Source organism: Melospiza melodia, chromosome W (genome assembly GCF_035770615.1).
Source record: "Melospiza melodia melodia isolate bMelMel2 chromosome W, bMelMel2.pri, whole genome shotgun sequence".
NCBI lineage: Eukaryota > Metazoa > Chordata > Aves > Passeriformes > Passerellidae > Melospiza > Melospiza melodia.
The window spans coordinates 16,254,305-16,326,393 of NC_086225.1; the positions used below are offsets into that span (position 1 = coordinate 16,254,305).

Genomic DNA, 72,089 nt, shown 5'->3' on the forward strand with positions numbered 1-72,089 from the left:
ACCACCTTGGACCAGATGGTAGTAGCATGTACACATATCCTCTGCCCCAGGTAATCAACTGGAAAGGCCCAGAAATTTGGTGTGTTTCGGGGTCCTTCATGAGCACAGGTGGTTTCTCAGTGAGCTTTGCTTGGCTGGTATTTGCAAAGTGGCGAAGTATTGGTGGGTCAGGTTCTGATGTTGTACAGTTCAGGAAGTTGATGATGTAGAGAGCCTTGCAAAGTCTTTCCACTGGGGATGTGATTCTCTTGTCTATGTTCTCTTGATTGAAGACTCTTTTGAGGGTTTGATGTGTCCTTTCCATGATGCATTGTCCTGTGGGGTTTACAGGTATGCTGGTCTTGTGTGCTATTCCCCATTCACTGAAGAACTCCTTTAACTTGTGGGAGGTATAGGCTGGTCCATTATCTGTTTCAATCTCCTTTGGTACCCCCAGGGTGGCAAAGGTGAGGAGAAAGTGTTTTATTGTGTGCTGCGTAGATTCTCCTGGATGTGATGATGCAACTACTGCTCCTGAAAACATGTCGACCGATACATGCATGCATTTTGACCTTTCAAAAGGTGTGAAATGACTTACAGCTGTCTGCCACAACTGTCAGCTGTTCAGACCTTGGGGATTGACTCCCGTCCCCATAGATGGTATCTGATAGTTTTGACAGCTCGGACATGTAGCAACAATAGCTTTTGCCTGATTTTTTGAGAGCTTGAACATTCTCATAAGGGCAGGTACATTTTGATGAAAAAATGCATGAGACAACTTTGCCTGGGCAAAGATGTTAGGGACATTAGCAGTTTATACTGCCATGGCTAATGCATCTGCTTTCCTGTTCCCTTCTACGATGATACCTGGGAGGTCAGTGTGTGACCTCCCATGCATTATATGGTAAGGTTGCTTTCTGTGGGAGATTAAGCGTGTTAATGTAGAAATCAACTGGTACAACTTTGGATTGCAAACCTCTTTGAGAAGAGCATGTTCCGCTCTCATAGCTATACCAGCAACATAAGCTGAATCTGTAAACAGATTGAAGGGTTCGTTTTTGAACTTTTCAAAGGCTCTGACAACAGCTGCTAACTCAGCAATCTGTGGCGATCCCTCCACTATTTTCATGTCAGATTCCCATTTTTGTGTCTGAGGGTCTTTTCATGTCATTACAGACTTGTGGGAAGACCCTGAGCCATCTGTAAAGATGGTTAGATCTTTGAGAGGTGTTCTACTTTGGACTAATTTTGGGGTCAAATGAAAGATTACATCAGGATTAAAAAGTTTGTGTTTTGGGATCTCAACTTAAATTTGGCCTGTATAGCTATCTAGGGCAAACTGGAGATTTTCATTGGTCTGGAGCAAATCCTCCAAGTCCCCAGTGGTTATTGGCAAGTATATGCATTCAAACTCACACCGTGCAAGAAAGTGGAGGCGAGTTCTAGCCTTTTTTATTAGATGTGCCATGATTTCCTGGAAGGTGGTAACTGTCTTTGTAGGTTGGTTGTTTGTAAAAATCCATTCCAGTATCAGCAAAGGGTCTCAAAGCTGAAAGTCCCATTGGAAAATCAGTCCATAGAATCGAGGTGCTTTTCCCAGGATGACAAACTGGAAAGGCAGGCTGGGCTCAAAGCGATGGGCTTTGCGTGAAGACAGGGCTTCCTGGAGCTTGGTGATGGCACCTCGGGCTTCTGTTGTGAGAGTGCATGGAGAGTCCAGGTCTTTATTGCCACGAAGAAGATTGAACAGGGGAGCAAGGTCCTCTGTTGTAATTCCTAGCAGTGGACATACCCAGTTGATGGATCCACACAGGCTGTGTAAGTCTCTCAGGGTTTTTGGGTTGTCTCGGATGGCGAGCTGCTGGGGTATGATGATTCTTTCCCGGATCTGGACTCCAAGGTAATTCCATGGGTTGGTGTACTGTATTTTGCCCTCACGGATCTCAAATCCTGCCTTTTCTATGGTTTCAATGGTCCTTTTAACTTTTTTGTCCAAGTAAGCTTTATCTGATGCACAAACCAGGATATCATCCATATAGTGGTGGATGATAGCATCTGGAAATAATTTCCGAACGGGAAACAGGATGTGAGCCACGTACCACTGGCAAATAGTGGGACTGGTTTTTAGTCCTTAGGGAAGAAAAAGCCAATGATATCTTTTGAGTGGAGCCTCTTTGTAAAGAGAGGGAACGGAGAAAGCAAACCCTGGAGCGTCCTGAGGGTGCAGTGGAATGCTGAAGAAACAGTCCTTAATATACTTGATAGCAAGTGTCCAGTCTCTAGGCAGCATCGATGGGGAGGGCAGGCCAGGCTGGAGGGGGCCCATGTCCTCAATGACCTTGTTAATTTTGCGAAGGTCATGGAGGAGCCTCCACCTGTTTGTTCCAGGCTTTGCAGTACGAAGACTGGAGAGTTCCAAGGGCTGGGGGATTTGACGATGTGGCCTTTAGTGAGCTGTTCTTCCACGAGGGTGTGTACTGCGTGCAGCTTGGCTTTAGAGAGGGGCCACTGTTCAATCCAGATTGGGCCATGGCATTTCCAGGTGAGACGAGGTGTATCTGGCAGTGCATGTTGCTCAGTGGCCCCGATTAGAAATCCCAACTTGGAATACGTAGGGAAGCCCCCCACTGGGATAGAACATCCCTGCCCCAAAGGGTGATGGGGGCCCTTACCACAAATGGGCGGATGGTTGCCAGATTGCCTTCAGGCCCTTCAACGAGGATGTTGTTCTTGCTTTGCATGGATACCGTAGCTCCACCAATCCCTGAAATCATGCCTACAACAGGTTGTAGATCCCAGCGTGCTGGCCATTCGGAGTGAGCAATGATGGTCACAGCAGCACCGGTGTCCAGCATCCCCGGTAGGTGGATCTTCTTCCCTCTGCAGGTAAGGCCACACTCGATGGTAGGCTTGGTTGGTCCCATGACTTGTGCCCACATTGCTGTAGGGTTAAGAGGAATCTGTTCCCTGTGATTCTTTGGGAGCAAAAAGGCTTGTGCGATTGGAGTTCCCTTTGAAAGGAAAAAATGGTAAGTCCATGCAGTATACCTGGACAAGAATCTCTTGTCCCAGGTGCACTGTATGCACTTCTGGAACAACAAAAATTTCCTTTGGGCTATGAAGAGAGTCACCTAAATTAAGATGTCCAAAGGACCACCTTTTGGCCCATATTTGCCTGTGGGAACACGATAAACATTCTCATTATTAAAGTCAATGGACAGAGCAGTTACCAGTTGGCGGCGGGTTCCCATCTGTATCACCCCGTGTGTTGGATCCTCTTCTTGTGGTCTGGAACCTCCTGGGATGGTGTGTGGTTGGGTCTGGGTGGCCTTTGATTTGTTGTCATAGCCCGGGGCTCCACCGGGCTGTGTGAGGTGTTTCCCGGACACTGCTGGTAGTACTGCTGATTTTGGGGTCTTTGATATGTGTTACAAGTGTCTCAGGTAGGTGACCTGTCTGGGCAGTCCTTTATAAAATGTCCAAAATCTCCACAGTGAAAGCAACGGGCATGGTCTTTAGAAGCCATTACTGCATATGCACCAGAAACTCCTTCAGCAATACCCTTAGCAACTGCTTGGGCCACTGTATTTTCAGTTGACATGTGATGTGTACAGCATTCCAGCATTTGCTCTATGGTAGGGTCTGTATCCAAGGGTTAAGACCTCAGAATCGCTTTGCATTGTTCGTTTGAGTTACTCATGGCAAGCTTACATAAGAGTTCCTTTCTTGCCTCTGAGCTCTCTATCTGTTTTCCCAGAGCATCTTTAATTCTGTCCACAAATTTGATAAAGCTTTCATCTACTCCTTGTTTAATAGTAGAAAAATGCATTGTCAGCATTGAATCATCATGTATGAGAAGTAAGGAGGTTTTTGCTGCAAGTGCCACATCTTGCAGTGCCTCTTTGTTCAAATTTTCCAATTGGTCTCCAGGTTTCTGTAAATCCCCTTCCCCAGCCAGCTGTTCTACTGTAAAATTTGTCTTATCAACATCTGCGGAATATGAGTCTGATAATGTTTTTAATTGTTTTTTCCAATGCCTTTCACATAACATATATTCTGCTGGGGACAGGAGGCAATGGGAAATATTTTTAATATTGTGGGGAAGTAAAACATGTGCTGAGAACATAGCTTCTAAGAAGTTTCTAAAATTATGTGAGCCTCTGCCATATTCTTTGGCTATATTTCTTATTTGTACAAGTTCCTTATTTGAGTTTGGTTTCCACATCTTTGTAGCAGATTCCTCGCCATTTCTTCCCTGTCTATACTCTACATGGAAAGCATTCATTTTCTGCACCATCTGCCAATCACCCGTCTTAGTCGCTTCTATCTTAATTAGAGCCCATGGATCAATGTCCACTGTATTAAAATCAGAGTCACTGGAACTACTGTTGTCCAAGGAGGAGGAGTGAGAGCGAGCAGTCCGTGTCCTTTCCTTTTTATGGCATGTAGAAGTGGGATTTTTCAAGGGCTTAGGGGGCTGTGAGGAGGCACATGGCATAGCTTCGCCAGAGGGAGGCACCATTTCGCTTGGATGGCAGCACAGCATGCACAGGACTGGGGGAGAGGAGTGGTACCGTGGGAATTGTCTGGGATTCCGCTTGGGTGATATTGAGGGTGGGTGGGGGGCTGGGAAGCTGGGGGTGGGGGTAAGGGGGGAGCGGGGGTGAGGGGGCAGTGAGACCGGTCTGGGGTGCCGTGGGTACAGGGTGGCGTGCCAGAGCTGTGGTGTGGCAGCACGCAGGGGGACAGCCTTATGTGGCAGGCAGGAAGGGGTGGGGGCGGGGATACAAGCAGACACGAGAGCGGTGGTAGCAGAGGTCGGGGCTGGGATCGGGGACTAGCGGCGGGGGTGGGGAGGACCGGAGCGGGGATGGGGGCAGCCGCGGCGGAGGGAGGCAGAGCCACCGTGGGGGAGGCTGCAGCGGGGGCGGGGGAAATGGCGATATGGGTGAGGGTGAGAGCGGGAGGGGTGAGGGGAGGACAGGAGGGGGGTGGGAACCCGAGCCAGAGGGAAATGGCTGCACTCTCAGATAAGGGGGAGGCCGTGTTTGGGGGGTTGGGCGGGGGAAGAAAGGACTAGTAAATATAAATCTCTCTCGTTCTGGGATCGTTTCAAAGTACTAAGTTTTGATCCCATATTAACGTGTCCCTTCCAGCAGACAAAAATGAGAAAAAAAAAAAAAACAAAAAAAAAAAAAACAAAAAGGGAATTAGGACCCAAAGAAAAAAGCACGCAATAGAGGCTGATTTAAAACTTACACTTCTTCAGCCGTGTGGGGTCCGAGGACTGCTGGAAGGTAGTCTGCTTTCATCAGTCTCTTCGAACAATTTCGTTCAGATGTAAATTTCTGAGTGTCGAAGTGACACCCCCTGCAGAGATCTTCTAAAACGAAGAGCTCTCTCCACAAGAGGACGCGGTGTTCTGAAGGCAGTTACTGTTTTCCAAGGAAAACGCTACTCTCCTGAGGTATTCTCCTCCTGTTCGATGCGCCACGTAAACCCGGCAGCCTGCAGGGCTGGTTTTGCCCCCGAGCAGGCAGTACGAGCCGGATAGCTCAATCCCTCCCAGGGACAGTGTCCGAATACCCAGGCCGCTCATAGCCGTGGCTACCTTAGCAAGCCCAAAGGATAACAACTCTTTAGTGATTCAGCTCTCTTAGGATTCCAGCTCTTTGCTTGCTAAGGCACCTGGCAGGCTAGTGGGGAAGCAGACGCGAGAGAGGAGAAGAAAATGTCCTGGGGTTCCACAGCGATGGTTTTATTGAGGGGTCTGTGAAGGGTTCCAGCAACAGCTCTTCTTCTGCCGAATGGGTTAAAACAGCCCCTTTTTTTTATAGGGTATAAAGGGATCCAAACTTGTCCAATAGGAGGGGTTAGGGGAAAGTGACCTATGGGGTTACAGAGTTAAGCTAGGGTCTGAAAGGCGGAAGACAGGAGCTTATTTTGCTATTTCATCATGACTCAGCAATTCCTATCGGTAAGCCTCGGCCCTCCATAGGGCCCTAGCCAACTCCATGGAGCCTGCTACATATTCTGGCCTTAGCCTGTGACTTCTATAAAGAAGAGGGGGAATTACAACTTCCATCAGTGCCATACCATGTACACTGTCTGATTCATCCCAACACCAGACATGCTAGCTGGGTTATAAGTAAATGTTTAAATTGTGGAAAAAATTGGTATTGTAGTTCACAAAGTCAACACTCGCATTGCATGAAGTGTCAAGAACCAAATCTATTCCCTATCCAGATAGAACTAAGAACAAGTGAAATAATAACTTTGCTTTGTGGATGGGAATAACTAGTGCGTGTTGAATGGGAGATATTTGAGGAATGGTGGGAAACTACAGTTAAGGAGTGACAAAACTATTTGCCTGGAAATTAGCAAAAAGGAAGTGACGATGAGATAGAAAGCAAGCCCAGATTGTCCACTGTACTTGCCACCAAGAAGATCACATACACCTGCTATGGGCAGCAGCCCCATAGGGCAAGGGAGGTGGGAATACAAGCCATACCGGAACTCTGTTATTCCTTTTTCTGTCACTCATTTGTTGTCTTTTCCCTTTCAGGATACCAGCAATATCTGTCATAAATGCTACTGGAAGTTTTAAATGAAAAGAAAACGAAGTTCCTTTTTTATTACACCCATGTCAACAGTCACTGCTATAACTGTTGAAGGTTGGGTCTTCTTTTCTGTTTATTCCTTATCATCTGGGCGTGAAAAATGCCATTCACTTGTGTTAAAATTTTAGAAGTTTGATAGTAATAAAATAGTAATGAAAATAGTATTAAAAATTAGGACAATAGGAATTTGGACAATTAAAGACAGAACAATAAAAGACAATAGAAACCAAAGAATTATGGACATCCGGGTGCTTTGCTCTGCCACAAAACACGTTTTCCTAACAAAGAATTAACCCTTAAAAGCAATAGCCTATTTCATCTTCATATATCTCATATATTATTCAAATATTCCTGTCAAACCAGGGATTTTTCTGTTTACTGTCAACCTCCCCCCCTCATCTTGTTAATCAGTCTTTTTGGCCCCTCAAAGTCTGGGCCTTCCCAATAAGGAGGCAATAATTCTTCTCTTGAGATCTTGGTGTCTTGTTGCTGTTATGTCTGTGCAAACAATTTCTTGATTATCTTATCCATTCCTTGAGCTAGTTACAAAAACTATCTTACATCACAAATTTTCTATTTTAATATTATGCTATAGCCTAAAACCTATATTTACCACACTACTTAAAAAGATTAATACAACATAACACATATAATACTCATTTTAATATTTGCAAAGAGCCAATCATATAAATATGCATTTTTCACCCAAGGAATTTCTTCCCATTGAGTTGCTGATGGGAGCTGATGTCTGGGTGCTTGGGACAAAGGGGGAACTGTTATTTTTTGGGAGTTTTCCCTTGGGGGAAGGGGCTGGGCTAAGCTGCTGGCCCTCTCTCAGTTTGTTTTTTTTCTCAGAGGAGAAGGATCGGAGCCTCTGCTCTTGGGAAAGGGAGTTTCCACTGCTGCTGCCAGAGCCCGGACCAGAGCTGCTTCTTCTGCCATAGGGTGAGCCTCTGCTCATGAGAACAGCCACTGAACTGGGACCTTATTAACACCTACCTCACTAAAAGAGAGACCTATCCCGCTCTGCTCAGGTGGTTGGGATCCTGAGTTCGGCTCTCCCTGCCCTGTTGGGAGCCCCTCTATTACAGCGACCTGAGTGGGCGCGGCTGGTGATAGAGAGACGGTGAATCTTGTATCTTGATCAGAAGGCTTATTTATTAAGATATGATATATAATACATTATGACTATACTAAATAGAACATAGAGAGAGGTTTGCAGAGCTGCTAGCTAAGCTAAGAATAGATAGAAAAGAATCCCAAACAAAGCTGTGTCCAGGGACTCAGTCCCCTAGCTTGTACTGGTGATTGGCCCTTAATTATAAACATAGGAAATGAACCAATCAAGGTGTCCCTGTTGCATTCCACAGCAGCTGATAATAATTGTTTACCTTCTCTTCGGGGGCCTCTGGCCTCCCGAAGACGCAGAAATCCAAAAGAAAGGATTTCTGTGGAGAAATGTCTGCGACACCCCTCACCCCTCTGCCTGCTGAGACATCCTGCCGGCCCAGCTTGCTGCTTTCCTAGAGTCCTACTACAGGCACCAGAGCCAGCTGCCCCAGGGTTTTGTGAAGCGGAGACTCTCTTCCATCCCTTCCCGTCTTCGGACAAAGCCACCATTGTCACGTGCTCCCCAAGACTGCACCGGAGGGACCCCTGGAGCCACGTGGGGGTCATCACACCTGCCCTGTCCACCGGGAGCCTGCCAGAACCCCTGCTGGCTGTGACCATAACTTAACTACACCAAAGGGAAAAGTGCCGCAGCTGAAAGGCTGTTACTGAGTTCCGGGTTCTGTTTGTTGTTAATGCCATAGTTGTTGTTTATTTACTTTATTATACATACTAGTAAAGAACTGTTATTCCTATTCCCATATCGTTGCCTGAGAGACCCTTGATTTCACTATTCAAATAATTTGGAGGGAGGGGGTGTACATTCTCCATTCCAAGGGAGGTTTTGTTTTCTGCCTTCCCTAGCAGACACCCGTCTTGTAAAGCAAGACAGGAACCCATTCAAATTAGGTGCCTGTATGCAGAATGGGAAAAAATACTGGATTGTGGAAAACTGAGGAACAAGTGGTAATAGGTTAGGAAGTGAATGTCCAAAAGGGGAGAGATGGCATAATGTCACTGTGCTAGGGTGATGTTATGATGCTTGTATCCCCATTCGTGTGTTCTGTTTATGCTGGATATCATGTTCTGTGCCTTCAAGACTGGCTGTGAAGAGTAAATGTTTTGGTTTTGCTATCAGCCGCTCCCCCAGGGCTGGCGGGACACACAGACGGGGCAGTACATAGTGCTGCTTTTGCTTTTTGCTTGGCTTTTTGCTTTGCTCTTGCTCTTGCTTCTGCTTTGCTCTTGCTTTTTGCTTCTGCTCATTAGTTAGTTTAGCTAAGCAGTCCAAATTTCTTCCTGGACTGTTTCTCCTTTCCCTTTTATTTGGACCTACTCGAACCTGCTCTGGACTGGGACCTGGGAAACACCGAGAGTTTGCACCTTGTGGCTGCAGCAGCTGCCCTAGCGCCGGAGGGACTTATAACAGAGCGACCACCCCTGAGAGAGACTTTCTGAATTTGCCATGTTTTTTCAGAGCGGTGAAAGTGTTGTCATTTGGTATTGTTCATTTTGTATGCTGGGGGGTGCTGTGCCTGTTAAATAAACAGGTTCTTTCCACTTCTCTCTGAGGAATCCTTCCCGAACTGGTTGGGGGCAGGGGCCGTGTGGGTTTGCTTTCTGGAGGGGCCCCCTTTTGGAGGTTTTCTCCCGAATTTGCCCTAAACCAGGACAGTTTCACATTAATCCTTAGGGGTGGAGTCCAAAATTTGGTAAAAGAACAATTAGTGAACAAAAAGGCAAAGCCAGTGCAGTAATCTAACTCTATCAACCCTACATCAAGATTTGTATATGAAACTTAAACAACAACTAGAAAAGGAAATAGATATCTCGAGATTTGGGGAAAACCTGTTTGTGGAATTGGAGGAAAGAATAAGTAAGGGACTTAACCGTTGGGTCTGTGGAGGGGCTTTGATGATAGAGGAATGGCAGTGGAAAGGCAGTAGCTTAGGCTCAGTTGAACTCCTTAAATGGAATCGGACAAATATAAGGAGGGGAAACCGACTAGAAGGGTGGATTCTAAGTTCAACAGTGATAGGAGAAGAATGTCTCTGGTGCATCAGAAAAGTTTTTTTAACGAAGTAGGAAATACTCCCTGTAAGAGATATAAAGTCAGTAATGGAACTTTTACATGGTGGATTCCAGAGGAACCAACTGCATTGGACTCAGAGAAAAACAAAAGAAAAAAACTGCAAGTATAATAACGAAATTAGACTTTACAATGTAATGATACGGGTAAGGATCCTTATTTTGGAATCCCAAAAATACCCAAATTTTGGGAGAATATAAATAAACAGAAAAATTATTATTGGAAAGCACCAGATGGTTTATTTTGGATATGTGGGAAAAGAACATACCCAAGACTCCCCTCCTTGTGGAAAGGGATTTGTACTCTGGGAATCATACAGCTAGGATTTTTTCTTTTACCAGGACCAGATGCAGATCAATTAGGAGTACCAATTTATGAGGACCTAAAAAGAAATAAAAGAGAATTGATTGGAGGATTTCAAAAATGGGGAGATGAGGAATGCCCTCCTGAATGCGTATTGGAAACATATGGGCCAGCCACCTGGGCACAAGATGGGATTTGGGGATATCGAACCCCAATTTATGTGTAAATTGTATTACAAGACTCCAAGCAGTTGCAACAATAATAACAGAACTGGTCAGGCATTGGAATTAATATCGAGTCAACAAAGCCAGACAAGAGCTGCAGTGTATCAAAATAGTTTGGCTTTAGACTATTTATTAGCTGAAGAAGGGGGTGTTTCTGAAAAATTTAACACATCACGTTGTTTGAAAATAGATGACTATGGAAATGCCATCTTGGATATAGCCAAGAATATCAGAAAAATAGCCCATGTACCAGTCCAAAATTGTGAACCAATGCTAAACACTAGCTGGTGGGATAATGTATTGGGGATCGAATGGTGGAAGAAATTAGGCTTCTTCCTTTTATGTGCTACAGCTGGTTTGATATTTCTTCCTTGCTTGATCTCCTGTTTTATTTGGCTAATCACCAGCGTAGTCCAAGGCATGCAAGTGGTAACAATACCTATGGACCCAAAATTGGCTACATCTGGAATGGCACAAAAAATCATGGTGTTAAAGAAAAAAAATAATATGGAAGACCCTTTGAAGATGCAAAATTGATTTGTGAAAAAAAATGAACAAATAATGGAGGTTAGAAAACAAGAATTTTTGCTCAAGTCAAATTATTTATAAAAAAGAAGGGGGGGTTGTTATAGATATATATTATAATATTGGCTTTTTGCAAATATTAAAATGGGTGCTGTCTTAGGTTGGAAATAAGCGTGTGTATTCTATTCCTATCTGTGGAGCAGTTATCTTCTGTTAATTGGGCAGTTTTCTTTATCTCTTCCACAAACCAATCCTCCCTCCAGGGAGATACCTTCTGTTAAATGGACCATTGTGTCTCACTGCATGACTGATAAAATTACAGCATCCCATTGTGAGAAGCTCCACCAAGAGGGAGGAGCCAAGCATTCCTAACTGGATATAATCAAAGATTTGGAAGACCATAGGCAGCCTTTTCCACTGGATTCCCAGAAGAACAGCTTTCTTCTTCACTGGATTCCCAGAGGAAGACCAGGCCCATCTACACCACGACTGGGTGTAGATGAAGAGGAAGACTACACCCTTTCACAGGATCACTGTTTCAACATAACCACATCTGTCACTCCAGGAGGACTGCAGCCACCATTTAATTGGACTGCTACTGACTCACAGGGTGTCAGGTTGTATTCTGACTCTAACAGTGTTGTTTTGTACTACTGCATTGATTATTTTATTTTTTTAAATTTTCTTCCCTAATAAAGAACTGTTATTCCTGCTCCCATATCTTTGCCTGAGAGCCCCCCTTAATTTCAACATTATAACAATTCAGAGGGAGGTGGTTTACATTTTCCATTTCAGGGGAGGCTCCTGCCTTCCTTAGCAGACACCTGTCTTTTCAAACCAAGACATATGCTATATATATAATGTTAAAGTAACTTTGCTATAAAGATATAGTTTTTAATTCTCTTGTTAATTATGCTTAGACATAGTACTGAAATAGCTGATATAGATATGCTTGTGTTAAAATGCCTGCTTGGTTGGGATAATATTCAAGGAACATGTGATGAAGACCCCTGCTACTGATATGACTATCAACACTTACCATCGGTAGAAAGTATGGACCAAAGCCCATAACTGGCGGTGATAAGAACGGACTAAAACCACAACCAAGAAATACACATGCTCTAAAAAGGTGGACCCAAAGATAAGCCATGCTAAACAGTTCTTGAAATGTGTAAATGAATTTGGGGAAAAGTTTAATATGCATAATTGTTTATGAATATGTAACAGGCTGATGCAATAGAAAGGGTATATAAAGGGTGCTTCCAAAACAGCTGGTGTGCTCTTGGCTGAATGCCAAGAGGCATCTGGCCTTAAATCTTTGTTTTATTGTCTTTGTCTCCTATTGTCCTTTATTAAACTTTTTAAATCTTTACAGGAAAGTGAACTTTGTTTTTTCACACACTGGGACCTTACCTCACTAAAAGAGGGACTTTTCACCATCTTCTTGTGTGCCTCAGGGGGAAAACCCCGGGATTCCGAGTCCGCCTTTCCTCTGCCCTGCTCGAAGCCGGGCTGTCGCTGCTCTGCCCCTGCCACTTCTTTTCCACTGCTCTGAGTCTTCGCTACACTGTAGTCCCGCACCCCAGCCTGCCGAGACATCCCGTGGTTCTCGCTACAGCTGTGGAGTTTGATACATCTTGTCTATCACCTGGGATTGTTGCTCATTCCTGCCGGCCTAGCTTGCTGCTCCTGAGAGTCCTGCGGCGGCACTGGGATCAGCTGCCCCTGGGGGGTTGTAAAGCAAGCCTTTCTTCCATCCCTTCCCGTCTTAGTCAAGTCCGCCATTACCACGTGGTGTCTGAGCTCGTACCGGAGCGCCCCCTGCAGCCGCGAGGAATTATCGCACTTGCCCTGCCCACCGAGAGCCCGCCAGCGCCCCTGCCAGCTGTGACCATCACTACACCAAAGGGGAAAGTGCCTGCGGCAGAGAAGGCTGTTACTGGGTTTCTGGTTCTGTTTGTTGTTGCTACCATAGTTATTGTTGTTTGTTTGCTTTGTTATATATACTAGTAAAGAACTGTTACTCCGTTACTCCTATTCTCATATCTCTGCCTGAAAGCCCCTTAATTTCAAAATTTAAATAATTTGGAGGGAAGGGGGTCATATTCTCCATTCCAAGGGAGGCTCCTGCCTTCCTTAGCAGAGACCCGTCTTTCAATCCAAGACACCTGTCCGTGTGCTCATGTCGTACCTTCTCAAGTCCTTTGATTGGGGAGTGCACATAGTATTTGAATTCTGAAAGTCATCTGTGGCAATCCCAGATATGAGTATAGATTGGGAGAAGAAGTCATTGAGAACAGCCCTGTGGAAAAGGACTTGGGAGTTCTGGTGGATGAGAGGCTGGACATGAGCCAAGTGTATGTTCACAGCCCAGAAGACCAACCACATCCTGGGCTGCAGCAAAAGACGCATGCCAAGCAGGTCGAGGGAGGTGATTCACCCACAGCATGCCCTTCTGAGACCCCAACTGGAGTATTGTGTCCGGGTCCTCAGCACAAGAAAGATGTGGACCTGTTAGAGTGGGTCCAGAGGTGGCCACAAAGATGATCAGAGGATTGGTGCACCTCTCTTCTATGAAGAAAGGCATGGGATTATCCAGCATGGAGAGGAGAAGGCTTCGGAGAGACCTCATTGCAGCATTCCAGTATCTTAAGGGGCTTATTAAAAGGAGAGAGAGGGGCTCTTTATACAAGCAGATAGTGACAGGAAAAGGGGCAATGGTTTTAAACTGAAAGAGGGCAGGTTTAGAGGAGATGTTAGGAAGAAATTCTTTACTCAAACGGTGATGAAGCACTGGAACAAGTTCCCCAGAGAACTTGTGGGTGCCCCATCCCTGGAAGTGTTCAGGGCATGGTTGGATGGGACCCTGAGCAACCTGATCTAGTGAATGGCATATCTGCCCAAGGCAGGGGGGTTGGAACTAGATGATCTTGAAGGTCCCTTCCGACCCAAACCATTCTATGATTTTATGAAGTAGTGTTTTATGAAAGAAAATGTGACAAGCCTGAACAACCCCTCTTGGGTCAATCAAAATGTAGTTCAGCTTTTAATGATGTTCTTTAATAAATTCCTTCAGCCATGATGGGAGTGAGTGAAGCAATGGGGGAAGACAGAGGGTTAAAATAGCTTCCCTGGTGTGAAGTGAGCTGTGAGGAACAGGTCCCAACAAGCCACCAAGTAAGTAATTCTTTTTTCAGACTTAATCTTCATCTCAGTTTACAGTTAAGCACATAATCCTTGCTTTGATATTTATACCTCACTCTACATCTTCTCTTTGTTCCACCAAAAACAGGAAAAAAAAGAGTAAGACTAGGCTGAGAGATTCAGATGTGTGTGAACCTTGTAGGTCCCTCTTCTCTTCTGGGAGAAGGTCAACTTCTGGTGTCATGGCAGGGATTGGGATGGTATTAAATAGATCCAGGTACAGGACTTACTTCCCTGACCCTGTATGACAGTATAGCTGAATAAATGAATCCCAACAATTTTTGGTGAGACATCATTTTGGAGAATGCTAAGGAAACTGGCACTTCACTTTACCTGCACGTTAGAAATATAGTCCTCCTGGGGGTTATAAATGCCTTGGAAATGTTCGGAATTTACAAGATAGTGCTGGAAACCAGACACTTCGAATCTGTTTCAAAAACGAGCTGGTCATTTATGGGTGAACAGCAGGATGTGTCCCCCAGAGAGTTCCCAGGACCATAGAATCCTAGAATCATGGAATTTTTTGGGTTGGAAGGAATTTTAAAGATCCCTGCCAGGGGCAGGGACATCTTCCACTAGACCAGGTTGCTCAAAGCCTCATCCAACCTGGCCTTGGTAGGAATCACCATGTAGGATTTATGGGGAGCATTTGTTGTGTGTGAAGTCACGTTGCTGCCACAGCAGGGATGGCCCTGAAGCTGTGAGCTCATTTTGCCATTCAAAAGAGCAAATTGAAGTGAACCAAAAGGCAAAACTTCAGCTACATCAACTGGCTTCCACCTGCATCTACATTTGATATACCACATAATCCTTCCGTACTGCCTACTCCTTCAGACAATAGATTGATGTAACTATTTTACAACCAATATGGAAAGAAGTTTGGAGAATTACATGGTGATGGTGTTCACAGGGGTTTTCAGGTGAGGGAAGAGACGAGGATGTTGACTCTATGTTCAGAAGGCTTGATTTATTATTTTATTATATATATATTACATTAAAACTATACTAAAAAGAATAGAAGGAAAAGTTTCATCTCAGAAGGCTAGCTAAGCTAAGAATAGAAAGGAATGAATAATAAAGGTTTGTGTCTCGGACAGAGTCCAAGCTAACTGGGCTGGGATTGGCCATTAATTATAAACATCTAAGATGGGCCAATCACAGATGTACCTGATGCATTCCACAGCAGCAGATAACCATTGTTTACATTTTGTTCCTGGAGCCTCTCAGCTTCTCAGGAAGAAAAATCCTAAGAAAAGGGTTTTCATAAAAAGATGTCTGGACATTACATATTTTTTTTATTGACTGCAAAGTCATTATACAATTCTATCACCTCAAATATGAGCACGGTAGAAAGAACTTGATATTCCTAAAACAGACTTTATAAAGGCTTTATTGGATTCTAATTTGTAGTATGGGCTATAAATTGTTCAAGCCACAGTGCTCATACCAATGTCCCTGACACATTGGGCTGTCCTTGAAGATGCTCTGTTTAATAAAGCAACTAACTCCGTGAGAGATCACCTTCAAGCACATTATTATGGTTGTATTAAGATGTCCACAGCCAATTGCCTTTGCTTTTACCACAGAGAAGGGAGATGGGCTCTGTTGGGGATGGTAACTGTCAAATCACAGAGCCTTTACCTCAGCGGGGAAACACACAACAAGTTATGAGGGGAAAGAGGGCACCACGTCCATCAGACGGTGTCTGTCATTTTTGTCTGTTTTGGGGCTCACCCCGTCTAACCGGACCTTAATTCACAGCACCCCACCGTCCCAGGGCTCACCGAAGCGCTGAGGCGGCGGGGTCGAGGGCGGGGCCTCCCCGCACCCCGCAGGCCCCATCCATCTCTGGCGCCGCCCAGGAACCGGCTTTGCCGCCCAATGGCGATTCGGCGAGCGCGGGGCGGGATCACCTCTTCCCCGCTGATCCCTCTATTCCAGCGCCGTCTGAAGGCCTGTTGTGGGGAGGGTTATGGGGTAGAAGGTCTGCTGAGTGTTGCCCCTGGGGTCCGGGTCGTGCTCCTCACGGCATGGCGGCTCCGCGCCGCTAGACCCTGCCCGGCCTGCCGTGCCTTCCCCGCCATGCCGAGCAGCAGCGCCGCCACGGCTTCCTGTGCCGCCGAGCTGCCGCGCCTCCTCCCCCCCCCCCCGCCGCTGCCTCTGCTCCAGCAGTACATCTCCGGCCTCGGCTTCCGCGACCATGGCCTGCCCGCCGGAGGCAGCGGAGTGATGGGGGTGGCCCGGCAGCGGGCGGGCTTGGCGCCTCCGCCGGACTCCCTCGGGGAGCCGAAGCTTGGCGGAGCGGGGGGGGAGGCGGCGGCGAGGGGCGAGGGAGATCTGGAGCTGGAGGAAGAGGACGAAGAGGACCACCAGGCCGCGCTGCTGCTGCTCTCCATGTCTTCCTCGCCCTCCCAGCCGCTCCCGCTTCTGCCGGTGTTGGGATCCGTCCTGCTCTCGCCCGCTCTCGATGAGCAGGAGGTAGCGGCCGGGGCGCACGATCCTGAGGGCATGATGGCGGCAATGCTGTCCCACACTTACGGCGGTGGCCTGAGTGGCGGCGGTTCGGTGGGCCTCAGCGGCGAGCAGACGGCGTTGCTCTGCGGAAAGAGCGTCAACACCACCGAGTGCGTGCCCGTGCCCAGCTCTGACCATGTGGCTGAGATCGTGGGCCGCCAGGGTGAGTGGAGGACTGGATGGGTTGTGGGGCGGCCTGGGCCTGCTGCCCTTCCCCGGGGTTCGTGGCAGGCCTCTCCCCGCACGCCCCTGGGGCATGCTCCTTCGAGGCTAGCTGCAGGAGCCCCTTGCCTCGGTAGTAGCATTATGCCCCCTGGGGACGACCTCTCCCTCCTAGCCTCTGGCTTCCCCATGGGGTATAGGATGCTGGCACCAGGCCAGCCCTGCTAGAGAAGGCGAGAGCAAGGACTGGATTAGCTCAAACTTTCCATTTTTGTTCATCTGAGCTGTAAAATGCAGTGGATAGCCTGGCAACGTACAGGTAAGTGTTGGCATAGGCTTTGCTTTTCAGTGACACTTGGCTTGTTTTGCGGAGAAAAGAAGAAACTTCACAACTTTATAAAAGTTGTAAAGCTCGGTATGCTTTTATTACGACGCGCGCTGGACGCAAGTCCCCCAACAAGGCATGCGTACTTCTGAAGACTTCAGGTCGTCTTTTATTTTTCTCTCAAATGCATATGCATACAGTTTCACAATAAGTTCATACATATTTATTTTACGTGACATTTAGCACTAGTTCTTCTTTATCAGAGGAATTTTTAGGTTTGGGGCAGATCGACTTTGCTGTTTTTCTTTCTCTGTCTCTTTGCTGTTTCTGGAATGTGGCCTTTCTTTTAGCTTTGGCCTTACAGACTTCTCACTTCTCTTAGGCACTTCACTTAATTCAGAATGGATCTCTACTCTGTCTCATTCCCCCCTTTCTTAGGAAATAAGTAAATTCTTTTACTTAATGAAAACTTTCACAACAGTAAGTGTCTTTTAGTGCTTCACTGTGTGCTTTTGACAAAGATGTTAGTACAGCTATTTGTTGTAGCATTCTCTAGTACTAAATTAACAATGTAATAGTCTTAAACTTATCTCAACTAATATTAGTAAGACTACAATGGGGTTACACAACTTATTAAAGATTCTATTCGCAGTTGGTGACTACTCAAAGATCACATCTAATAATCTTAACAAAATTACATATACAGAGATTAGAATGGTTTCTACTAGACAGAATAACATCATTGCTATCAATTTGTACGGCAGCACAAGCAGTTTTCAAGCATACTCTCTTTTCTAGTATATACGAGCACAGTTTTTTGGTCAGTGACTGGATGGACTTCGAAGTGACAAATACTCTGTTCAGTGTCTAAACACATCTTGAGCATTAATAGTATTGCTTTCGCAAATGAATCTTATCTGTTCTCTAGTAATGCAGGATTTTAAGTTTACTGTCTGCTACTTCTCATTCATCTTTTGTGCTCACACTCTATGTTCTGAAGGATAGAGTATTGTTTTCTCATGGTTTGATCTTAGAGCAATGATGGGATGGACAACATAAACAGTGGCATTATGTATGGTAAGCACAAAGGCAGTTGCTACATTAGAAACAGGATCATAGGTGAAATTCACAATAGTCTGCTAGGTTTGAAAGTTCTTTTCAAAATCAATTACATTATCTAACACAATTTCTTGAATTTCAGCTGGAAAATTACTTTCACTTTTTTCTCATATGATTAGAGCTGCTGTTGCTTGTATTTATAACTGTGCTTGTATACAACTGAAAGCTAAAGACACATTATTTTGTACTATACTAAGTGCTTTTACTATCAACTTGTGGTCTTGGTCTCTGGCCTTTTCATACTTCTTTACTTTGGCAGTACTTTTGAAATTTGTCACTGGCTAGTTCTTAATGCTAATAGAGATTACTATAAAGGCTGCTTCAATTTTGTTAGGCTACTTGCTGCAGTGGCTAGTTTATTTATTAGTATTTCTGAATCAATTCTATTTAAAACTCTTAATTTTGTCTTTAATATGCTAGTTAGATGTTTGTTATGGGGAACAGGAACTGCTTTCTGTTTATGACTATCTCTTTCTGCTAGAGGGATGTGCTGGGCTCACACTGCAAATTCAGACACTTCACAAGTGTATCTGACAGAGGTTTAGGTCATATTTGAAGCAGATGTTTGTTCTGAAATGTAGAGATCTCAGGAATCTCTTTCTCTCTCTAGAGCACTTGATTTCTCAGATGTGTGGCAAGCAGGAATGTCTTTCTTGGTCTACGAAACTTTACTCACTTTGCTTTTAGTTTCAGGTCTAAGCTTCTAGTAAATAATGAAGGGGAAGTCTGAGAGAAGAGCTTAAATTCATTGCAGTTCTTCAGAAGAAACTGGGATCAGGTTTCTGCTACTTGAAACACTCAGCACAAAAGTGATGTTCAAAATCTTACAGTTTGCTGCTGAGTTCTGAGGGGGGGGTCTCTCTCTACTTCTTTTAAGCAGAATCTAACTGCCTCAGACTGGGACAATCACTGATCTAAATTTCAGTAGGAAAGGGGATCGCTATAAATAAAGAAAATCACTTCTTTTGCTTGGGTTAATTTACTACTTGCAGTTCAGCACTTTTTACCAGTCATTGCTTGGGTGTTTAGCTAACTGGCTTGGAAAATGAATGGGGTGTATAAGGCTCTGCTGTGGTAAAAAGTGCAGTGTTTAGCTCTCAAAGGGAGTTTTTAGGAAGGAGGAGCAGGCTGGTTGGATTTTTGAGATGTTAATTTGCATTATCAATTCTACACATTGTAGAGACTATTTTGGATTGAATAATAGCTGTTGTTCAGTCACATCTACTTTGAATTCAAATGAAAGTTTGATAGTAATTCGAGCTCAAAGGCAGGTCACTTTTACAGGCTGTATCAAGGTGAAATTACACTAACAGTCTGATTCACTTAGGTTGTTACAGACTTCTTGGTGTTCATATACACTAGGGGAGGTTCAGACACTAATTACATCTGGTCTCTCATAAGCTACTCTATTGATGACTTGGCACTTTACTTTGATTTCTTCTCTTCTGATTCTTTGAAGAGTTTACAGTTCTTGTTCTTGCCATTCTTGCTTTTCACATATCTGATTCTCATGGATTACTACAGTAGATATGTTTAAATCTTTTATCTCAGAAGGTTTTCTTATGGATCTAGTATACTGATTAAATGTCAGGGACTAAGGCTATTTAGCATTACTTTGAACAGAGGTACTCTCAAGTTCTGAAACTTTAGTTGTGATTACACACAATACAATTCTACAAACTAAAATATGAGCTACTCTTGACTGCAATATACTCATTTCGCTTAAGTAAGTTTTAATCTCAGTTCATTGTCTCTTGGCGTCACTCTTTAAGGGGTTTCTGGGCCTTCTTCACTCGAGAGTGATGGATCTAGGTATTTTGCTCTTTGATTTTGATTGCAGTGAAGGTGGTGAGAAGTACTCACAGTGGTCTGTGTTTCACTGTGGTTCTGAAGTCTTCTCTGTAAGAAACTTATCATATACATCATCTTCAGGCTATCTAACTCTCTGCTCTAAGTTTTAGCTACATGTTTCTCAATTACTCTGAACTGTTTGCTTAATGCTACTATGTAGGTGGACATTCTGGACATTTTCTTTGTATTCTATATGGTCTTCTATAAGGCATTCTAAAAGGACTCAGCATTCTTTTAGCTCAAGGTTTAGTTTGAATTTGCAATATTGCTAGTGGAAGAGCTTGGGCTAGGGTAGATTAACTTCTTGCTTCAGTCTTATGATTTGCTGCTTAATTAAATGATTCATTTTCTCTACTTGGCCGCTTGATTGGGGGTGGTATGGGGTGTGAAGTTCTTGATCTATGCTCAGATGGCTACTAATCTGTTGCACTATTTTGGAAATGAAATGTGATTCTTTATCTGAGGATATTGTGGCTGGAACTCTGAAGCATGGTATTATTCTTTACAAAAATTATCTGGTCACCTCTTGAGCTTTGACAGTTCTGGTGGGGAATGTTTCTGGCCACTCTGAAAATGTATCTATCAATACTAGTAAATACTGATACTTTTCTTTCGTTGGGAGTTCTGAAAAGTTAATTTGCTACTGCTGTACAGGCTCATGGCCTCTCTCAGTCTGACTGAGTTTTGGCCGGGGGCGTATTTTGGGGTTAGTCTGGAGGCAAGGATTTCATTGTCGGCTTACTTGAGTGATAGTGGCATATAAATTCTTGACAATGATACAATGATTGTTTCAATCAGATGTGTGTTCTAGAAAGCCTGTGGAAATTACTGCTTCAAAGTCAACACTTCATTTTAATGCACTCTGTATCACTCGCAGCTTTGGTCATTTTGAGAAAGGAGCTACACTCTATAAAAGGCTTTTAAGTAGTTAGGCCTTAGTGTGTTTTTTAGTGCCTTTCTTTCACTAGTAACTACGAAAATGGGAAGGGATTTTTAGCTCTCTTTCAATGGTAGCCCACCCCTTGCAGTTGTACGTCTCTTTTGGTTAGTATTATTGTATTATGGCTTACTTTTGAGGAAAATCTGTACTTCACTCTTTGCTGCTTTTTTTGCTTCTCTATCTGCTAGCTCATTTCTTTCTTTTAATTTTAAGCTCACTCTCTAGTGTGCTTTAATATGCTTTTTTAGGTAGCTGAACTGCTTCTAGCAGCTGGATTGTCTCTTTTTTCTCTGTGAGGTCAGCAGTCTTCTCTCTTTCTAGATGGCTCTATGTGCATGTGTGACTCTAAATGCATTCTTTGGGTCTGTGTAGATGGTTATTCTCTTCTCTTTTGCCCTTTCCAGGGCACGGGTCAGGGCAATTATTTCAGCTTTCTGTGCAGAGGTACTTGTTGGTAAGGGTCTAGACTCGATTACTTCTCTGCAGGTAGTCACTGTGAACTTTGCAATGTCGCTTTTCTGTCAGTGAACTAGGTTTCTGCATCGTCTGGAGGAGCGTCTTTTAAGTCTGGGCGGCGGGAGTAGGTAGCTTCGGTGGTCTTTAGGCAACTATGGTGTCTACTGAGAAAAGAAGCTGGGTTGACAATATTAGTCACTACTATCTCTACATTGTCTTGCTCTACTATGATGGCTTGGCATTTCAGAAACTTCTGTGGTGAGAGCTAGTGGCCACTCTTTACTTCTAGTGCTGCGGACACTGTGTGGGACACTAGCACAGTCATTTTTGTCCTAGGGTAAACTTGTGTGCTTCTTGAATATTCAGCATGACTGCTGCTACAGCTCTGAGGTAACTTGGCCATCCTTTGGCTGTTGCATCTAGTTGCTTAGAGAAGTAAGCAACTGCCTTTCAGTAAGGGTCTAAGTCTTGAGCTAGTATTCTCTGGGCAATTCCTTGCGTGGGAAAAATAGAAAGAATGGTTTACTTACATCTGGAAGTTTCAAAGCTGGAGCTGACATGAGGGCACTCTCTCTAGCTGGCGAAAGGCTCATGTGGTGTCTTGTGTCTACTGGAGATCTTTGTTTCTATTGGCAATAAGAGCATAGAGGGGTCTGGCGAGCAGTTCATAATTATTTTACTCTTGGTAGATTACTTTCTGTTTCACTACTTGTGCTTTTTTTTTGAGACTCTGCGTCTTTGGAGTCTTAGGAAATTCAAAAGGCTTACCGTCTAGGCTTCTTTTGCTTCTCTCATCTGAGTGGCTACTAGAAGATCGTCTACGTACTGCAACAGCCTCCTTTCTTCTTGTGGAGCTTCTTGGGACTCTGGGTCTTTGCAAGCTGTTCTCTAATCGGAGTGGGGAATCTTGAAGCTTTCAGGCACATGGACTATGTGAGCTTGTGTTTGAATGCAAAAATTTTCTGGCTGGCTTCGTGGATAGGGAGGCAAAAGAAGGTATTTCTTAGGCCTAAAACAGTGAACTAGGTTAGCTTAGGTGTTAAACAAGTTAGTAAGGTATATGGATTTGCTACTACAGGGTATAAATTCTGTGTTATCTTATTGACAGCCTTTAGTCTAGTACTATCAATTATTGGGCTGATTCTTTTTTTATCTTCTTTTTGAGGGTACTACTCAGTTCTCACTAGTTGTGTTCTTTCTTTAAACTTGATGCTCATGGGGGAGCATCTTTTACTCTCTCTGGTACAGCAGAGGCCCATACTTTTGAAAACACTTGTTTACTTATTCTAATATCTCTTTACTAATGTCTTTCTTAATTTCAGTGTTTGTTAATGTTAATCTTAACATCTTTATATCATTTGCCTCTAGAGTAACTTTTCTCATTTGAGAATGTTTAGCAAATTGAGCGAATTGTACAAAAGCTTTTAGGTACACATAGTACACATATTACTTTAAAGGTTTGCACAAGGATGCCAGGATGCCTTCTCAGACTGGCCAGTTGTTCAGTTGTTTTCTACACTGCAACATAAACATTCTCTACAGGTACTAAAGCTTTATTTAAAACTGAATATATGGCTCTTGTCAACAAAATTCTTCTTTTTTGGGGAGGTCATCTTTACTCTTCCTCCCTTACCTTGGGAGGAGCTTTTAGCAAATCATATGTACTCATTTTGTGAACTGTGATTGCTTTGCATTTCAGCATGATAATCCTTGCCTGATTTCATACGTTGCTATCTTATGCTGCATGCTGAACAACATGTTTGATTTGCTTTCTCTTTGCCTTGTTTTCCCTTTTCAAGAAATCTGGGTGATTTCTTAAAACACAAAGACATTTCAGCATACAAAACTCTATTTCATTTATCTTCTTATTTTAAAACAGTACTAACAGCAATGAAGTATTATAAATCTTTTTATTTTCTGAGCTGCTCTTACTGGCAGTCTTCTCTCAGTGAGCCCCTCCCAAAAGGGGCTAATTTAGGAACTTCTTTGCTCTGGTCAGTTCTCATTATTTATTTCTTTTTGCTCTATCTCGCTTCTACTCAAACTTTTTTACAGACTTTTACAGTAGTTTCTCAACTTTCTTCTTATACACACAGCTCTAGGTGGCAGGTATCAGATGTGGTTCTTACACACAAGTTCTAAGACTTTAGGTTCTGAATTTGCTTGACCAGAAACTTCTAATTTACATGTGCTTTGACACTTATTAGAACAGCAAAACCAGTGTTTCTCATAAACATTGCACTGCAATAATAACTGCACATCTAGCTTTTGCTCACAGGCCATTCTCGTGTTCTTTGGGGAGACGGGGCAGCCAGAGCTGTCCCTGTGCCTAGGGGACAGCCACTGTCACCTCACACAGCATGCTAATCAAAAACGTGACATAGACACTATATTCTGATCAAACAAAATATCAGTCTTTTCTAGTTCTCTTCTTGCACAATCTAATTAAGCTCTGTGTCTACTTACACTTGTTTTACTGCTTTGCAAAAAGGCTGTGCTAGTCACAGCTGAAGCTCTGATATGCCCACAGACACCGACACATGCACTCGCACCCTCTCTTTATCTCAAATTCTCTAGAGCTAAGGCTTGAATTGCTGTGAAGGGGGGAATTCTTAGAATTCCTTTAACTTTATCGTAGTTAAGCATAAATCACTGTACTATAGTTCTCTTATGTAAAATGCCACTCTTGTTGCAACAAAATCTTAAAATCTCTATAAACACTACTATACAATGAGAATCAAATTATTACAATGCAGCGGAAGAAAATCACCACACAAAACTACTGGGAAAGGGCATATCTCTCAAAGTGCTCGCTTTTCTCAACACAACATAGCATACTATAATTCAGCATTTACTCACATCAATTTTCTTGGACACAATCAAAATCAAACATCTAAGGCAAAGGAACTCTCTGAGCTCATACTCATGGTTAAAATGTACTAGATCTACACAAATCACTACATTTAAACACGATAAATACTATCACTGACATTTTTCTACTCGCTTCTCTGCGGGGCACTTCTGTCTCTGCTCCTGTAGCCTGCTGCAGCCGGCGCCTCAGGCCTCACTCGGCTGCTTCAAACACGAGTAGTACTGACTCCTCTGCACTGTAGATTTATTCTTTTTATACACTATACACTTATATACTTGCACGATTAGAAACACAGCTCACTGACTACACAATGCACACATTAACTATACAGTAACACAATGTTCGGACATCACACACACACAAACAAAGCACACACGGGCTCAACAGTTCTGCTCTATCAGAACTATGGACTCTCAACACACATACACGGGTTCACTCGGCTCACTCTTAGAGCTTCTAGCGGTTCTGCTTTATCAGAACTATGAACTCTTAACACACATGCACGGGTTCACTTGGCTCACCCCCAGAGCCTCTAGCGGTTCTGCTCTATCAGAACTATGAATTTCTAACACACATATATGGGTTCACTCGGCTCACTTCCAGAGCCGCTTGCGGTCTGCTCTATCAGAACGATGAACTTTGTCTCTAATATAGTTGCTCTATCAGCTGAACTTAGCGATTTACTCTTTTGCTCTTTTTTCTTTCTCCCGGGGGCCCCTCAGTACATACTGTATCTTCTTCTGCAGGCTAGCAGGTCTTTGTCTGTCTTCGCAGGTGGCAAGTTGAGACGAGCGGAGCCCTACTAGGAAAAAATCTTAGGGCGCGCTTTGGAGGTCTGTCTATCCCCCCTGCCCCTGCGGGGACAGAGAACTCCTGCCTGGCTCGCCATAATGTTTTGCGGAGAAAAGAAGAAACTTCACAACTTTATAAAAGTTGTAAAGCTCGGTATGCTTTTATTACGACGCGCGCTGGACGCAAGTCCCCCAACAAGGCATGCGTACTTCTGAAGACTTCAGGTCGTCTTTTATTTTTCTCTCAAATGCATATGCATACAGTTTCACAATAAGTTCATACATATTTATTTTACGTGACATTTAGCACTAGTTCTTCTTTATCAGAGGAATTTTTAGGTTTGGGGCAGATCGACTTTGCTGTTTTTCTTTCTCTGTCTCTTTGCTGTTTCTGGAATGTGGCCTTTCTTTTAGCTTTAGCCTTACAGACTTCTCACTTCTCTTAGGCACTTCACTTAATTCAGAATAGATCTCTACTCTGTCTCAGGCTCGTGGTCTTTAGTGAGAAGCTGACTTTTACTGTAGGAACTTAGTATTATGTTTTATAAAGATTTTTGAGTGAAAGGCTTTAATTTGCCTTGGAGAGCAAGGTATGGGCTGACACTGTTCCTATAGCTTTTCATGGTGCTCACCGATTGCAAAGACCTGAAGAGTCAACGAGATGGAGAAAGGAGCCATGTTTAGCCCTCCTCTGTGTGAAAGCCCTTGTCTTTCTGTTTGGGTTATGGCTTCCTGTTGATTGCTGTTGCTACACTCGGTGAGTCTCTATTATGTCATTAGGATGAGGTCATCAGTGATGTCACCATCATTCTGTGCCTTTTATATGGTCTTGTAGGAGTGGTGCTTGGAGGAGTTAAATGTTTTGCACCATCTTTCTAGTGGTGAACTTAATTTTAAAAGCCCTTTTTATATATTGGAAGAAGCACTGAGCAGTGTGAAGTGTAGGTGTGGAAACTCGGACAATGAAGTTGCCACTCTCTCTTCCCTTTCTGCGTTATTTTTTATTGTTTTGGGGGTGGTGTGTCTCATTTGCTAATGAGCTTTGATAATGAGCAGTTATGCTGCCTAGTCTCTACACCAGTGTGGATTGTTTTTTTCCCTTGAGTATGGAAGAAATAGTAAGATTGGTCTAAACCAATGTGGTACTAAAGAAAGGCCCACTGAGCACCAATGCTTAGGCGAACTTGTTTTCTTTCTACGTTTATTTTAGGTTTTTAGCAGTTAAGGGTGGGATTTTTGCTGTATGTGTCAAAGGAGAATAGAAGGCTGTGCAGCAGAAATTTTCAGGTAGCTTCCTCTGATGCAGACAAGTCTGTTCTGTTCAAGCAAAAAATTTGTTTTCCAAGAAATGGTGTTTCAATGTCTTAAGACTATTCATGTGTCACTGGGGATGGTAGGCAGAGGAGAGGGCGGTGGGTGGAAAACAGAACTGAAAACCGCGATTGCTACAGTTCTCTAAAGAAATAGAAACTACTGGGCTTCAAGGACTGGTTAGGCTGCCATGTTTATTCTCCACCAGATCAGGGTTGTTCTCTGTAGTATATTTTTCCATACTTTGAGTCACCTAAAGACAAGATAATGGGGTTTGCATAAAAATAGGATCATTGTTCCTGAGGGTTCATTTGCTGCTTCTGCTTTTATTTTTCATCTGGTGTCATGCTATTTGGCTTGTGATAAAATATTTAGCCTTGATGGGGAGGGATTTTATAATACCAAGAATTAGGGCTACAAAAGAGGAAGGAGCAGGAGTAGAGGGAGCACTAAAAAAATTGTTACCAAATATACTTGCATGAAAACTTTGTGCAAGGAGGCACTTCAAAATTCTCATTAATGGGAGACTTATGCTTAAAGACTGCCTCATGTAAGTTGTATTAGTTCCACTAAATATTTGTCAAATGTCTTAAGACATACTAGTCCTTGCATCCCCTTTTATGGTACAGAACTGTGCTGGCTCATTGCATGGGTTCGAGGCTCTTGCTTTCTCATCCAATTGCTTTGCATGTGTCTGTGCCCTAGCCCGCAGTGTTGTCAGTTGTAGTGCAGCTTAGTCTGCCTTGAGCAAGGCTGGTCAGAGCTGCATCCTTCACAGATCGTTCTGCTCTCTGTAAAAATTAAGATGCATATTCTCTTCCTAGCAGACATCCTAACCAGCTGGTTACATTATTATACTTTTCACTAGACCAGGTTGTGCAAAGCCCCATCCAACCTGGCCTTGAACACTTCCAGGGATGGGGCATCCACAGCTGCTCTGGGCAACCTGTTCCAGTACCTCACCACCCTCACAGGAAAGAATTTCTTCCAAATATCTAATCTAAACCTATTCTCAGTTTGGATCCATTCCCCCTTGTTCTATCACTACATGCTCTTGTAAATAGTCTCTTTCCATCTTTCTTGTAGGCTCCCTTCAGGTACTAGAAGGCCACAATTAGGTCACCCCAAAGCCTTCTCTTTGCCAGGCTCAACAATCCCAGTTCTCTTAGCCTTTCCTCATAGGAGAGGTGCTTCATCCCTGTAATCTTGGTGGCCTACTCTGGACTCCAACAGGTCAATGTCTTTCCTGTGCTGGGGACCCCAGAGCTGTATGTAGCACTGCAGGTGGGGTTTCATGAGAGCAGAGGGAGAGAATCACCTCTCTTGCCTTGCTGCCCAGGCTGCTTTTGATGCAGCCCAGGATACAATTAGCTTTCTGGACTGTAAGTGCACATTGCTGGCTCATGTCCAGCCTCTCATCCTCCAGCACCACCAAGTCCTTCTTGGCAGGGCTGCTCTTGATCTCTTCATCTCCCAGCCTGGATTGCCCTGACTCAGGTGCAGAACCTTGCACTCAGTCCTGTTGAACCTCATGAGATTCTCATGGGCCCACTTCTCAAGCTTGTCTGGGTCCCTCTGGATGGCATCCCATCCCTCAGGTGTGTTAACAGCACCACTCAGCTTGGTGTCATTTGCAAATTTGCTGAGGGTGCACTCAATCCCTTTGTCTATGTCATTAATGAAGATATTAAAAAACACTGGTCCCTGTACAGACCCCTGAGGGACACCACTTTTTACTGATGTCCATCAGGACTCTGAGCTGTTGACTGCTACCTTCTGGATGCAACTGTCCAGCCAATTTCTTATCCATTTAACAGTCCACTCATTGAATCCATCTCTTTCCAATTTAGAGAGAAGGATGTTGTGTGGGACTCTGTCACAGGCCTTACAGAAGTCCAGATAGATGATACCTGTAGCCCTTCCCTTGTGCACTGATGTAGTCACTCCATCATAGAAGGCCACGAAGTTGGTCAGGCAGGACTTGCCCTTGGTAAAGCCATGCTGGCTGTCCTGAATCACCTCCTTGTCTTCCATGTATGTGCCTTAGCATAGCTTCTAGGAGGATCTGTTCCATGATCTTCCCAGGATTATCTTGAATGAATTCAGATAAGTTTTATGCCAGACTCCTCTGTACTGCAGTACTTTTTTTATGTAGGGGTGATGAGATTGAAATGCTACTTCTGACAGATTTCCACAAAGATTAGGTTTATATTCTTTCTGTTGCTGTCTGAGGTATAAAAAGAACTTGAAAGTCTGCAGTCTAAAAACATCAGCTCTGAAATACCAGGAATGCGGAATTTGATCTAGGCTTTGCTTGAGGCCTCATTACTGTGTCTGAGAGCGTGTTTTTTGTAAGTCCTAACTGAAAAAGTAATGATAACCAGAATTCCACAGTATTCTTTATCCAAATTTAATTTTTTTGCACAGTGGAAGAGAATCTCTAGACACTTTATCAGACCAAAGGAGCTTCTGAGTTCTAAGCAAGATATAAACAAGGAAAGACCTTATGGTGCACGCATTTAACATTTTTTCCATTGTGTGTGAGTTTCAGAAATAAATACAGCACTTAAGGCAGTGGTGTTCCCACAGCCCTGCTCTAGGTTTCTGGATTCCAGATTAGAATCATAGAATGGTTTGGGTTAGAAGGGACCTTCAAGATCATCTAGTTCCAACCCTCCCCTGCCATGGGCGGGGGGTGCCTTTCACCAGATCAGGTTGCTCAGGGTCCTATCCAATCTGGCCCTGAACACTTGTGAAGCCCTAAAGCAGATAGCCTTCCAGAAGTAATGGGTTAAAACATGGAATGAGAGGCATGGAAAGAAGGGCCTAGCACTAGAACACACGGAGAAAGCACAGCACTAGGAAAACAGAGCAACAAATTAGATAAGAGGTAGAGCATCATGACAGGGGAAGAGATAGGTATAGGAGAAACTAATGGGCTAAGCAGGTTTAGAGCCAGCAATGTCGAAACAACCCTAAGGGTTTTGCCAAGCCACGGGATCTAAGCCAAATACACCGGGAATTGACCAAATTAGGAAAGGAGTTCAAAAGTTTAGAGAGGAAGACTCATCGGAAAGACCCCGTCTATGATGAAGGCAACAGGAACGACCACCTGAAAATTCCCCAAAAGAGATGTCTCCTCCTACGCTCCGCCCACGCTCCGCCTACACCACGCCCCATATGAATATGCATGATTATGTATCTGATCTGATGTAATCCTATACCCAAAATTGTATATAAGGCTTGCTTTTGCTATGTGAACTCAGAAATCCATTTTGTGATTTCTCCGACGCGTCGTTAATAAAAATACCTCCTGCTTAATTGACTTAAGCTAAGTCTGATTAGGCAGTCACTCTGCCTGTTTGGGGCAAAATTCGGCATCATTTCTGGCGAGCCAGGCAGGAGATATGGCACCAGACAGGAGATCCAAGCCTTAAGGGTCCTCTCCCGAGCCGGGTCCGGGGCCGGGGTCTTCTGGGCGCCCCTGACGGCTTTTCGTCGGGAGAAGCTCCTTCCCTGGACCGGTGCTCTCGGATGGACGCTGGCTGCATCTCCTGCTCAATTAAGAGGTATTTTAATTGCCTATGGGCTTTAAGAGGTATTTGAATTGTTTGTTGGTTTTGGGATAAAGCGCTTTGTTTGGGAAACGAGGGTCAGACGTGACCGCTTGCAGGGTAAGCCGGAGGGACGCCTCGGTAAAAATCCCTGATTTTACGGGTTAAAGTCCCGTAGATACGGGTTAAAGTCCCGTAAATGCGGGTTAAAGTCCCGTAGACGCAGGTTAAAGTCCTGCTACTGGGTTAGAGTCCCAGAAATAGAGATGCAGGTTAAAGTCCTGCTACTGGGTTAGAGTCCCAGAAATAGAGATGCAGGTTAAAGTCCTGCTACTGGGTTAGAGTCCCAGCTACTGGGTTAGAGTCCCAGCATTTGGTTTTGTGAACGTAAAAAGAAAAAAAAAAAAAAAGAAAAAAAAAAAAAAAAAAAAAAAAAGAAGCAAGGAAAAGAGAAAACGCAGGTTAAAGTCCTGCTGGAAGGAGTATTTGTTTATCTTGGTATCTTTGGTCTGTTTTTACTGTGTGGGCAACTGTTTTCAATATTGTATTTAATGTTATAATACTGTGGATTAAGGGTTGAAAACTAAGATTGCTTTCTGAGAGGTCTGTCAGCCGGTGATCCTTTTGCGTCTGTTCTATGTGTCCGTTGTAAAATCTTATAGGGGACGCTTTTATTACTTTCTATGTAAACAGATTGGAAATGTATGTGCATGAACTTGGGAACCCGGTATTTCACGGTCTATCGGCGACCTCTTGTGACCAAACCCGGTAAAACAGCCTGTTCTGACATAAGACCATAAGGTAGGAACCTCTCACTGTACGGGTGTGTGTGTGGAGTGAGTGAGACGCAGCATCGCTGCGAAACGAGAGCGGAGTCCCGATCCGCATTTCCTGGACGAAGCGAATGGAAATTGTGTGAATGAAGTGTTAAGGTATATTGGCATATAGTACTTGTGGAAAAGAGCACGAATACAGAGAATAGCCATGGGAAGCCAACAGAGTAAAGATATAAATATGAAAACCCCTTTAGGATGTATCCTAAGACACTGGAAGGACCTGGGAGGGATTCCAGGGGGAAACATAAGTAAAAAGACACTTTTAAGTATTGTACACAATGGTGGCCCCTGTACCGTCTTGATGACGGAGAAAAATGGCCACCAGAGGGAACAACTAATTATAACACTATTTTGCAACTAATACTCCTCCTCCGCCGGCTCAATAAATGGGATGAAATAATGTACGCAGACATGTTCTTCACCCTAAGGAATAAACCTGAGTGGCAAAAAGAATGTGAAATTAACGTAGCCCCTCAGGATCCCCTAGTACTAGCCCTGGAAAGGGATAAGAAGGGTCCAAAGCCCAAGGAACGTTGCTGTGATGCATGTAGTGGAAATGAGAAAAAGAAGGGTGTGGGACCTACCTGTTTTTATTGTCATAAAAAGGGGCACCTGCAAAGAAATTGCAAAAAGAAACAGCAAGATGAGAAAACTTCTCAGGAGAGTCAGAAAGGGCAAGGATTTTGTCTAACGAAAAAGATCGAATTACACCTAGAAGAGCCCTTGATAATAAAGCTAAGAGTAGGTCCTCAGAGTGAAGAATTTGTATTTTTAGTAAATACAGGAGTTTCTCGGTCAACAGTGACAAAATTACCCCAGGGATGTGAAGTGAGTTGTGAGCAAGTTTCAGTAGTCGGAATTACAGGAGAAGCTTTCCCTGTTCCTATAATAAAAGGGGTGAAGATTGAAACAAATAACAAATTTGGAGTAAATGATTTATTGTTGGTACCAGAGGCCGAGGAGAATATGCTAGGCAGAGATCTAATAGTAGCCCTAAATTTACAGATAAAACCCTGTGAAGGAAAACTTGAAATTTATTCTTTACCTAAAGAAGATGATCTAGAAATTGATGACATGGGTTGGCTTTCAAGTGAAGTAGAAAAGTTTAGAGTGAAGGAGTCTAGTCCCTTTAGTCCCTCCTGGTCAGCGCAAGCTTGTGGATTTTAAAAGGGGACTAATTATACAGACTCCAAACATGCTTTTAGTGTAGTACATACTTTTAGAGAAATTTAGAAGGAAAGGAGACTTATAAACATTCAAAGGAAAAGGTTAATATATGGGGGGATAGTTCATATAAAGGAACACCAGAGGGGGAGGGATATTAAAGTCAGAGAAATAATTTGGCTAGTAAAGAAACAAAAAGCAACCTTAAGAAAGAGAGATATTGAAATCATGACCTCACAAAAAAAAATAGAAATTCAGCAAGAGACTCTTTCCCTTCCGCTAGTAGAATTGGCAGCTATAAGGAAATTAGGAGCAACATTTAAGGAGGAGAAGTGAGTTTTTTTTTGATGATAGAATTATGATGCCAAAACCAGTGGCACATTAAATCTTAGATAACTTGTATAAACGGACATATTGGGAAGCAAGAGCCTTTGTGATCATTTTTTTAAATTTTTTGGATGTATGAAGATATTTGAAATTTAAAAAAAAAAAAAAAAAAAAAAAAAAAAAAGCAAATTACCCAGGGGTGTCTCACCTGTTAAAAGGTAAATAAGAAAGTGCTTAAGAGCCCTCCCTCTGGAAAATGCAAAACAGCCTAGCGGCTATTTCAAAAGATCCAGGTTGATTTTGTTGATTTGTTTAAAGTAGGTCAGTGGAAATATTTGTTATTTATAGTAGATCAATTAACTCAGTGGGATAAAGCACAGTTTAAACAGTACTTTTGATTAATACGGGAGCAACTGTTTCAGTTTTAAATCAGGAATTGGTACCTAAAAGTGATGGATTTATACAATTTGTGGGAGCAACAGGCCAACCAGAAAAGCCTTACTTTCTGAAACCCATTAAATACAGTATTAGGAAACAGATGAAATTCATCAGTTCTTATATTTACCAAATTTACCAAAGCCCTTATTGAGAAGAAACCTATTGGAGAACTTAAGAGCCATAATAAAATTCAATAAGGACAAATTGGAATTTCAAGTAAACGAGGAACAACTGATTACAGCTCTAAGCCTAACAATCAGTTGTGTGGAACCTTTACCTGAGAATCACAATTATTACAATTTCAAGCAAATCCCGAGCGAGACTTACCCATTAGTCTGAGCTAAAACAGCTGTTAATTTAGCAGTAACCTAGAACTCGCTCTTTGGAGTTTTAAAGGAATAGAGAATAGAGAGAGAAACGGAGCAAAATGCAGACAAAAAGTCAAGGCTGATACCTAATGGGGGCTGAAGTAGAAGGGGGCTGAAGTAGAAGGGGGCTCTGATGGGGAACTCAGTGAAGAAAGTTCGGATGCCATGGGAGTCACCTGGCGTGCTGCCAAGGCTTCTGGGAAAGCTGCCAAGGCCTTGGGGAAAGCTCCTTATCAGTCTCTTCTTCTTACTTCTCACTCCTTTAGCTAACAGGCCCACCGCTAGCCCCTTTCACAATCCCCCCCTGAAATCAAATAAGCAGCACCGATTGTTGTTGAACTTAAAATTGGAGCAGAATCAGTGGTAAGAAGACAATACCCTCTGAAGATAGGAGAAAGGAGGGGATTAAGCCCATAATCAAAAGGTTTTTAGAACTGGGGTTATTGATAGAATGCGAATTGGATTTTAATACACCAATCCTGCCAGTAAAGAAACCCAATGGAACGTATAGGCTCGTTCAGGATCTGAGGGCAGTAAACGAAATAACCAAGACATTACACCCGGTGGTTGCTAATCCATATACGCTTTTAACTAGGCTAAAAGATAGCCTGGCCTGGTTCACCATATTAGATTTGAAATACGCATTCTTCTGCCTTCCCTTAGCCCCCGAGAGTCAAAAGATTTTTGCCTTTGAGTGGGAATCAGTAGATAGGGGGAGAAAGACCCAACTTACCTGGACGCGGTTGCCCCAAGGCTGGTCTAACTCGCCCACGATCTTTGGGAATCAGTTAGCCAAAGAATTAGAACAATGGGAGGGGCCACCGGGAAATGGCGCCCTCCTGCAGTACGTAGACGACCTCCTAATAGCGACAGTGACGGAGGAAGAATGCATTGAATGGACTATTTCCTTGTTGAATTTCCTGGGTTTAAGTGGATATCGAGTCTCTCAACAGAAAGCACAACTGGTACAAAAGGAAGTGGTGTACCTGGGATACGAAATCTCCAGAGGACAGCGATCCCTGGGAGCAGCTAGAAAAGAGGCCATCTACCAGATGCCCAAACCAGAGACGGTGAGAGACCTGCGCGCCTTTCTGGGGATGACAGGTTGGTGTCGGCTATGGATCTACCAGTATGGGATACTCGCTAAACCACTGTATGATTTGCTAAAGGAAACCAAGAATGTCCTAGTTTAGACTCCCGAGGCGGAAGGGGCCTTTAAGAGGCTGAAGCGGGAGCTGATGAGAGCACCAGCCTTAGGTCTCCCAGATGTGTCAAAACCATTCTGGCTATTTTCCCATGAGCGGCAAGGGATGGCCCTAGGAGTACTAGCACAGCAGTTGGGACCACACAAGAGAGCTGTGGCCTACTTCTCCAAGCGATTGGATGAAGTAAGTAAAGGATGGCCAGGCTGTCTGAGGGCAGTGGCCGCAGTGATAATTAACATAGAAGAGGCCAGGAAGCTTACGCTGGGCCAAAAGGTGACTGTGTTAATATCCTACACTGTGTCAGCTGTGCTGGAACAGAAAGGCAACCATTGGTTGTCGCCTTCCAGATTCATAAAGTACCAGGCCATCCTGGCTGAATCAGATGATATAACCATTCAGGTAACTAATATTGTGAACCCAGCTTCATTCTTAGAAGGAAGAGCCCCAGCAGAACCCATCGAACATGACTGCCTGGAAACAATTGAAGCCGTCTACTCCAGTCGCCCAGATCTCAAAGAAGAGCCGTTCGAAGACGCGGACAACTGGTTTTCGGATGGCAGCAGCTTCGTGAAGCAAGGAGTAAGAATGGTTGGCTATGCAGTCACCACTACAGAGAGGGTAATTGAGTCAAACCCCCTGCCTGCAGGGACTTCAGCTCAAAAGGCAGAGCTGATAGCTCTGACCCGAGCCTTGGAATTAGCAGAGAACATGCAAATTAATATATGGACAGACTCTAAATATGCCTTTTCTGTTGTACATGCTCATGGAGCCATCTGGAAAGAAAGAGGACTGTTGACTACACAAGGAAAAGCAGTCAAACATACAGAGGAGGTTCTGCGACTGCTGGAAGCGGTCCAACTCCCAACACAGGTGGCCATAATGCATTGCAAGGGGCATTTGAAAGGCAATACTATTCCAGAAATAGGGAACAGGAAGGCAGATACAGAAGCTAAATTGGCGGCCACAAGAAATAGGGAAGCGGAAATAGCGGCCCTAATACCAGGGGAGCTGGATATCAATATCCAGCCAAATTACCAAGAATCAGATCATAGGTGGATTCAAAGGAATAAGGGCAAAATACTAGAAAATGGTTGGGGTCAATTAGAAACAGGACAGTTAGTGATACCAAGAAACGTGATGTGGCAGTTTGTGAAGGCAGAACATGAGAAGGCCCATTGGGGCCTAGATTCGCTTTACCAATATTTGCAGACCAGAATAGCAGGACCAAAATTATTTACTACTATAAAACACGTTACGTCCCAGTGTGAACGGTGTCTGAAGAACAACCCGAATACAGGAACCAAAGTACACCAAGGAGCCATAAACCGAGGTAAATTCCCAGGTGAGGTATGGCAAATTGATTTTTCTGAACTCCCAAGAAAAGGGGGGTTTCGGTACTTGTTGGTATTAACTGACACATTTTCTGGGTGGCCTGAAGCATTCCCCTATAGGACAAATAAGGAAAGAGAGGTAACTAGAGTACTGTTGAATGAAATTATTCCACGGTTTGGGGTACCGAAGAGCATTTCTTCGGATAGGGGTACACATTTCTGTGCAAAAATAGTGAGAGCAATAAGTAAAGCATTACAAATCAAATGGCAATTACACACGCCTTACCGTCCACAGGCCAGTGGGCAAGTGAAAAAAATGAATCATCTTATCAAACAGCAAATTGCCAAAATATGCCAGGAGACTAATTTGCAGTGGTATCAAGCTTTGCCTATTGCTCTTCTGAGGCTGAGTCAAACCAAGATCAAAAGAAAGGTTAAGCCCATTTAAAATTTTGTATGGTAGACCTTATGCTATGCAAGTTGTAGATGGGTACGCCATAGACCAAATCGGTAATCAATACATTTATGATTATGTAATTATGGTGGGGAAACAGTTTGATAAAAATGCTACTGTGATGATCGAGTACCAACCTAAGCAACCTGATTGTAAATTGCATCCGTTTAACCCCGGTGATTGGGTGTATGTTAAGAACCTTTTAGGAAAACCCCTACAAGAAAAGTAGGAAGGACCTTTCCAAGTGCTGCTGACTACCTTCACCGCGGTTCGGAGTCGACGTCCCTGGATCCCCGGCTGGCCCGTGATCCACGGATGCACAAGGTCAGCGAAGGCGCCCATCCCGGCCCCTCCCTGGCTGGGGCCAAGCTGGATTTGCACCACGCCCACGCCAGAGTGAAGGTCAAGCAGAAAGGGCTGGATGATGATAAAGAGGACTCGGAGAGGGAGCTAAGGGAACGAGCTTTCCTCATTCCCTTGGAGCCTCTGCCGCGGGGATCCCGTAACGTGACGCCCGGCAGTTTAGCCACATTAAGATAGATGTGACCCTGATGAAACCCAACTTTGCCAAGCACATTGTGTGGGACTAATTGGATTTCTTTGTGGAGGTTGTGATAGAAAATTTTGGAACGTACAAAGTTGTTTACTAGACCTCCAATGTTATGAGTGTAGCTACAAAGAAGCAAGGGAAAACGACCACTATTTGGCCTTAGAGAAATTCGCCAACAGACCCATTTTAGAGGCTAGGGAATTGTTTGAAGCTCCCGAACAAATTGTATTAGGGTGGTGCCATTGGAAAGTACACCGCTGGTTACAATATTGTTTGAAACTTGTTAGTGGATGTCTAAGGTTTTATCAACCCGTTGCTATTCTTCTGTCCCACGACATCCACTAACAAGTGACCAAATTGGACCCTTAGAGATTTAGACACTGAACTAGAAAAGGTTATTTTACGGGTAGAACAAATTCACATCAAGCAACGAGAGCGCCAAAAGAAACAAAATTGACAGCTAGACATCATGACCCCGACTCCACCTCAAACCTTTACAAATAGGGATGGACGTCAAGATTCTCAAAGCAATGCTTGCACACCCTGAAGTAAAGAAATTGGTGCAAAAGGTGAATCAAACAACTAAACGAATGGTATGGCAGATAGAACACAATTCAGAAAGAATAAAGAATGTCCTGACTGAAGTAGAACAAGTAGGCCAGCATCACTGGTGGGACATCTTTACAGGATATTCCCCAACAGCTACACAGGTCTTCCATTACCTGGTGCACCCAATGCTAATAGTAATTGTAGCTTTGTTATTACTAACTCTTACAAACATTTGTTTGTGGTGGAGACTAAGGAGCATAATGAAAAAGACCCAAATGATTTGGGCAATGGTACGAGCCTATCAGCGTCCTGTAGGACCCGAACTTGACGAAAGAATTCGTAAGTTACAAGAAAAAGGGGGGAAATGAAGCCCTAAAGCAGATAGCCTTCCAGAAGTAATGGGTTAAAACATGGAATGAGAGGCATGGAAAGAAGGGCCTAGCACTAGAACACACGGAGAAAGCACAGCACTAGGAAAACAGAGCAACAAATTAGATAAGAGGTAGAGCATCATGACAGGGGAAGAGATAGGTATAGGAGAAACTAATGGGCTAAGCAGGTTTAGAGCCAGCAATGTCGAAACGACCCTAAGGGTTTTGCCAAGCCACGGGATCTAAGCCAAATACACCGGGAATTGACCAAATTAGGAAAGGAGTTCAAAAGTTTAGAGAGGAAGACTCATCGGAAAGACCCCGTCTATGATGAAGGCAACAGGAACGACCACCTGAAAATTCCCCAAAAGAGATGTCTCCTCCTACGCTCCGCCCACGCTCCGCCTACACCACGCCCCATATGAATATGCATGATTATGTATCTGATCTGATGTAATCCTATACCCAAAATTGTATATAAGGCTTGCTTTTGCTATGTGAACTCAGAAATCCATTTTGTGATTTCTCCGACGCGTCGTTAATAAAAATACCTCCTGCTTAATTGACTTAAGCTAAGTCTGATTAGGCAGTCACTCTGCCTGTTTGGGGCAAAATTCGGCATCACTTGCAGGAATGGGGTATCCACAACTTCTCTGGACAATTTGTTCCAGCGCTTCACCACTGTTTGAGTAAAGAATTTCTTCCTAACATCTCCTCTAAACCTGCCCTCTTTCAGTTTAAAACCATTGCCCCTTTTCCTGTCACTATCTGCTTGTATAAAGAGCCCCTCTCTCTCTCCTTTTAATAAGCCCCTTAAGATACTGGAATGCTGCAATGAGGTCTCTCCGAAGCCTTCTCTCCATGCTGGACAATCCCATGCCTTTCTTCATAGGAGAGAGGTGCACCAATCTTCTGATCATCTTTGCGGCCACCTCTGGACCCACTCTAACAGGTCCACATCTTTCTTGCGCTGAGGACCTCAGACCCCTGGATGTGATACTCCAGGTGGGGTCTCAGAAGGGCAGTGTTGGGGGGGTAGAATCACCTCCCTTGACCTGCTGGGCATGTCTTGCTGCAGCCCAGGGTCTCGTGTGGGCATTTTTGCTGGCAGCTGTGCACAGATGTGGGATGCCACAGCTATAGAAGGCATGGAGTGCTTGAAATGTATTTTCTGGTTGATAGTTGAAACTATGTTAGAGGTTGCTGGGTTACTGTGACAGTAGTTCAATGTGTTGCTGCTCAAAGCATTTACATCACTGGAAAAGGATTAAGACTTTAATGAATAAGTTAAGTGTTCCTTCAAAGTTGTGTATTATTTCTAAAACCTGGCAGATTTTTGTGCCTTTGTTTTATTTTTTTAAATGTTATTTTTATTAATCTGAAATGTTCTCAGCCTTTTCTTATTCCCCTTGCCTCTCGAGAAATGAAGTTGACAGACACTTTTTGAGGTAGTGCAATATATTTCTTTGTAGTCTTTGAGGTAGCAAAATCTCAAAGGTGAACAACAAAGGAAAAGATTTTTGTATCCTTTTATTCTTTTAAAGGCATGCGACTGGGAGCCAGGAAAACTAGATTCCATTCCTGGCAGTGTATAGGCTTCCTGTGTGAATTTAAACTAGCTGTTGAATCCACCCTTTGCTAACTTGGCCAGTCATCATGCTGAGCAGAAAAGCTACTTCCTTTGCTGTCAGCAGCTAAAAATCTTGCATGCACAAAGTTGCATTGGTTTAAAAACTAAAATCAAGTTAGAGAAAGTGCTCTTGAAAAGTGGTAGCAAGAAAGCTGTGTTGCTGAGGAGGTGACTTGGTTTGCATGAGAAAAGCTGGAATTAAATAAGCAGGTATCCAGACTTAAAAAGCTTTCGGAGGTCTCATTTAGAAGGTTTTGTTTTAATCTCTAAATCATGTGAAGGACTTGGGAAAGCCTTCTGTGGATCACCTGAAAACTGTTTCCCTTATGTATAGTTGGTGATGCTAAGTCTTCAGTGCCTCCTGCACTTTGCACTTGAAGTAAGACACATTTAAACACTAAAATCTCTTTTGAATAATGCAAAAAGAGGGGTAGTGTCTAAAGACAAACAGAAAACCTGAAAGATGCTGGAAGGGACCAAGTCTGTCCTGTAGACATGCTGCATCCCTGAGTATATTGACTGTCTTCAGATAGTGATTGCTGGAATATATTTAATACATTCCAGTGTTTTGACTATCCAAGTAATGTGATTTTTCCAAGTGTTTATATCCTCGATAAAACGGACAATAGTGGATTTTCTCCCTAAAACATCACTAGAGTTGGGAGCTGCTTAACTCTAAAGTAACACTTCTATACAGATTTAATGATCCGGGACTCTTTTTTGTTTGTTTTTGAATATGGGCTCTTGAGCAAAATATTACTTTGCTTAAAATAATCCTGGAAATTGAAACAAAACCATAATTGTGATAAGTTGGTAGCTGATAACTATCTAACATAGCTGAACAGCCAAATAAAAGCAATAGCTATCACTCAGGTAGTGGAAAAGTGCTAAAGCAACCCTAGAGTTATATATATTATAATAAAATATAATAATAGTAATATAATCCTAGACCTTATGTTAGGATATCTATGTACTGTATTTAGCTATTAAGGGATTAATTATAGTCCTTTCAAAAATACTGAATATCTGGTTTTATGTCTCAATGTGTTGTGATAATAGCATTACTGAATTATTGACAGTACTTATATAGCCTTGACTGGTTATTAATTACCTGTAAGGAGTAGTCAGCATAAGCATAGCTAACTAACCTGAATTGCATGTTTGTTGGTTTTGGGGTTTTTTTTAAACTGGATTCTTAAGATTTCTACTTTCATGGATAAGTTTAATTTGTATGACAGAAGTTGCCATGTATCTCGGTGCCAACTGATTGCCACAGACAACAAAGACCACAGGTTCAACTAATTTAAGTGAAAAAGGCAATTACACCTCATATTATTTTTTTGCATCTTCTATAACAAGCCGGTTATTAAATGTTGTATTAAATGCCTTGTTCTGAAGACTGAAATAAAACTTGAGGTATTTGTTGGAAAGCTATTTTTCTAGATAGTTGAAGTCTTGTCATTTTTAGAGCCTGAAACTTCAGGATCTGAAACATGTGAGCATGCTGTGGCCTGGCATAATCTGAAATTACTGCTGAATTTTCAATGGCCTATTGCTCTGATACCATGTAACAAATGTGATTTCAGTTATGTTATTTGTCATTTCTGCTATGCAAAGATCCAACTCAAGTTGTGGAGTGTGTTAGAAAGGTGCAAGTTTTCCAGCTGGGATTGTAAATCCTTGCTCATAAATGCTGTTCTTTTCTGGCTTCTTGGGTGGGAAGGACACCAAACACAGTGCACACTCAGGAGACTTTGTGTAGTCTGCCAGAAATTCTGTAGATTTTAATGCGTGAATGCATAATAAGATTATTTTTTTAATGAAGCTGAAATTAAAAATCTTGGAAGGTAAAATACCAATTTCTAGTTGTCTGGTCCTTTTGATTTTCTTGTAAAATTGCTGTGTTATAAAAGAGTATGGTTTTCTTTTTTATGTTTATAACATACACATAAAAAAGAAATACTGATTAATGTGCTTCTGAACTGCACTGGATTAACTTGTCTGGCATGAGAAAATGGATGAATTCTTTTAAGCTGTTAGTAAAGTCACAGAATCACAGAATTTTCAAGACTGGAAGAGACCTATAAGATCATCTAGTCCAGCCGATGTTCTAACTGTTCAACTAGATCATGGCAGCAAGTGCCACATCCAGTCTTTTTTTGAATTCTTCAAGGGATGATGCCTCCACCACCTCACTGGGTAAATGATTCCAGTTTCTGACCACTCTTTCTGTGAAGTATTTCCTTCTTACTTCTAACTTACATCTAGCTTGACGCAACTTGAGACTGTGTCCTCTTGTTCTATCCGTTGTCGCCCGGAGAAAGAGGCTGACCCCCAGCTCACTACAGCCACCCTTCAGGAAGTTGTAGAGAGTGATGAGGTCACCTCTTAGTCTCCTTTTCTCCAGGCTGAACAACCCCAGCTCCCTCAGTCGCTCTTCATATGGCTTGTGTTCCAAGCCCCTTATTAGTTTCGTTGCTCTCCTCTGGACACGCTCAAGTAACTCGACGTCCCTCCTAAAGTGAGGGGCCCAGAACTGGATGCAATACTCCAAGTGAGGCCTCACCAGTGCTGAGTACAGGGGAAGAATGACCTCTCTGTTCCTGCTGGCCACTCCATTTCTGATACTGGCCAGGATGGCATTGGCCCTCTTGGCTACCTGGGCACACTGCTGGCTCATATTCAATCGACTGTCAACCAGCACCCCCAGGTCCCTTTCCACCTGGGCACTATCCAGCCACTCCATCCCCAGCTTGTATCGGTACAGGGGATTATTATGGCCGAAGTGCAATACTCGGCACTTGGACTTATTGAAGTTCATCCCGTAGTCGGCAGATGTTGAGTGTTTCCCTGTCTCAGCCTGTTACCCTCTCTTCTAGTACACTGTGGTCTGAATTTCTGGAAAAGAAACTTTGTTCTAAACAAGGTGTTGGCTATCTCAAACATCTTAAATTTTGTTTTCATGCAATGCTTCCATCCCATACAGCCAGTTTCTAATTGCAGGCAAAAAATTTAGCAGGGATAAGGTTGCAAACTTCCTGTAACAAAAAATGTTGCTGAGCCCTAGTACACTTTTATTTAATCAAAAGAAAAGGTCAAAGAGCTCTAAATCAAGCATTTGTTTCCAATTTCAGGTATTCCTTAATGTCTTCATTTTCTCTTTCATGTATTCTTTTAAAAGCATGAGATTTTGTCAGTGTCTGAGATCTGTTTCCTTTACTGGTGTGAGTCAGTAGTTCTCAGGTCTGCATCAGGTTCTCCATTTCTCTTTTGAACAGACACGTTATCTGCTACTTTTTACCTTCTAGAACCTTTGACAGTATATTGTGGAAAACACAGGTCTAGCAGCATTTTTGAATCAAGGTTTTGGTGTAAGTGAAGATTTGCATAGTCTTTTGCAACCTTCCTTTATTGACATGTCATTATAGAACGCGATATAGCACAAAGTACCACGACTCCATCAGAAGGGTGCAAGAGAGATTTATTACAGCAACATGTTGCTTTTATACTTTTTCAAGATATTTACATTTACTTAACATACACATTCACTGTCCATTGGTTATAAGAAAGAAACAAAATTCTCAGTAGGTGATCAAGGAGCCACTGTCATTCTGTGAGCCAGCTAGAGTCCGTATCTTTTAACTTTGTCTCCTTCATCATGTCTCCATGGTGACAACCTTGGTGTCTTCCTCAGGAGAGATATGGGGCAGTTTCTATGTGGTTCTTGAACCACAGCTTTTTTTTTTTTAGAAGAGGGAAATATTTATGAGAGCTTTTGAGTAGCCTTCTCTTGGAAAGCTTTCTCAACATCATCAGAGACTCTTAAAGCTGCCCACATTTCCCATCTCTTAGCTTGGCACTAATAGGATCAAACAAAGTCCTGCTTCCTTTGATCTGGCACAGCCAAGTGGTCGACCTCAATTCCTTGGCTCTTGGTTAAAGCACTTGAGATCTCCTGACTCCTCTGTCCTGGTACCTAGGCAAAGCCTGTGTGGCTGCAGCACCTCTGGTGCACTTGAACTTGAAGTGCTGGTCTGGAAAGTATCTCATATAAAACCACTTCTACAGCTCCAGCTGGATAATGACAAGTTAGGTAACTCATGTATCATCTTTGCTTTGTATTTTTTACATGTGCTAATGCCAAGTAAGTGGTCAGTTGCTCCTCAGAAATGGGTGTGATGGAATTATAATGGGAGCAGTCTTGATCCCTATGTATAACATAGAAACATAGAATATCCTGAGTTGAAAGTGACCCACAAGGGTCATCAAAGTCCAACTCCTGGCCCTGCATGGGACAACCGGAAAAATTGCACCATGTGCCTGAGAGTATTGTCAAAACACTTCATGAATTGTCAGGGTTGGTGCTGTGATCACTTCCCTGGGAAGCCTGTTCCAGTGCCCAGCCACCCTGGGTGAAGAACCTTGTCTTAATGTCCAACCTAAACCTCCTCTAACACAACTTCAGGCCATTCCCTTGGGTCCTGCTACTGGTCACCGGAGTGGAGATTTGTGCCTGCCCCTCCACTTCCCTGGAAGTTGTAGACTGTGATGAGGTCTCCCCTTAGTATCTTCTAGGCTGAACAAGTCAAGTGACCTTAACTGCTCCTTGTATAGCTTCCTCTCCAGATTCTTCATCATCTTTGTTGCCCTCCTTTGGATACTCTCCAATAGCTTTATAGCTTTCTTATATTGAGGTGCCCAAAACTGTGCACAAAACTTGAGGTGAGTCTGTGGTGGGTTGACCTTGGCTGGACACAAGGTGCCCATCAAGCCACTCTATCACTCCTGCTTCCCAGCTGGACAGGGGAGAGAAAATAAGATGGAAAACAACTTGTTGGCTGAGATAAGGCAGTTTACCAAGGCAAAAGTAAAAGCTTGTGTGTGCACAAGCAAAGAGGAAGAAAAATTTTTTATTTTCTACTTTCCATCAGCAAGTGATGTCTAGCAGGGCTTCAGCATGTGTAGCAGTTGCTCCAGAAGGCAAACATCATAAGTAAGGAATACCCCTCTTCCTCCTTTTCTTAGCTTGTATAGCCCTTATGGAATATCCCTTTGGTTAATTTGGGTCAGTTGGCCTAGTTGTGTCCCCTCCCAGGATCTTGCCCACTCCCAGCCCCTAATGGGGGGAATTTTGAGAGACAGCACTGATGCTGTGCCAGAGCTGCTCAGCAGTATCCAAAACACTGGTGTGTTATCAACACACTTCTAGCTACTAATGCAAAGCATAGCACTGTGAGGACTACTTTGGGGAAATGAACTCTGGCTCAGCCAGACCAAATACAGAGCCATCTTGATATGTTCCACAGGCAGGCACAGAGGTTTGGTAACTGCAAGTCCTGGTTTGGGACAGATTTGGGAGGGAACTTCCTGAAGAGGTCTCCTCTAGAAAGCAAATTCAAGCGGCCCCTCCCCCAACCAGTTTGGGAGGTAAACCTCCTTCAAGAAAAGTGGAAAACGCTGTTTATTTAACAAGCTAAGTACTCACAAACATGAAAAAATGAATAATATTAAACAATGGAACCTCTCGTCGTTCTGACGAGATGGCAAATTCAGAGAGAGTCCTTCTCGTGGGGTGTAGCTCGGCTCGCTCAGTCTCTTATCAGTCCCTCCTGCACTGGAGAATGCCGCATCCTGGGCCCCGGTGGGCCACAGGTGTGAGCTCACAGTGCTTTGCTGGGTTTTTGGTCCAGAGCAGGGCTGATCGGTTCCAAGAAAAAGAAAAGCCACAGTCTGAGGCACTTCTCTGCCTTAGTTAGCTAAAAAACTAACTACCAGCAAAGGAGAGCTCTCTTCTGCTGTCTGTGCTGCAGGCAACAGTGAGAGAATGCGGGGGAGCAAGTGCAGTTTCTGCAGACAAACTGCGCGCGCTTCTTCTCCCCCTCAGATCTAGTTTTAAAGGAGCAGAACTCAATATCCAGCATAAACAAAACAGATGATTGGGGATACAAGCATCATAAAGTCACCCCAGGACACTGCAGTGGATCTAAAAGCTTGTGATTGCAGGGGTGAGTTGTTGATGGGTCAGGAGGCAAGGAAAAATATCTTTAGTATAAAATGCTCTGATTTTTTTTATTATGTAGTGAAAGGTTCAAGAGTTAAGGGCCAGGAAAGATCACTCACAGATAGCTATCACTGGCAAAACAGACTCAACTTGTGGATATTAATTGAATTTATTGCTAACAATATCAGAGCAGGATAATGAGAAGTAAAATGAGACCTTAAAAACACCTTCCCCCCACCCCTCCCTCCTTCCTGGGTTCTTACCTCCTCCCCCACCATTGCAGGGAGACATGGAATGGGGGTTATGGTCAGTTCATCATGTCACCAAAAATGTCAGGTGTGGCGGTTTTGGTTGAACCGGGCAGAAATACTAATTAAGTGTAGTGGTTTTGGTTAGCCAATCCGAGTTTCCCGGCCAATGCACCAATTAATGTACCGGGTGTAGTGCTGGCCAAATGCCAGTGCACCCACTAGAATTATTTTCTCATTTTCTGCTGTGAGATAAGGATTAGGAGAGCAAAGCAGGCTCAAAACTTTGAAGGGTATAAAGAAAACTTTATTAACAGAACTAAAAATAAATAGTAAGAAATCAGAATAAACCTTCAGGTCACTTCTCCCATCAGCTCTTCTTTCTTTTCCTACTGACAATGTAAAGAGACAAATTTGTTGTTTTCAGTCAGTTTACCACTTTTAAAATAATCTTTCTTCAGTTCACTTAGGGAAAGGCATCTCTCCTGCCATGCCATGGAGACTTTTCCACAAGAAACAGTTCTCTCATGGTTTTAATTATCATGAATAGCACCTGCCTGGAAATCTGCAATCGTGAAGTCCCTCCCATGGTTTGGTAGTCTTCCCACAACTACCACCATGGGTCATCTCAGCTTATTGGGGTGCAATTTTAAGGATGAGCTGTTCTAGTATAGAAACAAACGTTCTCTTTTATCTCTGGGAACAGAGATTTTCTTCTCCCATCCCTGGGGCCAGGTTTCTCATCTCTCTGTTCAAGCTTCTCATTAGATCACAGCTACGTCAACATCTGCTTGCTTCAACACTGGTGCTTCTGCTCACAACTATGGCTAGAACGCTACATCCCCTCAATGTATTCCATGAATTACGAGGGGGGAAAAAAAGAGGCTGATGTATCAATTATATTATCACCATAGTCTTACAAGATAATTTCAGCTCAAAACTAAGGCATCTCCTCATTCTCCTCCCATCTGGTATTTGACTCCTTTGCTGACCCCATGTTGTTTTCTTTGTGTGTCTTCACTCTTTCCTTTTTCTCTCACTCGAGAGAGGATTGATGTCTGCAAATTTCATCTGTGCACTAAGAGAGTTAATATCTCGCTCAGGCCTGTGAATGGTCATGTGATCTCTGCGGGTGGCGGCTGCTCTCGTTTCCTGGCTGTTTTCCAACCCTGCCGCATTTAATTCCAGCCGCGGGGCTGCTTTCTGCGTGGCCGGCTCAGCCCGCAGCACGGCTGAGATTCTGCCGCCGCTGAGTTCCAACCACAGCCGGCAGGCCAGGCCGCCTCTGCTCGGCTTCGGGTGGAGCTGAGCTGGGCCCGGCTTTGGCTGTGAGCTGCCGAGCCATCCTGCTGGTACCGCAGAAAATCATGCGGCTGAGAACAGAGGTGGCCCTGCAGCCCTGCACAGAAAACGCCCCTGAAACTTATCAGGGTTAGTTTAGCAAAACTTAAAAGTTTCAGTAATCTAATAATCACACTCTAACAATAAAAGAAAATTAGCTATATGCTGGCCAGAGTGGAAAACTACACTTCTTAACTTCTTATGATTAATTAAAACAGTTTAAAAGTTAATTAAAGCTATTAATTAGAAAAAAATAATTAGGAAAGTTATATAATTTCCAACAATCACATGTTGTTCCTGCTGCTGCTCAGGGAGAAGAGTCCTTCCCCTATTCCAGCATGGGATCCTTTCCATGGGAGACAGTCCTTCATGCTTGTAATATATAATGTAAAATAATTCATGCTTAAGGGGAAATGTATAAAATAAAAATTGTAAAATGAATTTAACATCTAACGAGCCTCTGACCACGAACAACCTGGAGACAGATTACCACATTGGAATTATGAAACTCCTGGTGGTAGCAGTAGAAGAATGCCTCATTAACTAATAAAAGGAACATGGCTGGTGCAGAGATGGGCTTCCTCCGGAACCATCAGGGAACACCCAAGGACGATCAGCACTTGATAGATATCATCAATCAAGATAACCAAAGTCGTCTAGAAACATATATCTGAATACATCTCCTGACATGATCAGCGCCTGCCACTACTCAGGAAACAGCAATTGTCCAACCCTGCACAGTGAAAGAAAACTTCATACATGTGCGGGATTACAAGATTACAAAAGGAATCAGGGCACCTCTGCCTCAGGCATAAAAAACTGTATAAAACAGCCCTGCTGGAGACGGCATTCGTGAACAGAGGGAGATCTGGTGCAATAGAGGTTGGATCTAGGCTCACCCAGCGCTGATCCCGGGCTCCACGCTGTCTCTTTGACTGTGGTTTTTGAGGATTGTATTTTGGTCGTGAAAATAAAATCTTTCACATTTATTAATTTGGCTTTCTTGTTGATCATTTATAACAATGATGATGGGCTTCATAATGTAAGTCCATCCCACAAGCAACAGTTCTCAATGAACTGTTCCAATGTGGCCCCCTTTTCATGGGGTGCAGTGTGGTAGCTAGGGAAGAGGCGCTGCGGAAGATTTCGCGATGTCACGGAAAGCCAGGACCCTCGGTTCCCCATAGATAAGACCCTCAGGTACTCATAGATAAGAAATTAACATAGGAATGTGGTCCCACTAACAATAGGAATGTTGCCCCACTGAAGCCAGTAACTTGCCATCCCTTACCCAGTACTTTTCCATTCCCTACTAACCATAGGTAAGAAGGACAAACCCCTTTTTGACGTAGAGACCCCTAAGACTATAAGACCCCATGAGAAGAAGTAATAAACGCCTTTTGACCGTCCACCACATTGGTGTCTGCGTATGTCATTGGCCCGAACGGCCCTAGAGAGAGGGCTGTCGAGCTGTACCTCAGAACCAGGTCGCCTGCCTTGATCTAGAAGGCAACAGTGCAGTCCTTCAGGCACAACCTACTCCAATGTTGGTCCCCTACAGGGTCAGAAGTCCTACCAGGAAACCTGCTCTAGTGTGGGCTCCTCTCTCCACAGGTCCCTGCCAGAATCCTATTCTAGTGCAGGCTTCCTACAGGGTCACAGCCTTTTTTTGAGCATCTACCTGCTCCCATGTGGGTCCATCTTGGAGCTGGCTGGCATTGGTTCTGTCTGGCAGAGGGGAAGTTTCTGGCAGCTTTTTACAGAAGCCACCCCTGCAGCCCCCTGGCTACCAAAACCTGGCCACACAAACTCAGTATAATGTAGATCAGCATCTTTTGCAAGTATAGAGAAATGACCATCTTCCTTAAATCAACTAATTATATTCAACAGCCAGTTAAAAAAAGTTAAATTGTCAAGAGTTAAAATTTTCTACTGCATTAATTAAAACAAGGTGTGAGATGAAATTAATTGATCTTAGTTGAAAGGTGATAGTAACGAGTGTCCATCAACTGACTAGACAACAGGTAGTATTTAAAATGGCTTTAATAACCCAGCGAAATGCCACAAATGTTCTGGTTTTAATTTTCTTGTGTAGCCAGCCTGCTTAAGGAAGTTTAGCCATTAAACAATTTAGAATAGGTTTTCATTTTCTCTCCCAATGCAGCTTCATCTCTGCTTAATAAATGGGGCATTTATCTTTTTTGTACTATATAATCACAAACTGTAGAAATACTTTTAGTTATTTCACAACTGAGAGGAAACGTTCTGTTTAAACAAAAGAATGCAGCTTGGGAATGAACAGCTCTTCTGAAATATGTCAAGCAGTCATTTTTAATGAAGTAGATTATTTTTTCCTTCTTTGTTAATCAGGTGTGCAGTGTTATGCTTTGCAGACTGGCAGCTGTTTGCCTTGTGGTACTACCATCCAATGTTTCAGTCAGGTAACAAAGGATTTGCACAGTCGCAGGGGTTCTTGCTTTCTGATTAAAAATTTGTGGCAACCTAGCAATGAAATAAGGGCTGTGCCAGCTTAACAGACTCTCCCTTTAAAGCTGTGTGCATATACAGCTGTTGCAGGCTGTCACAATGCCAGTGCCCCCATGAAAATACATTCTCCCTGGTGTCCGCTGTGAGATGTGACCAGGAATAAGCAAAGCAGGCTCCCACTTAGAAATAAAGAAGAGAAAACTTTATTAACCTACAACTATATGTAAAAAGAAACACACAGAAAGAATGAAAACCTTCCAAAAACATTTCCTCCTTCCCCCACCAAATTTCCAATACATCCATCCCTCAGATCACAAACTCTTGGTCTATCACCACCCTTTAGATAATCAATTCTCAGTTTATCAAGTAGTGAGGAGTCTCTCTTGTGCCATAGGCTTCCCCTGGAAACACAGTTGAGACCTCTTGTGTTTCCTGTCACACGTGGCACTGCCTGGAGATCATTTGCCATCGTGACATCTTCCTTCCATGCCCAGTGCTCTTACCACTGCACATGGACCAGGGCTGCTTCTAGGGTTTTCCTTTTAAGGGTGCTTTGTCCAGTTCCAAAAAGAGCACAGTCTCTCACTTTCGGGACACCAGTCACCCCCAAATTTCACCCTCTGGGGCCGAGGGGTCTCAGGAACAGAGATCCTCTCCTCCACTCAAGATCGAGGGCACCAACCACCACCCTCCTCATCCGTTGTCTCTGTTCATGCACTCTCATAACATCACTGCACTCTCTTGGCTCCAAGCCATTGCCTCCCCCTAGATGCAGTCTCTGTGTCACAAGAAAAAAATGTTTCTGTCCATGGCTATACAAGAAAAGTTCAGCCAAAGGCCACTTCATCATCTGCCACCTAGGATTCTTCTCAACTTCTCTCAGACATCTTTCACTTGCACAATCCTGCATCATACTTGCTCATTTCCTGCTATTCATCCCTATCTCTCTTCTCATTCAGGAGAAGGACCAGCATTTGTAAGGTTTCCATCATCCAAGAAAAGGGTTAAAAATCTCAGGCTCTGCCTGTCCAGAACGGCTGCCTTGCTGAGCACCTTCTCGCCCCACCCCCCCTTCTCCTCGGCCTGCTATCAAATTTCAAGGTGGCACAGGCACAGACACTGGCTCTCCCTCTCTCTCCTGGGGGGATGGCTGCCGGATGACTCTCCAATGTTCCTCCACCCTTCCATCCTGCAAGGGCCTCTTCACCTCCCCTCTCTGTCCAAGGCCCTACCTCACCCGGCTGCATGGCTTCCCCTCTCCCACCCAGCCACAGCAGCTGGGCAGAGGAGAGGTCTGACCTGTTTCCTTGCCGGAACCCAAGAGGAAATTTTCCTGGGAGTGCTCTGCTTTTAACCCCCCGTGTTCTCAGAGGCGTATCCATGTCCCCAGTGGCCACATCAGGTGCCAATATTTAAATCTGAGCACCTATTGGTTTGACCACAGCATCCCAAAAAATCTCACTTCTTCTCAAACTATGACACAGGCTCATAGAAAACAAATCCCTGTATGTTCCTGTCAACACACTTGGCAATGCTATGCCATCCCCTGCTGGTCTGGAGGGACTTCCCAGACCTTGCCCTTGCTTTCTAGGCAAGAAATTAGCTATGGCTGTGCTAGCAGCTCATTGTTTGGGGTTGATGTGAGTAATTATTCTGTTGCTGCCTTTTTACTTGGTATCAGCTTATTATGGTGGTCAGAGCACTAAAGACTGTATTCAGAATAGAGGCTGTAATACAATATTGTCTTTTATCAGATAACTGCAAAGCTACTGAAAAATATATTCCTGCAAACTATGGCTTTCTATTTAGTGCTGATGGTCTGTGAGATCTGTGGTTGCTCTGGGGACAAGTTGAAGGATGCCAGACTTGGTCAGGGCTGCTCGTCAGCCCCCCCTCCTGTTTAAGAGAAGAGTTGGTGCTAATACAGCTTCACCCTGCTTGCTGCTTTTCCAGCCTAGGCTGTACTGGTAGCTTCACACACTATTTGTGTTGGAAGAGCTGCAGGAAGTTCTCAGTTTTGATCCCCTTAGCTAGTTACTTGTCAGGAGCAGGGAAGGAAAACATACTGATTTCATTTGATTGTGGTTCACAGGGGCTGCTCACTGATTTTTTACCCACCATGACTTCCAGGCTTCTATTTGGATAAATTTCTTTCAGCTTTTTTTTCCTAGATCCCTCTGTAATTGGGGAGGCAAAATTAAATAGACATGATGGTAAGAAGGTTTAAGTTCCTGTGTGTGCCTGAACCCCAGTTTTGCAGCACTTGGCAAGAGGAATGTGGTATAAGGTGTGTGTCCCTGCTGTGACAGGTTGCATTTTGCTACTGTTGATAATTGGAAGGATTAAGGACTTCTGTCCTGTGGTGAGAGGGGATGCCACACAACAAAGGGAACCTCATCTATAAATTGATCCTTGTCCCATTCCCACTGTGTGACATGGAGGGGAATTCAGCAGAAGAAAGAAACTGGGGGAAGGTTACATTTCTCCATGGCTGTGCAGAACAGGAGTCTGGAATGCTTTTTTGGGGTGGTTCTTGGCTTATGGCAGCAGCTCACCTGATGTGGTGTGAAGCAGGTGTGCACAGGCTTCCCACTGTGGTTACTTGGCTCTGCTGGCTTCATTGGGGAGTTTCCTTCATGGATTGAATGGCCTGAGATTGGGTTTGATGTCTCTCATCCTGTTAGTGATGATGAAAGGTGAAAAGGGGAGAGAGGGCTGAGCTGGTTGTTGCTGTGTTATGGGTGAGGACTGCCGGTGCTATGGCTGCTAAACTTAACTCATTTCAAGGGAAAAAAATTATTCTGTCTTCTTATAATCTCTTTTTAATTAGGAAGTATTTGATAATTTCAAATTGGCAGTGTATGAGGTAAACTATTCGATTAGAACTACCCTTAAGTTTCTTGAGGAGTATTATGTTCACTGTGTGGTTAAAATGTACAGTCAAATAATCCTCTTAAGGGGAAAAAAAATGGGGAGAAGGCTTGAGAAGAATGATACAAATCGGCCAGCACAGGGTGAACACTGCCTACAGAACTTGGCTCAGGCTTGGCTCCTCGTCAGGTGCCTGGGCAAGCAAGCACTAAATTTTTGCCTAAATGAAAACAAACAAAAAGATTCTTGTTTTAACTGTGTCTGTATGTACTTATGGCTGAATGTGCTGCTTAGGAATGCTTATGCTGTTGAACCAAGGATGGTAACTGGTATTGAATAGACTTCTGTTATCAGACCAAACTAAAATCACTTGAAAAGGTTTGATTAGATGAAATTTCTGGTCTAGAAGTCTCCTTTTCAGGCTTTTTTTTCTATGTACTTCAAAATCTTGGATACAAAAAACTTATTGCAAAAGTGTGGGTGATATATTTTTTCTTCCCCTTTGTCTTTCCCAGTCTCCTGAGCTTAGATACAGAAACTTCTTGATTTATCCTTTGGCCCTGTGATTTCATAGCTGGCAGAGCTTGTCATTGTGGCTGCAGAATTGTTGGAGAGGGGATGGGATCAGCTGGGCTTTGCAGCATTGCCTCAGTAGTGACTAATGGCCGAGGGTGGGAAACCTGAGCAGCTGAGTAAAAGCAAAAAGAAAGGTCATTCAGCTAGAGTGGTATTATGGGCTACTGACCTTGTATTTTGACATGAGTGTCTTTTGCGGGGATTTCCAGCACTCCTTGTAGGCAAAATCTGGTGAGTATTGACTGACTCATTCAGAAATATTGGGTTTTGTATGTGGTGACTTTTTTCAGTTCTTCCTAACTTTTCAGATACAGATTGAGGGTCGGTCTTGATAGTCTGGGGAGTCAGCTTTCCACTGAAGCAAACTTTCTGATGTTTAAAAGTCTTATTCTGTTGCTACAAGGTTTTGAGGCAGTGTTTGGCCTCTGCTTTCTAGGTATGTGACTCATACCTTAAAAGCAAAGCTATACCCATCTTGGTCTGTGCTGTTCTGCAGCCTGAGGAAGAAAGGCAAGAAGGCTTTTCTTTATACTGGAGTGGTTTGGAAATGTGACACTGGCAAAGCCATCTCTGGGAATTTGCAGGGAATGGAGTTGAAGGTGCATAATTCTAACTTAATTTGAATTTCTAAAATATCAGGAAAATCTTGTTTAAAATGTAAGCTGTAAGACTTGGTAAGGCAGTTTGGAATCTGGAATTAAGTGGGCTCTGAACTGTGATATATAATATAGAATTCTATTGCTATATAGATGTCTATGTCTAAATGCCTCTAGTATTCTTTAAATGTTGCCTCTGTAATTTTTCGGGAAATAAGGATATATACTTGGGTGGAATGGAGTAAATGAAAGTAATCTGTATATATTGAAGAATAATTGATACACAGCAGGAGACTGTGTTTAGGTGTTTCAGTAAAAAGTGTGAAAACATCAGTGACACCATTTTACAGATCCTTTGGGTTTAATGTTTGAGCCCACTATATTTTCTGAGTAACTGGGAAGGAATTGTTATAGATGAGTAAATGGTTGGTTCTCACAATTAAGGGGTAAACATTATATGTATGTTAAAAGAAGTTTTATAAATGTATAGTTATGTTACTGCAATGTGCTCCCCCCAGTATGTGTTATAATGGGATGGTCTTGGTAATCTGGGCATTTGGGAAGGTTGGCTTGTTACTATGGCAGCACCTGACCTCCAATCAGAATGTAAGAAAGTGACTTCTACCACTGGACAGCAAGGAAGGAGTTGACTGAGAAAGGCTCTAGGAGGCGCTAGAGATGTAAAAAGGCAAAGCATCCATCTTTAAGATGAGCCAGCCACGTGGTAGGCAGCCATGAGGGAGGTTCCCAGGCCTGTTCTTCCTTATTTAGTCCTTTTGTTGTATTATTGTTAAGGTTGAATAAACATTTGCAATTTTTAAAGTGAGCAGTTGTTTCTCAGAATGGGAATGGAGTGGGCAAGCAGATTTACTACAGGGAGAAATGCAAACAAAGAGATGGAAGGAGTAAAGGTATGTTGCAAGTGAGGTGCTGCTCTCTGGTACATGTAGGGAAATGGCATAGTTTCAAAGGATGTGTGCTTTGCCACCTCTGTAAGGCATCTCATATCCGTTTTCCCTTTTTTTTTTTATCTAGTAGAGCACTAATGCCTTCTCAGTGGGCTGTAGTGGGAGGTTGCGGCTTATGGGTTTGTTCTCTCCTGCTGACGCTGATCAACATGTTTGGCTCTCTGGTCTGTATCCCCTCCTTTGCACAGGTATGTCTGTGCCTCACACCCTCTCTTCTGGGAGCCCTCCTGTGCTCCTCCATGTGCTTTCTGGGGGAGGTAGGGCCTCTCAGAGCCCTCGCTAGCTATTGAAGATTAATGAACTTTCTTTCCAGCTGTGTCATGAAAACAAAGGACTGTTGTGTTCAGCCTTTGTCCTTGCTATGTGCAGGGACCCTTCAAGAAGCAGCTCTTCCTCCCCTCTATTCCAACCAGCATCTGCATGTTTGCTGCTTTCTTTTTATTAGTAGATAGTACTGAATAAAGTGCATCTTTGTGTGGTTTTCTAACTGTACAATTTATTGCTTGTGATACCTTGGGTGCAAAGGACTAACAAAACACTATTTTGAGTACCCAAATGGTTATGAGATGCTTAAAGTAAATAAGGGAAAGGTAAATAAATTGCTGCAAGTGGAATGATGCTTAAAACACTTGATCTGAAAATGTTATAATTTTTTCAAGATGATGTTCACTGTAAAATAACACTTACTGTTACATGCTTTTGAGTTTGTTTACAATAGGATAAATTCAATTAAGACTGAATCCAGTAGACTGTCTTGCATGTCATGGACCTGCTTGTGTCTCTTCATTTTGCAATGCCTGCTTTTCTGGTCCTGTCATGGGTAAAAGGGGCTTCTGTATGTATTTCAAAATGCCTTGAGCATCTTGGGAAAGAGCCTGTTGTCACTGTGTCATGGCAAACTTTATAATTCAGTCCCCAAAAATCAAAGACAAATATTTCATTAACTTTCTGCTTTTATTTCAGACTGTATTTACTCAGTTAATGAATGAGAGAAATTCCATGTAGGCATATACTATTACATAGTAAGCCTTATTTGCATGCAACAAACTGCTTGAACTCCTACTTGACAGTTCAAGCAGTGGCTCCTTCATCTCCTGGGGAAGAATAAAGTTTTAAATAACACTTAGTGATAAAAGGAAGCAAATGAAGAGTTCTCAGTTAATTGATTTTATCTATACCCTATACCGGTTGCAATACAGACACTTCTCTCACTTGTAAATGCTTAATTTGCTTTTAGGTCATACTTGTTGGTGGAAGACTAATATATCAGCAAACTTGTGCGTGAACCTTTACTCCTTTTGCAGGATCTTAGAAATAACTGAAGTGTACCAAATCAATGGAAAAAATTTAAACCTACTAGTATGTATGGGATAATCACAAAGGTGGCTGATGGAGGAAAAAGTCATTCATGTTTATTCACCATCTAATAGCAATTGAGGAGTTGCTGGGCTAAACCAGCCCAAGAAACATTGCTAAAATAGTTTGTGGCTATAAGTATCAGAGGCCTGTTTGGAAATAATAGGTATAAGTTGATACTGGTTTTGCTGATGTGGCTTGCAGAGATGCAAACAGCTGCTTCTGGTTTCACCCTATGGTTTCTTGAAACTCTCAAACAGCTTAGATGGCTTTCTTGTGGCTTTCTAAACTTGGATGTCTTGCCAAACTTGTATATGTTTCCTTTAAACAGGTTGCAAAATAAAAGCACTAAGGGCCAAGACAAATACTTACATTAAGACCCCTGTTCGGGGAGAAGAACCAGTCTTTGTTGTCACTGGGCGAAAGGAGGATGTAGCCATGGCTAAAATGGAAATTCTCTCAGCTGCTGAACACTTCTCCATGATCAGAGCATCACGCAACAAGAGTGGTCCTGCTCTGGGAGGCCTGCCATGTACCCCTGATCTGCCAGGTCAGATGACAGTCCAAGTCAGGGTGCCTTACCGTGTAGTTGGGCTGGTGGTTGGACCAAAAGGAGCTACAATCAAAAGAATTCAGCAGCAGACCCATACCTACATAGTCACCCCCAGCAGGGACAAGGAGCCAGTCTTCGAAGTCACAGGAATGCCTGAAAATGTCACCTGTGCACGTGAGGAGATAGAGATGCATATAGCCATGCGTACTGGGAACTACATCAAGCGGAATAAAGAGAATGATTTCCACTACAATGGTACAGATGTGAGTTTTGAAGGAGGCACTCTCAGGTCTGCATGGCTTGCTTCTAATCCTGTCCCTCTTAGTTGCACTAGAATGATTTCTAATTATAGGAATGACAGCTCCAGCTCCTTGGGAAGTAGTTCCACAGATTCCTGTTTTGGAAGCAATAGATTGGCTGATTTCAGCCCAACAAGTCCATTCAGCAAAAGCAACTTTTGGTTTGGAGAAACATTGCCTTCAGTGGGCATGGAAGACCTCGCGGTTGACTCTCCTGTTTATGACTCCTTATCAATGCCTTCCCAAACCATTTGGACTCCTGGCTTTGGTAGTGACCCTGCTATTAATACTAAGCCTCAATGCCAAGGGAGACAGCCATCTACTCCTTGCCTGTCACCCACATTTCCAGAAAGCCTGGATCATCCGCTGGCTGGGAGAGCGAATAATGACCCACCTAGCACTGGCCACCAAGTAGGCCTTCCTATCTACATTCCTGCATTCTCCAATGGCACCAACAGCTATTCATCTTCCAATGGTGGCTCCACATCCAGCTCACCCCCTGAGTCAAGACAGAAGCTCAACTGCGTGATGTGCTTCGAGAACCAAGTTGTTGCAGCTCTGGTCCCCTGTGGTCACAATCTCTTCTGCCTGGAGTGTGCCAACAAAATCTGTGAAAAGGAAGTCCCATTGTGTCCTGTTTGCCAGACAGCTGTTACTCAGGCAATTCAAATTCACTCTGAAATAGAGATATTATAGGGATATTATTATATGTGGACTTTTAAAGACTTGAAGTCATAGATGTAATGGTACCCTCTAGTAAACTTTTAAATGAATTCTGACTGTTTGACTTCCTTGGGATTAGACTGAAGTTATTAATAAATTTTTACTTTCTCAAAAGGCTGCTATGGTAACACTAAACTTAAGGGGTCTCTGTCTGGTACAGTGTAAGCAGATGGCATGTTTAGCAGAGATACATCTGGTATAATGTTATGGCACAGTGAGGGCAAGTTTTCATAAATTACACAACTGAAAAAAAACCTAAAAATTTCCAGGCTTTTCTAAAGGATCTCTGTTAATTGTTTGGCTTCTGTGAGTTGGCAGCAATGAACCTTGTTGCCTAAATGCAAAAGTACTTGTCTGCTATGGAGGATGTGTAGTATTATCTATATATCAAACAACACTTCAATGCTATCTTCTACCAGCTTTGAGGAAATATTTTTTTCTTTATGTGACAACTTATACCTAATTCTTCAGCATTGGAAATATCTTTTAAAGTATAGTTTGATTTACTGAAACGGATTGTGTTATTTGGCAGGTTCAGATAATAAATGACAGATGGGAAGAGAGAAACTGCCAGATGCACCTCCATTTTGTCCTTGATAAGGGCAGTATGTCCAGAGGATCAGGAATGTCTCAATTTGTGAATTCCTACCCACTGCTTTTGTTAGGGTAATGTAGAAAAAGTCTGCCTGGCTTCATCCAGTTACAGTAAGGGCTTTGGGATGCACATACTTTGACTAAGAGTGATGATGCTGACATTCTGTTCATTAGTCTGATCAAGCTGTTCTTGACCTTTTTTAGAGAGTATATAATTCAAAATGTGAAGCATTTTTATGTTAAATTCATGTCTTACACATAAATATATATTTTCAGTAAGAAAAAGGAAAAAGAGGGAGTTGTGTAAATGTCCTTGTATTATTCATGACAGCAGCTGTGACAGTGGCCCTGTAATCAGTTTACTTAATTTCAAAACTGTCTTTCCAAAAAAAAAAAAGTCTCTTGAATGAGCTTCTTACATTTCAACCTGTGGATGTTTCTAGCTTTTTTATCCTCAGTACATTACCAAATCTGTGCTGACATACATTAAAACAGCAAAAACAAAAAAAAAAGACACAAAAGTAGAGTTCTGATGTATTTTTTTCTCTTTTTTAAAGCATTATTTTCCCAAGACAATCTTTTTCTCAGTGTAACAACAAAAAAGAAATTATGCATTAAACTAGTAAATATGCAGAAAATTTTATTTTTATTTCCACTTGAAGAGTTACATTTCATATAAAAGTTTACAACTAGGAGTTGCTTTGAAGGCATATTATGTACTGCAGAACTTTAATATAATTGCTTGCAGGATAGTTACATGTCAGTATTAAAATCTGATCTCTAGCTACAGTCCTGTAGATGTGAACAAATGTTCACTGAGTGTGTATTTTGTTTTATTGCATTGTACACTGCAACTAATAAGCCAAGGAATCAATAGACATAAGGTAGGTGTACCACTTCTATAAACCACAAACTAAGAATAAACTGATAAACTATTGATCGAGCTTAGTTTTTGCTAATTTTACTACACTCTTTGTTATGTATATGTAGGGAGGTCATAGGGATTATAAATTCAATTTTGGTAAAGTTTAAAAACTATATATTTTATGATAAAGGGCCTTTAAATTATGATGGCCAAAGCACTGATATATTTGTTGTAAAGAGAATTATAAGAGTTTTATTTTTCTGATATTAAAAATTACTTAATAAAGACTTGTTTCCATTAACTTGAATGTTTTGCTCTCTTCATAGTTGTTACTTGGAGCAGCTTAGGCAGGCTGGGGCTGGCTGATGTCCCCCACTCAAGCAGGGGCATTCCTGGTGCTTAGTATTTCATGTGAAGGGCTTAGGCTGGTGGGATCCCATTCCAGTGCTGCAGAGCTCCACTCCTGAAAGAAGTTAAACTGGTATAAACAAAAATTGAGGGGTTTTGTGGTTTTGGGTTTTTTTTTTGGTGGGTTTTTTCTCCCAAAATACCCTTGGCTCAATTTTTCCCAAAGTTGCATGGAAGAGTTTCCAGGAGCTGCTGGGTTAAAGTTTAAAATAAATCCATGCAAAATGAGCTGAAGTAGCTGAGGGGAGGGTGCAGATTGTTGCTAAGAAAACAAATGGGTTTTGGGCAAATGAGCTGCACCAGGAACTGTAGGAAATCTAAAATATTGAGGCTGGCAGGTACCTGCCCCAGGGTGTGACATTGTTTAGTGGTGGACTTGGCATGGCTGGGTCAATGGTTTGACTCAATGGTCTTAAAGGTCTTTTCCAATCTAAACCATTCTCTGTCCATAAGTCAAGGGGGAAAAGAAATATGGACCATATAGTCACATAGGTTGAAAAGACCTTTAAAATCAGAGTTCAATTGTTAACTCAGCACTGCCAAGTCTACCCCTAAGCCATGTCTCCAAGTGTCACAGTAACATGCTTTTTAAATCCTTCCAGGGATGGTGACTCCATTACTACTCTGAGGAACCTGTTCCAATGCCTGACCACCCTTTCAGGGAAGACATTTTTTCTAATCTCCAATTTAAACTGCCCCTGGCACAACATGACACTCATCCTACTGCTTGTTACTTGGGATGCTCCATGCCTGCTCCCCACTTGAGGTCTGTCCCCTCAACCTGTGCTAACCTGAGTGGCATGTCAGTGGTGCATCCCTTCTTCCTGCTGTTGACACCAGCTGCCCAGGTGTCCCCATGGATCCCTACCCACAGCAGCCATTCCCACCTTTGCTATCACCATACTATGTGCCCTTGGTCATGTCACTACACCCAGAGGCAGCTTCACTGAAGCACCCACACCTGCCATCCTCGTACTGGCCATGCAGCTTCCCTGCTCTGAGCATGGCCATGCTGCTTTGCACTGCTTTGGCTGCATTGACTTCAAGACAATGCTTCACCCTGACTCAAGAAATCAACAAAATCAACCCAAACTGCCAGTCTGCCCCAGGGTGTCCCCATCTTCTGCTGCCATCCTATATCTATGAGGAACATGACCAAAAGGAGACATGACCCACATAATCTGTGGGATGCTCCCAAAGCTTCCCTCCCTTCCCCCCTGCCTCTCCCCCCACCATGTTTTCAGACATAGAAGATGGAGCACTAGTGGACATCTAGTGGCACCTACCCCAGATGCCCAAAGGCAGCTACAGAACCCCCTGGTGCATAGCCATCACCCTGTGGCAAACCCAGCCTTGTGTCCCTTGGGTCACTCCAGTACCCCCATGGACATGCAAATAGTAACATTGTGGGCAGGAGTCTGACATGGGGCCATCTTTCAGCCCCTGGGGCAGCACAGAGGTGCTCAGACTGAGACATTTTGGGCCAGCTTTAGCTTTGTGATATGGATTTATTCTATGCCTACAGACACATGGTTGTATCAGAGGGTTTAAATGCACATAATGTGCTGGTATATAGTTTCTCAGTGCTCTAAAGGCAAATACCAGTGTGCTATCCAATGCTTTTACCTTGGTCACAACAATGACTAGCCACCAGTTACAAAATAATTGCTAAGTACCAGGAGGGAGCATCTGGAAAGCTCTCTGGAGAAGTATGGAGCTAAAACTGCTTTAAGGTGGCTTATGGAGGGATTGCAACTAAGCAGGAACATCTTGGCCACAGAGAATTCGAGGATTTGATGTTTCTGTATATATAGGAAGCTGTTTGGGGGTGGAGAGGAAGTATAATCTTTCACATTTCAGTTATTAGTCTAGTACCTTAGGATATACAACTTATGCATCCATGCCTTCCAGCCTGCCAGAGCTACCTGTGAAGCCCCAGACCCAGAGTGGGTGGGCACTGAGGCATTCTGTTGTTACCATTCCTCTCAAACAGGGCACCCGATCTGCAGTGGAGAAAGAAGGAATTTTTACCCTCCCTCATGCTCATAAATTGCTGGACTTCAGAGAGTTGGTGTTTTAAGGATTTTTATTTTTTTTAATCCCATATCTGTCGCTATTGAGTAAGAAATGACACACTCATCAGAAGGCTGATTGGCATAATGTGCGCACCATATTTGGAACTACTCCTTTTTATAAGCTGTTCCAATCCAGGTAGATTTGGTTGGTCATTTAGTCAATACATTTCACCTGATTGGCTAATTAACAAGATGCCCTTCTTATAAACAATCTTTGAGAAAAACAAGAAAACAGAGAGTAGGAAAACAACACCTGCAGGTTGTTTATAATAATAAGTTATCATTGTTTATCTTCAACTCCCTAAAGTCTCTCAGGCCGATTCTGGGAAAACTTATCTAGTTTTCTCACTCTCTGACCAGGCTGTCACCTGTGGAGGTCCCCCTTTTTGTTTAAAGGAGGAGGCGGTATTTGTAATCCTCTGTGGGGCTCCTTGCAGAAAGGAGAACAAACACAGCTCCAGAGGTTCCTCTAGAAGTTGCTAGCTATCAATCAGAACCTCAATCGGATGCCATTTTGAAATGGTCTGAGAGATCAAATCTTGTGATTCTCTCTTAAAAGAAATACACTAATGATCTTAAAGTCAGTTACTTATTCTAATACAATATCAAGTCTAATATAGTAGCAACTTATCATTAGTTTGTTCAAAGAACTGAAACAGAGCGAAAATTTAACAGGGTAAAAATCCATTTCGGATTTAGGTGAAATGTGCCATTTTGAATTATTTAGTCTGTAGCTTGCTTGCATAGATGAAATATGTTGTTTAGTCTGTTAACTGTGCTGTGCTTAAGACTGCCTGTTCTCACAAAAAAGCCTGTGCTCACAAAACTGTCTCAGCCTAGGAAAAAGAATGCGAACTTCCAAGCTGGAAAGAAAGATAAGAGGGGGGGCCCTTGAACTTTGAAACAAAGATGAGAGCCAAAGCTGAGGCTGCGGGAGACGGACAGGATGACCCGGGAGTTCTTTCTGTACAAGGACTGATAAAAAAAACTAGCTGCAAGTGTAACGCGAAATCAGTAAAATGAATATGCATAAACCTATTGTGAAACTCTATGCATATGTACAAGTAAGGGGGACAAAAAATGGTTCAGAATTCTCAGGGGTGCACATGTCCTTTAGGGGGAACGATCCCTGTTGTGGTGTGCTGTAATGTCCCAGTTTGGCCTTCCAGGTAATTCCCCCAGGTGTGCCTATGTCTCTCTCCCTTCCCCCTTGCCCCCATGCTGAGTGAGTCCTGTCAATCAGGCTTAACATTCCAGCAAGGCATGGTGTGGTTGATCAAGTTCAAAGGATGCCCCTATGCCCAGAGGTCATTGGCCTGTCTGGGTGTCATCTTCCCCTGAGACCCTGCCCCTCTCACCTGGTTGGTGGCTCACCTGTACCTCCCCTCCCCCTGTCCCTGAGCTTAAAAAGGTGATCAGACCATGCAGCCGAGGTTCTGTTGGAGCAGTTACTCACGTTCAGACCTCTGTAACCATGGAATAAACCTCTGGACATTAAACCCTCCAGCAGAATCCTCTCCTTTTTCTCTTCACCATCGCCTGAAGCTATTCCTCCTGAGGTAAACGGGGTTCCTAACAAGCCTGGACTTGTTCAGTGCCCAGCTGCAACCACCAGCAAGCCAAGGTATCTCTGGGGTGATACACCGCAGTTGCTGCCTTTGGCCCAGCAGCGAGGGTCAGACTGGCCCAGGCACAATCTAACTGGTAATATTGGGAGCCTTTTTTTCCAATAGATCTCCACATGCGTCCAGCACTGTAATAAACATACTGGCTTTACAACTTTTACAAGTTGTGGAGTTAGGTTTTTTTTCCCCACAAATCAGAACTGACAGTCTTAACTTGTCAACAGTCTTTTTCTACAAACAAGGAAAGGATAGAATGTTCATTCCCCACTCATGAAAGGGACATCTGATTGATGGTTGTCATCTTGATCATTGTTCGGAGGTTGCCTGTTGGCCACATTCTGGTTTTGGTGTCACAAATCAGGGCTGACACACCTTGCAGGTACCCAGTATCTGCAGATACTCCAGTATCTGTGGGAACACATGCATACCCGCAGCCCCAAGTGATAAGGTCGTACGGGCCCTCCCACTTATTAGTGGCTAGGTCCCATATCCAGACATTCACTCAGGGCAGATGCGTCTCACTTGAAGAGTGCAACTAGATAAAATTATTTAGAATGACAGGATTCTCTGAATTCTATGGCACTGTAAGATGATTGATTGTATATAGAGCTTTTTCCAATTGACTTTGTGGCGTTTCTCCAGGCATTCCCCTTTTTTGTTTGTCCAGAACATGCTTTAGGGTACCATGAGCGCATTTAACAATGGCCTGGCCCATTGGAGAGTGCGGCATACCAAGTTTGTGTGACACTCCCCATAAGCACAAAAGGTCCCGCATCTACTGCGAGACATAGGCAGGGCCATTATCTGTTTTCACAGAAGAAGGTATACCCAAGACTGCAAAAGCCATCCTCCACTGGGCAATCATGTCACAACCATTTTCTCCAGTGTGAGCAGATGCCCACATGGTAGAGGAGAATGTGTCAATAGACACGTGCACATACTTAAGTTAGCCAAATTCAGTGATGTGAGTAACATCTGATTGCCAAAGCTGCAAGGCCTTTAGGCCTCTGGGGTTCACCCCTGCTGATAAAGGTGCAGCAAGCCCATGACCATCAGAGCAAGAACTGACAATGTCACAAACCTCAGTTGGCATCAAGCGAAATTGTTTCTGCAGGGTACGTGCAGTTTGATGGAAAAAAATAATGCAGCACTTTGGCTTGCGCAATCTTGTCAGGCTGAGGCGTTACCCATGCAAGGTTAGCCAACCTGTCAGTCACCTTCTGTTATGAAATCTGGCAACCTGGTGTGACTCCAAATGTGTGATGTATAATACGAATGAACTCGGGACTGAATTGCACTCCATAAGGTTCTCAGTAACTGAAACAAAACTGCATTATTGACTTCCTTCAGAAGTGAACAATCCAAATGCTTAGTTATGTCTGCAACATAGGCAGAATCAGTGACCAAGTTCAGAGGCACCTTGTGATGGTGGTCACAAGGGTCTTTGGATGAGGGAAGAGACGAGGATTTGACTCTATATTTCAGAAGGCTTGATTTATTATTTTATGATATATATTACATTAAAACTATACTAAAAATAATAGAAGGAAAAGTTTCATCTCAGAAGGCTAGCTAAGCTAAGAATAGAATAAAAAAGAATGATAACAAAGGCAGCTGCCTCAGACTCTGTCTGAGCCAGCTCTGCTGTGTTTGGCCATTAATTACAAACAAGCGCACGAGACCAATCACAGATGGACTTGTTGCATTCCACAGCAGCAGATAACCATTGTTTACATTTTGTTCCTGAAGCCTCTCAGCTTCTCAGTAGGGAAAAAAATCCTAAGAAAGAATTTTTAATGAAAAGATGTCTGCAACAGAACCTGAGAAAATTCCTGGAATGCCATGGCAACAGCCTTTAACTCAACCAGTTGGGCTGAGTCTGACTCATGGCCCTCCAACATTTGCCATCCAGATTCAGCCTTCCAAGTAACAATGGCTTTCCCTGTTTTTCCAGAACCGTCAGTGGAGACAGTGGGTCCTTGCACTGTCACCCAGCTGCTTTTTGGCCACAATAACAGATTGGTTGTTTTTGCCAACTGCAATAACTTGTGACTGGGCAGATGATAGGCAATCTGCCCTGGGAAGTTTTGCAGTGCACTTTGCAAAGGAGCATTGTTAGCAAAGCTCCATTCAAAGTCTACCCATTCTACTGGAAGAATGATTGTTGAGGGATCAGCTGCCATTCATTGCAAACACCATTGATGGCATTTGATTATCAAATGAGCGATCAGTTCAAATAGTGCGGGTGCTGTCTTTTTCAGTTGATGGGGCAAGAAGACCCATTCCAAAATGTGCAAAGGATCAGACCATTTGTCACTCCATTGGCCAGTGATACCTGTAGGATGAAAATCTGGATTGGTAATGAAGACAGTGATATCAATGGAAAGGTCTACTTGATGAACCTGACAAGCAGAAACAGCCTTTTGGACCCCCCCCAGCGCTTGTCGTGCCTCAGGAGTCAATTTCCAAGGTGATCTCAAGTCAGGGTCCCCCTTTTGAGTATCATACAGCGGGGACAGTTGTTTTTTGGTTAGTCCCAAGTAAGGATGCAACCAACTGATGATACCCATCAATTTCTGGGCATTGTTCAAGGTCTTAATAGAATCTGAGAATTGCACCTCCTGATGCTAAATAGTTCGGTCAAGAATTTTGACTCCCAGATATTTCCAAAGAGGGTGCTGTTGAATCTTCTCCAGAGCCACCTGCAGCCCATAAGAACACAGAACAGTGAACAACTGAGGCCGAATCCTCAGCAACTCATCCTGGCTGGGTGCTGCCACCAGGATGTCGTCCATGTAATGATAACAACATGCATCGGGAAACTGCTCGCGGACTCCAGACAAGGCTTGAGCCACATACCATTGACAAATAGTGGGGCTATTGCAACAGCCCTGGGGCAAAAGTTTCCATTGATACCGCTGCACAGGTTCGGCATTGTTGATTGAATGCATTGTGAAGGCAAACTTTGGCTTGTCATCAGGATGCAAAGGAATTGTGAAAAAACAATCTTTCAAATCAATGATCAAGATTTCCCATCCCACGGGGACGATGGTGGGTGAGGGCATACCAGGCTGCAATTCCCCCATGCTTTCCATCACTGCATTAATTTTTTGGAGGTCCTGTAACAGCCTCCATTTCCCAGATTTTTTCTTTATCACAAAGACAGGAGTATTCCAGGGACTAGTGGAAGGCTCAATGTGTCCCTGTTGAAGTTGTTCCTGAACCAATTCACGAAGAGCAACCAATTTTTCCTTTGTCAGGGTCCACTGGTGTACCCAAATGGGTTTGTCCACCAGCCACCATAAAGGCAGCGTGAGATATTTTCTGCCCTTTAGCGCAGTGGCCGCAATTAAAAATCCATCCCAATTTGTACCCCCCTGGGCTGCCAATACATCCTGCCCCTAGAGGTTGATTTGAGCTGCAGTGACATAGGGCTGAACTGCAGCTGTCTGCCCATCCGTGTTTCTGATCAGCACAGACTGTTGGCTTACAAAGGTGTACACTGTACCCCCCAACCCTTAGATGGCCGACCTTACAGAAGCCAAAGGCCATGTAGGAGGCCATGCAGAGAAGGAGATGACTGTCACATCTGCCCTTGTGTTGATCAAACCTCGAAGCCAGGTCTTCAGCAGGCAGGCACCTGGTAGGGTCAGAGTACACATCATCTGGGGTCGCTGAGCAGAAATATCTGCAGACCAGAAGACTTGTGGCAGTCCCGTGGATTCGAAGCCACCATTCCCACAAGTCCGCTGGCCAGTCCTGGGGACACGACTGAAAAGGCACAAGCTAAGCAATCCAAGTCCCTGCCGGAATAGTGATTGGGGGGGGGTGGGCGTGGAAACTGTAGCACAAATTTGACCTGAAAAACCAGGGTCAATGACACCTGGATGAACAAAGATTCCTTGGTGGGTGACACTAGATCTTCTCACAAGCAGTGCGCTGAGTCCTTGTCCTAAAGGTCCGAACAGATCCAAAGGAACCTTATGTTCACGACAGGATTCTGAGATGATTGCGGTTGCAGTATGTGCATCCACCCTGGCAGAGCCGTGGGTGCTGCCCCTGAACTGGCTGAGCAGGCCTGTGCCGGTGCCATGCCCTGAGGAATCACTTGTGTCAGAGCGCAGTTCCCCTGTGTGCTCATCCTCCCATTTCCCAGGCCTGCCAAAGGCTGGCCATTGACATGATATTTAGACTTACATTGGTTTGCATAATGACCTGCCCTTAGGCACTTAGAGCACAAGAAATTGGTATTTGGTCCTGTTTGCTTGTGTGTTCTCTGCTTTTTCTTGTCCTTATTTTTGCCTTTTTTCTGTTGTCCACCCCCTAAGGATTTCTGGCCTGGATGTAAAGCAACTGTCAAAGCAGACACTTTGTGGTCTACAGCACCTAGTTTGGCACATGCGTGGACCATGTCTGTTAGTGTCCGGTCACCTGGAAGAGCATCTATGATCTCTGAGAATCACTATTTGCGTTGTTCCGAGCTAACTGCTTGCATAAAACCTGCCTCAAGATATCATCCTCAACCTGTTTCTCCAGGGCTGCTGCAAGTTTCTCAACAAATGGCAGAAAGGGTTCATCTGCCCCTTGAGTTATTGTTGCATATCATGGCTTGGGAGAGGCCATTTCTATAGTTCTCAGCAATGCATTAAATCCTATATTTTGACTCTGCTCAAGAACAGCAGGGTCACAGGTAGCCTGAAGATCAGGATTGGAAAAGGCCTGTTCTCTGAGGAGAATGTCTATTGTCAGGAGTTTAGTTCAGGCATGGCTTAAAGAAAAAGGCCATGAAGCCATGCAATTGAGAGAAAAGTAAAAGGTAGTTGTGAAGCAGTTCCCAGCCTGACTTCTATAAACAATTAGACTCTTTCAGGCATCATTGTATAAACAATAAAGTTCTCAGGCAGTCTTCCCATAACAAGTGTAACACTCTCTCTGGGAAAAGATGGCACCCTGAGAACAGATGTGGAAGTTTTGAGAACCGTTCATATCACAGTGAGAACACTGGTTTTGTTTTGTGTAAACAATCAACGGTGTAGTAAAACAAAAGGTGTGGTTAGAGTTTTCTCTGTTAGCCTATCATAAACCTGTATTTCGGAATATGCATGAAGTTCGTTAACACTATTATTTAAGCTGGCTGATCGATCAATAAATTGAGTTCGATGCATCAAAGGATTGGTCGTTCTCCCCTCACTTCAACAAATGGTGACACCCGGACGTGATAGCGGACACCACAACGATCGCGACCACCACGGGGATTGCGAACACCACGAGAAGTTCGAGCTCCGAAGCAGCGGGAGCGGCAAATAAGCGCGAAACCAAAGCGGAGGAAAAAAAAGCCGCCGATACGCGCCGAGCCCTGGCGACCATATAGATGGGACCAGTCGATACGTGTGGCCGAAGCCTGGGAAAACGCTGCTAGGTAAAAGTGCGCACTTAAAAGAGGTATGGAAAGGCAAGCCACATATGAACTTTTTATTATGTTTTTGCAAAAAAGGCAAATTAAGGGAATAGACTTACAGAAGGAATTGCAAGGTCTTTTGGCTTATGGTCTGGAATGGGGAGTCTTTGTGAATCCCCACACAGTTTACGAGTTAACGGAATTGCGTGAATTCGGTGATTTATTGTCAGAGGCTGCTTTAGAGAGTGCTAAAACTGCCAAGAAGCTAAGCAGGCCATGGCAAGTGATATATGGTGGACTGTTTTACTATCTCTCTGAGTGCAAGACAGCGGCCGCAGCTCGTGGCGCTTGCGGGACTGTGCTACTCCGAACTCGGCACGGGCGCTCCGCCATGGCGAGCAGCCGCAGCGAGCGACCGCCTGAAATGCTGCGCTATATCTGCGGGAGCGGAGGCAGCGGCGGGGAGAGCGGAGCCGCCGCCGCGGGAGCCGAGCCGCGCCGCCCCGGGAGAGAGCGAAGCCGCTGCGGGGGGAGCCGCCACGGGTGCAGCGGTGCCTGCAGCAGAGTCAGCCTGCCGGCGAGTAAACAGAGAGCCGAGCGCAGCGGGGGGGATTTTCGCCCGCTCCGACACACGCGCCGTGGGACTGGAGCGCTTTTTGCAGCGGGAGCGTTTCTCCCTCCCCCCACAGCCGGGAAAAGCTTCAGTTTAAGACCTAACAGCCTAATGGATGCCTCGGTCTAGGACCTAACAGCCTAATGGATGTAACTTGTGTCAGCAAAAGGAAAAGATCCCTGTTGAAATTAAGAAACAAGTGATGGTAAACAAGGAAAGTTAAAGGCACTTTTGTTCTTCCTGGCAGAGACTATGAAACAGGAATCAGCGTACTGTATGCATGGGTCAAATTTCGGCCGATTTGGCTCGGCATTGGTTATGCTGTCTTGAAATCACCTGCATTAACGTAGACTTTAACATCAGAAGCCCGGATGGTTCAGTCAGTGGAACATCAGCCTCTAAAATTATATTTTGAAAAGTTTAAAAATGTTAAGATGTATTGGACTGATTGTATGAGTGAGATTGTATGAGTGTGCTTTTTGGTATAAATGCTGCAGCAGAAACGTGAGAAAGGTTGTTTTGGTTTAGAGTTTTTGGAGTCAGGCCTGTGGGTGAGTGATAGTGAATGCTATATGAAATAAACAGGGCCAGGAGACTTCTTCTCCTGTGTAATGCCTTTATTAAAAAGTGATCAGCTCAGGATTGGGCGGCTCGACGGTCTGCAGCGTCCGTCGTCTCTCCCAAGGCGACTCAGAGGAGGAGGATATGCGCAGCTCTGTCCACTAGGGGCAGAGCTGGGGGAAATCCAGTCCTCGTGGGAGCCTTTACGGTGTGATGTCCCCGTCAGATGGTGCCCCTCCCACTCAGTCGGCCTGGTCTCACCGCCGGGGTCACCTCCCATGGTCAGGGCGAGAGGGTCCGAAGGTGTTCCGCGTCTCTGCAGGCTCAGCACTCGGTTCCTCACGTCCAGACATCACTCCAGTCTCTCAACTCTTAGGTGGCTCGTTGTTTTTGGGGTTTCTCCATGAGTTTGGAGATGGGGGTCCCACAAAGCATTCTGGTCTTGCGAGTCACTTTGCATAACCCCCCCCACCTTCTCAGGTGTCTTCCCTATTCTGAGAAAGGTAAAACTTAGCTTCGGGCAAGGTCCCCACCCAGGAGAAGGGCCATTACCTCGCCCCAGCCAGGGCTTTTACTAATACAAAAACAACCATTAACGACAACGACCTGTGATTACAATAACAAAACACACAGAACTTGGGCAGGGCCAGTGGTCTGGCTGCCTTTTTGAAACTTTTTCTCATAAAAAAATATTAACCGAGTTTTTGTTCATAACAGTCCCCCCTCTTTTTCTTTGATCGAGCTTAAACTCTAAGCTCGCATCAACTCTAAATTTTTGTTTTGAATCTAATATAAATCTCTTGTGCACTTTGGTAGTCATGGTTACTTAACCTTGTTACTTTCCTTGGTTTCTTCAGGTTTGTCTTCACGGCAAACACTATTTTACTGAAACAGATAAATAAGCATAGTAAAAATAGCAATCCTCCAAGTGCACACACAGCGTGAAAAACTACCTTTTCCCACACATCCTTTTTGAAAATCTCCAGGTTCTCCCACCCACTGGGATCAAGTGTAGGAGTTTGATCTTCATTATTTACACATGCTAACCTTTTTATTTCGTTTGAAATGTTCCTAATAATTGAATTCTTAATTTTTAATACTGCCTGGAGCCGGATAACTTTGTTTAACATAGATATTGGGATCCGAATTTGGCTTTTACAATTTTGGATTTTCTCAATTTCTATTTCACTGTGCCTGTTCTGTTTAATTTCTCCCAAATCATTATATATAGGAACTCCCAAACTTGATCCAGTTTCTTTGGGCAACAAGAAAATTGGTTTTATCACTCTAGCGGTGCAGCTGCCAGACAAGATCAAATCTAGGGGTTTAAGGCTCCCCTGAAATGTGTTCCTAAAGGGGTTTATCTCTTTTCCAGTACACTCATATAAATACTTGTAACAAACAATTTTTCTTACCATTTTCACCATTTCTTTGCTTTTTACTAGATCTGCTGAGCTTGTTTCAGCAGCATCCCATTCAAAGCACAACCAGGCTTCCCCTATAGGGCACTCTCCTAGGAGTGGCTGCCTAAAAGTGGCAGTATTGTATACTATCCAATACACTGTCTTATTTTTTTTTGATAAAAGACCAATTGGGGAGGTTAACACAATCAGGGTTAGAACTGATGTGGACTCTCGACAAGGAGCTCACTTCCTCCTCATAGAGGGGTTGGTAGCATTCATTGCACGGCTCAGCTGGGCTCCCCTGAGCACCACCAGCAATCAGAGCCATCAGTACTACCCTTCCCAAGAGTCCGGTATGGGTCATCTCACACAGCCTGCCCACCCGGCCTTGCCTCTTGGGGAACTTTACTGAGGAAAAGCTTCCAAGCTCTTTAGAGTCCCTTCTACCCGTTTCTCTGGTTAAACCTCTCTTGGTCTGTTCCCTACCAATTTTGGTCCCCCCTCCCAGGGGAGTGTTCTGCAGAGGATTAACCTGGAGTCTTTAGAAATAAATTGGGGAACTTAACTAGAATTACTTATTTACAGTCTTAAACTTTTTACCAACATAGTTTACACAGAACAGTCTTAAAACATTTTAAGCAATATTAGAACTCTGATACCAATTTTTTTTTTTTTGCACACAGTTCAGTCTTTTTGACTCTTCCTTCTGAGAGTCATCTTTAAATCACAGTATACTCAGGTGAATTAACTTGTGAAGCAGATGAATCTTGTCCAGCGCCGGGGGGTGAGAGTGATGTGGACTCTGGTCCAATGCCAGAGGGAAAAACTGGGACTCTGGCCCAATGCCAGAAGGACAAAGGCGTGGAGTCCGGTCCAATGCCAGAATGCCAGAGGGAAAAAAAAACTGGTGTTGAATCCTGGTCCAATGCCAGGGGGTGAGAGTGATGTGAGTCCAACCTTTTCCTTTTGGTCTGCACAGTCGAGTTAGTAATGAAGAGTACCTGAAACGGGCTTTCAAACACAGGCATTAATGGTCTGCAATTTAATGATTTTATCAAAACCCAGTTTCTCTGTTTAATGTTATTGGTTAATTTCTCTTTTTCCATAGCTTGCATGTTTCTCTCATCAACTTCTACATACTCTGTATTTTGCAAGGAGTTGTATTTCTCAGCTAACTTAACTCCCAAAGTATTTTTATTCCCCTATTTTTCTGTGTATTTAATTCACTGGTTTTTCTGTTCTATTTTTCAAGATCTTATCTATTTATCTCTTGCTTCTGTTTCTCACTTTCACTTACAGCTTAAATACTTCTTTCAACCCCTTACACTTGAATTTTTTTTTCTTTTTTTTTTCTTA

At 43.6% G+C, this 72,089-nt stretch overlaps 1 protein-coding gene across 1 annotated transcript; it reads left to right on the forward strand.

Annotated features, from left to right (window-relative positions):
* The first annotated feature begins 16,136 nt into the window (after positions 1-16,136).
* Positions 16,137-57,164, forward strand: MEX3C (mex-3 RNA binding family member C). The gene is made up of 3 exons (XM_063179521.1): positions 16,137-16,167; positions 16,462-16,731; positions 55,948-57,164. Exons 1-3 carry the CDS (start codon positions 16,137-16,139, stop codon positions 57,162-57,164), a joined length of 1,518 nt encoding a protein of 505 aa, XP_063035591.1.
* Positions 57,165-72,089: the final 14,925 nt, after the last annotated feature.

Coding starts and splice junctions, on each gene's coding strand:
- MEX3C (XM_063179521.1), top strand. CDS start 16,137: ATGCCGAGCAGCAGCGCCGCCACGGCTTCCT. Junction 16,168..16,461: donor CAGCGCCGCCACGGCTTCCT/GTGCCGCCGAGC, acceptor TGTCTTCCTCGC/CCTCCCAGCCGCTCCCGCTT. Junction 16,732..55,947: donor TGAGATCGTGGGCCGCCAGG/GTGAGTGGAGGA, acceptor TCCTTTAAACAG/GTTGCAAAATAAAAGCACTA.